At 37.4% G+C, this 72,089-nt stretch overlaps 1 protein-coding gene across 1 annotated transcript; it reads right to left on the reverse strand.

Annotated features, from left to right (window-relative positions):
- Positions 1–12,280: 12,280 nt before the first annotated feature.
- On the reverse strand, positions 12,281–45,726 carry COLEC10 (collectin subfamily member 10). The gene is made up of 6 exons (XM_039853687.1): positions 45,469–45,726; positions 26,199–26,270; positions 24,741–24,812; positions 16,166–16,219; positions 14,682–14,777; positions 12,281–12,829 (listed from the first exon to the last, which is right to left on the reverse strand). The coding sequence occupies exons 1-6, from the start codon at positions 45,614–45,616 to the stop codon at positions 12,438–12,440; spliced, it is 834 nt and encodes a 277-aa protein (XP_039709621.1). The 5' UTR covers positions 45,617–45,726; the 3' UTR covers positions 12,281–12,437.
- Between the last annotated feature and the right edge of the window lie 26,363 nt (positions 45,727–72,089).

Raw genomic sequence — 72,089 nt, forward strand, 5'->3', positions numbered from 1 at the left:
GAACAAAGTGATCTTGGAGTGAAGATTAGATGAAGTGTGCAGACTTCTCACCTACAATTCCAGAGAGCTTCAAAGAAGTGGCTGTTGGCTTGGGAGGTGGGGCAGGGCAGGCACAGAGTAAGGAAGCAGGTTGGAGAGTTGTTTCTATCAATGAACATTTTGTGTGGTTGCTGGCACATGGGACTGAAAGCAAGATGAAGCCTACTTATTTTCGAAGGGATTGAGTTGCTGAAGAAACCACAACTCTGGTTTAAAAAATTCTTTGACTGTATGAGACCTAACACAATCCTTAGGCCCCAAACTTCTGAGGAGGAGAGTCAGTCTTCGAAGGCTGTTCAACCCCCAAAGAAGTAATGGTGTCTAACACCTCCATCAGATGTGGCCAAGGAGAACGATGAAGAATAGCTGGTGGCCTTGTCAAATTGCCAGGTATAATGTGTCGATGTATCAGCAATGTGTTACTTTAACTCATAAAAAAAAAGCCTTTTTCACCTCAAAAATGTCAACATTGTAAAAAAAAAAAAAAAACAGACCATAAGATCACCAGGGACGTTATAACAATTCAAAACACCTCGAGGCAGTTGCTTCTCAGAAAACCATGATTGCTAGTTCCCCATTCAGAAAGTTTCTAGTAATTGTCAAAAGACTCAGGGAAATTGAAATTTTTGTAAATATACAAGTGATACTGGCACAATAGAATTGATTTCTGGTCGGCATATATCCCCCTGGTCTTACCATGTTTGGTTTCGGTAAGCACAGCCTTGCTTATTGGCTCGAGGCATTCAGAGCACTGGGCCCAGGAGAAACATTGCCTGAATTTCTCTACCACCAGTTTTACTTAAACACCTGGTAGACACATTGTTTTATATTAAAATCACACTATATGTGATTTTAATATAAAATTGCAACATTTCAATGAATTTTTGAGATAAGATGTGGAACTGCCAATACATTTATTTTTGCAGCTTTGACGTACTTCAGCTGCCCTGGGCTGAATCACTTGGCAAGAACAAGTTTGTGAGTCTAATTTAACTGAGAAACTGGGAGGTGAGAGGGAACAGAAGGAGAGAAGGGGTGTAGGAGGCATCTCGCAATTTAACAAGATGGGTATTGCTACCTCCTGATATTTATATCTAAAATCCCACTAGTCTTAGGCCACTGGATAGAAGAACAAGATTCAGGCCTAGGACTTCTAAGGATGAATACTCCAAGTAATTGTGAAGTATGATGTCTCCTGGGCAGAGCGAAAGGTGACTGATGGCACCCTATGCCCTTTATCCCTTTTAATTTCTTTCCTTTCTTCCCATTCAGCCCTTCAGTTCAATTCAAATTAACATAATTCAACACGCTATTACTCTATACAAAGATGTATCTATTTCTAGGTGGATGGATGAAAAGAGAGAGAGAGACAGACAGACAGAGAGACAGACAGAGACGGAGACACAGAGAGAGATTCCATGAGTTAATGGAATAATTACTCACCTCCTTCTACTCATCCATTCTCTTGTCACAGTGGTGGCTACAAAACCAAGACTGAGCTACTTGAGGACCACAAAAAGACGTAGTGTCACAGCCAGCAGGGCACCCTGTATTCTCTCTGGAGTTGTAAAGTAGGAGAATGAGGATCCGGGTTTGCAGGTGACCACGTTTCCTGTCATGGGATGAGAGTCCGTAGAAAGAAGCCAAACTAAAGCAACGAGAACCCAAGAAGGCAGCACCCTGTCAGAATTTGGATCCAGGGGAGCCATGATCCGGCTGTGGCACTAGGACTCCCAGTTTCCTACCTTGCTATGGTTAGTCTGAGTTCAGTTTTGTTTTTTTCCATTAAAAGGTACTGGGCTGAGAGCTACAGGCCCAGAACTGATGGTACAGGGAGAAGGGGAGATGCATTTCTACGGTAACCATTAGACCTTTTTCTTGACTGAGCTGACTGTGATTGAGTCTAAAATTCTGAGTCATGCCTTGTGTGTTGAGGTTTGACTAGAATGTAAACAGACTTACAAAAACCAACTTACTAGTAATTTTTTTGGAGAACATAAAAATCTAATTAATATAATGCTATATAATTACATAGTATATTTAATATCATTAATATGTGATTATATAATTATTAATCATATATTTTCCATTGATATATGACATTGATAATTATATTAATTATAAAATTTTATTTTATACATATCACAGAAGAGACCTCAAAGACCTGAGATGCCAGAACATGCCACGGGGTGGCCCGCACTCTTGAATTAAAGTACATCTGGCTCCCTTTGCTTTAGAAATTTAGGAAGCTCCTAAAGTTAGGAATCATATCAGCTTCTGCTTATTAAAGAAAAGAACTGGATTTCACTCTTTGTGCTGGATATTTTTGTTTGCCCTTCAACTCCGTCTCTATCTGGCGCTACCACATTCAGGGACTCAGGAGGCTGAATTTTACAGCCCACGACTAGATTCTTTACCCTCTGGTTTCTGGTTGGGACTGGCTAACGGAAAGCACTTGAGGGAGAACAGAGAGCAGTGGGAGTCACGAGTCAGAAAATAGTCTCTTGGATTCTGGCAGCAGGTTGTTTTCTTACTTCTAAGGCCATAGTTCCTGTCAGGTGGCTCACAGGGAATTCTCTCAGGTCCTGGTACCTGTCCCTCACATTAGCCCCACAGCCCTGCCATTGCTGTCCCTCATGTTTCATTGTCCCTTGACGAGTTCTCTTAACTCTGTCTACACCTTCATAGAAAGTTTCTCTTTTCGACTTTTCTCAATTACCTCATTTACATGGGCCATCTCTTTCCTGTAAGGACACTGACTAAAACACTCCTAGTTCCTAAAATGCTGCCTGTACATAGTAGGACTAGGGAGCTCCAGGAGACCTTGGATTCTATTCCTGGATTCACCATTTTATAAGGTAGTTATTAAGCAAACAAGTACTGGTTACTTATCTCTTGGACACAGTGTCTTGGCCTTCATGCTACAAAGAAGAATACGGTACAATCCCTGTCCTCAACAGAACATGCCATGACAGGAACATGAAGAGCTATGCCGAGAGAGGGCAGTGAAAGGAACCCCGAGGGCCTTCGGGAATCTGAGATGGATGAGCTGTGTTTCACTGGATGAGTGAAAGTTTGCTAAGCAGACATCAGAGAACAATACACAAAGGCAACATACTCAAATCAGAGAGAAGAACCAGTTGTGGAAACTTGCAGTACATGTGTAGATAGGGAGGTGTGTACCTGGAAGGGGGTGGCAAATAGAGGGGCTGAAAATGTGAGTAGAAGCATTATTATAGTGTGTATTCACTCATCAAATATCTAGGCTTCATAGTATGCTATGTTATGGATTCGTGGCTTTATTCTATAGGACTATAAGAGTAGGAGATAGAATTGGAGGCAAGGATTTTGTGACCGTATAACTGCAAAAATTAGAAAATTATTGTCATCATGTAATAAGTGATGTTTCATTCTTAAAATTAAATAAAAACAGCCAATCCTGTTAAGTACCTCACACACAGAGAAATAAAAGAGGAAGATAGGGGTCATTTAAAATTGCTAGGGAGTAGTTTTCTAGTCTACAATCCTATTTTTACAGCAGAGGGACCCAAATGCTTCCAGAATCCCATAGAAAGAACTTGACATCCTCACCACGTGGGACGCACAGGCCGTGCTTCTCTCCAGCAGCACTCACAGTGTCCTTTATGAGGACTCTGAGCTCTCCATCTTCCCGTCACCCTCCATCCCAGGATCATATTGCTCCAGCCCAGGGGATCGCATTATGTTATTTTTCCTTTTCTCGGTCGGAGTAGTTGCTTCTCAAGGTTCTTTTCAAAAACTTCATCATGTTGACTTTAAGTGTTTTCAAACAGAGCCCCCTGGAACACTTAATCTCTACTAGAATCATTTCCTTTATGTGAAGCTATATTTTCCCTTGACTTCTGAGGGACAGAAAAAAAAAGGGTAGTCTTCAGAATTTTTGAAATATCTATTTGTTCCTTCTGAGAAATGGATGAAATGTTCCTAAGTTTCAAACCTATTCATGACTGCTGGAGGTATAAAATGATAATGTTTTTGTAGTTTTTTTTTCTTTCTTTCATATATCCATCAATATGTGTGTCGTACACACAGCTACCAAGCTCAGGAAAGTTAAGTGAGTTGTGAAGACTCACATAGAACACAAGTAGCAAAGCCATAGCAGAAACTCAAGACCTTTCAAATATGCCCATTATCACAGGGCGTAACAGAACATTGCAGAAGTTAACAACGCAAGTAATGAACTGGCCTGCCTGCATTGAAACCCCAGCACGATGACTTTACAGATGATACTTAATCTCTGTGCCTCAATTTACTCATAGGTAAAGTGGAGATAATGATAGTATGTGCCCTACAGAGTTGATTCGTGGCTTAAATTAAAACCACATATAAAATACTTATCATAGCACTCGTTATATCAGTTATTGCTATTACTTTGATTGACAATGCCCAACCTCCATTCTTGATCTTAGAGTGTGATCTCTCCTTTACGGGCAAGCTTCCTAAAAATATTATCTATGTATACCGTCTCTACTTCTTTTGCAGCCCATTTCCCCATCGACACAACTCTACTTTGTCTTCTGTCTCCCTAATACTTTTGAGACATTTTTGCTAAGTTCTTTATGACTTCATGTTGACAAATCCAATAAGTTCTTTTTCATCGTTGTTTTTAATTGAACAGAGACATTCAATAAAGTTAACTGCTCCCTTCTTCTTGAAACATTTCTGATTCTATTACTACTTCTCTTACCAATCTTAATCAATGTGCCTTAAGAATCCCACCCCGTCCCTTCTTCCCAGCCTTTGAATATTAGAATAACTCAGATCTCAGGCCTAGGATATCAGCTCTCCTCACAAAAAATTCTTATCCTAAGCAACTTCACCCATTTCTGTGCCTGCAAATCCTATCTCTATGCCCATGATTGCTGTGGTGCTCTATGGCCAGGATTGCCAATGAAAAGTCTCTAAAAAAATCATAAACAGGAAATGTTTATGTCTTGTGACACAGACTCAAGTAAAGTGAAATTATAAAATTGCCAGCACAGAAGAATTCAAGCCCTGGAACCTGGTCTTTAGGAATATATGACATGGCTTGCTGAGCTGCAGAATTAATGTCTTATATAGTAGTGTAAGTTGTTTTTGACAGGCCTTTTGATGAGGAGGAGACTCGACTGCTCAGGACTTCGCAGACAGAGTGTTACTTATCCATGTGGCATTGCTGAGCATTTTCGCTGTCTAGAGTAAATCCTAGCAAGAAATAGAAAGGAAACTGGCTCAGATGTGTCATTGGGTAGATATTACTCTTGGCAACAAATAAAGTATCAATGAGTTGTATTTCTTCAGTCCTCAAATTCATCCCTGATTTCTTTGATGTGGGTTTAAGATGTTCATCATCATGAGCTGGATGGTCAAAATGATCTAATAGCTTACATGGGAGGAAAGGTAACAAGGATGGCACAGCGCTCCCCTCATGTCAGAGTGAGCTGACGTTAAGCCTGGTTCATGGTGGCCAAAGAACCAGAGTCATTGAGCACGTTCATTAATGAGAACAAAGAAATTTAGGCTGATAGATTCAAAAGGAGGTGGATTAGAGATTAACTTCTCTTTATGGTCCTAGAATATTTGGAGAGAGCAATTTTGACAGAGAGAAAGTGAAAGCGGAAATAGAAAGCAGACATCCAGACCTTCCCCAGTGCACCGGTTAATTGATGGAATTGCTGGTTACATGGGTTCCGGGGCCACTGGCAGAAACCCCAACGCTCACCAGGCAGCTTTCAGGAAAACGTAGTTGATTAAACATGAGACTTTCTAGGCAAGCCCTAGAAGAACTGGGATACAAAAAATGGTCAAATATAGCAAAATCTCAAAGATTTAATGGTTGGAGACTTCTAAAGTCCAGTGGGTGTCCCAGGGTTTTCTGCTGCCTACTACTGAAAGAGCTTTTCCACACTATTCTTCACCACAAGCAGCAGTTTCAGCAAGGTCTTCCAGAAGGAGCATAATGAGAAGTGTTTGAGGCCGAAGCCAGACAGCACACCTCTAAAAATGGCTTTCTTCTAGGACAAATATAGGCTGGGGTATCAAGACATCCAGTTTTTGGTTTTGGTGAGTTGAGGTGGACCCTTTTGAGCTTGAAGGGAAGGAGGTACACCAGATCAAAGGCTTAACCAAAGATTTCTCATGGTCATAAACCTAAACGAGGGTGCGTTTATGTTCAGTGATCTCTGCACAAAATAAGATGAACTTGCCTTTTACTCTTCATCATTGGGTGTCAGTGGAAGAAACCATGTTAAGAGTGCAGCAACAGAGGACCTATAATCCCAATAGCTGTGTGGTAGTTGTACTTCTGCAAAGGGTGAGGATATCTTCCAACCATGGGTAGAAATCTCCAGGAAATAATGGGTCATAAGGATTATGTTAAATGCAAGGATGTTTCAGAATCTCAAGCCTGCAAATGATTTGGGAGCAATTGCTGACAATTTGATAGTAACGATTTCCAGGATAAGAAGTTTGCAGACCAGGACCCAGGTACCACGTAACTTCTGATCATATGGTCTTAGTAAAAAAATATTAACCTAGACTAGTCAGACTTAAATGTGTGTTGCAGTTATTACACCCTTGCTTAATTTTCTCAAGACTTGGAAAACGCCTGGCCTTTTTACACATCATGACAGAGTTTATGAGTGCTCCATCCTGGAAGTGACATTCTATCAATATATTGACGGGTGGCTTGTAGCCAGTCCTTATCTGCATCCCTTCTCCCAAAGACCCATCAACCAGGTTTATATAGAGTGAGGCTTAACTATTGATAAATCACTCTGTTTCAGGGTTCCAAAGTGAAAAATGCATATGTCAAAGGGTGATATAGCTTAAAAATGGTATGGACGCATATTAATCTGCATTATCTTCCACCTGCAGACACCAACGTGGTGATTAATGCGGGGTTGCTGGACTCACATTTTAATAAATTATAAAATGGCTGAACCGCGTCTCCTCCCTTCCTCCTACCCGTCCTTATTTTATTATGAAAGTGACAATCAATGGCAAATTTTGGTTTCACTTGAATATCAGGTGTAGGTCACGAGGAAAAAATAAGGCAAGGGAACATTTACGAGGTGTCAGTGCTCACTCTTGCACGACCACAAGAATATATTCTGTCTTGTGAGGAAATGGTGTGGGTGAGTGTACATATTGATATGGGAACGTTTTGTTCACATTGCAATGAATCAGCCAGAGCGGATGTGCAGAGGTGCTAGAAAAGATGCATCGGCATTGCTCTTCAAGAAAGGGTAATGTGGTACTTTTTAAAAAAAATTGTCCTATGTAATTTATTTCAGTAAATCTCTGAAGAGGTGTTATTTTGAAGAGGAAGGAGGTATCAAAATAGAGTGTTTATAGATTTCATTCCTGACAATAAATTAAATCTTGGGGCTCAGTGTGTAGGCTGGATGTTTAAAGAGCCTGAGGGGAGTTCTGCCTGGCTAGAAACCTGATGTCTTCATTTCCATTGCTTCTCCAGCCCTTATCATACTGCCACTTAACACATATTAAATGCTCCAAAAATATATTTGATGAATTAATGAGTTAATGAACTCTGCTATTGACCTAAACCAATTGTTCACCATGTAGCTTCATGCACGAGACTCTCATTTTGACTTCATTCTCCCACTGGCACTCGACACCTGCCCTGAACCATCTCAATGGGACCTTACCAAACCGTCTACCTCTTAACAGCCTCCTCCCCTGGCAGTTGAACCCTATTCATCTTGTACCCCCTTAATAAAAAGATTATTTATGATTGAGATGCCCCACATGACTGCAAATACTATTTATGCTCTATATCTGTGCCTCTCATGTCTTTACCAGTTCAAAACTTGAATTCAGTGGATATGGGACTTTCTATCTAGGTTTAGAGAGATGTATAAAGCTGGACATCCACTTTAGTAACCATCCCACAGTGAGGACATTGTTCCCTGACCTGTCTGTACTTTCGTTAAGAGCCTGTCCCAGCTTGTCTCAGGGCCAGACCTCTCACAGTTATAAACAGCAAAAGGCAGGACAGTGGGTAGAAATTAGAGAGATGCTCGCTATAAGGAAAAACATTATAATGAGATTAGCAAATTACCAAAAATGTTCATATCTGAACTGCATGACCATCTGTTAGCGGTGCAATAACAGAAAGTCCACTGTTCTTAAAAAGATTTATGTATACAATTTCTATGTATTCCTTTCCTTTAATCTCCATTCAAAAGGACATGACTCTTTTCTCCCTCAAATTTTAAAGAATTTAGCTAGAGTATAAAGGCCTTATGATCTCAAGGTAATACAAGTCAATGGTTTTATTTTTAAGTTTAAAATATGGTTACTTTTTATGTGCTAAACACAGGTTCAGAGGAACTGCGTCTTAGAGACAGCATAGATGGTTTCAGAATCAAACATATCCAGTTATGAACCTCAGCTCTAATTCATATCAGCAGCCCAAAATGGCAGATTTATTCGCTGCCCTAAAGATAAATGAGTATTAAAAAAGTTACCTTCCCATGTATACAAACACAGATGCACACACACATATAGGTGTATATAAACATATATGTGTGTGTGTGTGTGTGTATATATATATATACATGTATATACACACACACACACACACATATATATATATAGTATACATGCCATATACACATTTTTTAAAGTAATTTTTTATTTATTTTAAAATATGTCTTGTTTCCTTTCAACATGTAGCCAGTAGTAATGGCTGTTTTATTGTATACATATAACAAGTCTAGCCTCATTATATATTACGTCCTTTATTATCACAACACTCTGGAAGGAGGAACTATATACAGATTTGAAAAACAAGACTGAGAGTATGGAAATTGTTTCTCTAATAGGGCTAGTAAGTGGCTCAGTTGACATTGAAATTCAAAGTAGTCCTGACTTCAGACCTAGATTTTTAATTTCAAAGTGATACACTCAAACCTGTGTAACCTCACATGGAATCCAATCGTGATTCTCTCATCAGAGATAATACCTGCAAACATTTTGTCTCATCTGTTGATGATGCAGTGGGCGTTACTGTTTAATTAATTTTTCCTATTCCACAGATGTCTTATTGTCTAAAGGTACACTATCCAGAGGTAAAAATTAATTGGTTAATAATCAAATTAGCTCATATTTGGATAACACAGATCTAAGCAGGACAAAATATGTTTTTTTTTAAATGGTAGCCATTTTTGTGGGTGAGTTGTCCAAAGCGTAATCCATGGTTGTTATATCTCTCTCAATACAGGATGTGCACCTTTCTACAGTGTTTGGGCAATGCCTCTGGACATAAGATATTTCTTCTTGCCTGGTTATAGAATATGTTCCTTTGATAAGGCTGTGCTGTGAGATTGTGAATACATTATTAAATTTTCTTCTGCAACCTTTATGTCATCCTTGGACAGTGTCTAGATTGTAACTGAAAAGTTGAATATAAATTCAACTTTTGAGAATAAAATTGATTTTAAACGCTAATTATTTAAGGGAATTCTCTAGTGAGTTCTTTTATGGGGCAAAAAGTTTTGTGGTCATTTTATTTGGGGCAAATGTTGATTATCATATATCTGCATGGCTTTCTCTATAGCTGTAGTTATCTGAAAAACTGTAGTGATGCTGTACTAAGTCACCTCCTCAACACTAAGGCCGCGTATAGACATTCATGAATGAAAAATAAACCAGCGAACACCATATTCGTAAGGCAAGTTTCTGAATCCCCAGCGTCTCCATTAATCCTAATCTTTATCTTTGGAAAGTAATCAAGAGACATTATTTGAGCCTCTGTTATCATGAGGGAATCGTGGATGAACTTCTATTCAATATAAGAGCAATAAACAGAAGCTGGAGAGAACACTGCCTTGGCTTTTTTCCCCCAAATGGTTTAATTCTGGTAAATTACTTTGCTTCCTTGGGTCTCAGTATTCTTATTGGGAAAATGGCAGTTAAAATGTCAGCCCTGTGTACTTCACAAAGTTTATCAGGATCACATGAAAAATGATATGAAAAGGTGTTTATTTTGTAGAACGCAAAGTAAATTTTATAATAGATCTAATTAAGTGTGTAGTGCCTTCAAAATTTCTTCCAGGAAAGGTTGCAGAATGAATCCTATTCTTTGAAGCTCTGTCATCTTCTCTTGGAAGCATTGGCAGCAAAGGTGAGTCATGGGAAAAAGTGTTGTTATTATTATAATAATCATAATAGAAATAATAATAGAACTTACAATCCACTCAATAAACCTTCATCCTGTGGGGTCTCAGAACAAATCAGAATATGGATCCTAGTGGAGATCTTATGTGATGTTTACTATTCATCTCTCTCTCCTTCTTTTCCTTTTCTTTTCTTCTAAGTGTTTCTAGATTCTTTTTCCTCATGTTCTTGGCAGGCATTCTACCCAAAGATACTGGTTTAATATGGTGTCCTCTTTGTAACTTTTATTAAACTGCCCTGCCTTCAAAATAGCCTATGGCACAGCCTCAAAAGTCTGAATAAAGTAACTAGTTTATTAACTTGATGAATGGCAAACATTGAACAAATGCCTGCATTGAGCTGACTGAATGAGGTATTAATGAGAGATCTTGACTTTGATGTCATTGTATCTTAATGTCATTTGATATGGCTAAAACCTTCAGAACTTTCCCAGAGAGGTGAGAAATGGAAAGGTCATGATTTAGGCTAGCAGACTGTTTTTGCATGACTTAAAATTTGGGTTAAAAACTGATTAGATGCCAATATTTAAAAATATAAAGATATCTTCTAAAGTTGCAGCTCTCTGATTTCTCTTGAAATATCAGAGCATGTAGCGACATTGGGTCTTCCATGGCAAAAATAGCAGCCACTGAGGAGCAGCTGGTTCTTTTAGATGGGCAAGCCGTTTTTGGGGTACTAGGGTCTCCACCTGTTCCACTTCATTTATTTCTGTCATCTGTATGGCCCCTGTAGCACTTGAGTTTGTGACCCTCGTTAAACTCACAGAAATAAACTAATTAAATCCTATCTCATAACGAGTTAGTCATGGGTGAAATCATGAACAGATGGTTTAAGGTGAACATATGTTGTTGATCTGTTTCTCTAAGTTCATTAACCATTTTGCCAGCATTTTAATCATATGTCTCAAACTATAACTGGAGTAGCAGTTTAAAAGGGGATAATCTAGAGTTTTGTTGAACTGTTTATTTTTAAATTCCAAATGAAAGCTGCTTAGAGGTTTGATCTGCAGTTCAAAGTGAATTTCATCAGCTCAGTGAATGCAAGTCCTAGGCATGTTCCAAACTCCACGCCTGACACATTCCTGTGATGTCAGGGTACTAGAGAGAGCATCTCTGGTATGGAGATTTTACAACACAGTTATGAAAAGTAAAGGGCCTTCTGAGAAATGTCACCATGAGTGACATATTAGAGGCAGGGAACTCAGAGACTTGATATTGGGAGCACCTTGAAGCTTCTATAGTTTTCCGAAGGCTTCACAAACCCCAACCCTCATTCTCCATGCCTAAGGGAGTCACATTGATATGGGTAAACTTAAGACGAGGGAAAATGGAGCCATACTAATAGCAGAGGGCAATTTAGCAGGAAGATTATAAATAATATTGTTTGGAAACAAACTCTTTTTTTTTCCTTTTTAATTTTTAAAGTTCCTTTTTCCTCAAATCAGAATTATCTGGCGGCCTGGGATTAAGTTGTGGGCCTACAGAGATGGGGCCAAGTGCTTGATGTTCTTCAGTGAAGATTATAGATCAGAAGCACAACAGTAGTGTGCGTGATTCCATATTGTCTGGGGCAGGTCACAGGGGTAGAAGTTTGTCATGTAGAGGTTGGAGTTGAAAGTGTTTCTATGGTTGTGTGAACAAGAGAACCTTGCAACTGTGGCTGTGGTGATGGGTGCCTGGCCAGAGAACAGGGGGCCTTGGATTCAAAGAAAGATAATATCTTGACACTTCTAACAGAAGGCCCCCGCTACATGTCTGACTTTGGGCAAGCATGGGTCACCCTAGTCATCACCAACCAGCTGTCCAATGAGCCACTGTGCCAGTTAGAGAGAGGTTTAGGGCTCTAGGGAAAGGGGGCAGGGCAAATGCTAAGAGAACATTTTCTTTGAGACGTAGACAACCACCTCCCACACAACTAGTAATTCAAACTCGCTCTTGGGACCCATGTCACTTAGTGGACTATTGGCTCAACAATATACCGTGTATAAAAATGTTCAAAATTGTCACCAGAGAGCATGGCAATGGACATTCCAAGCCTCAGTTTAGCGTTTCCCACTTGGCTTGAGGCAGAACAAATGTTGAGGCAGAACAAATGTAGCATGACTAGGAAGAAAAGGACGGATAAAAAGAACTGCAGTGGTAGGCACGGGGAATAACAGATGTGTAGTATGAGGGAAGTTACTTTTTCTTCTTGACAAACTCGCAGACAAAGTACATGGTAAGATGGCACTCGGTGTCATTCCACCTGCCCGAGCTCAGCATTTCTACGCAGTCCTCCTGCCCGTAGGGGTCGCTGGGCTCGCCCTCCTTCCAGTTGCTGTAGTTCTGCAGTGGAGTGTTGTCCGTGAACACATACTGCCCCTCCCTCTCGAGGTCGTTCACCCCAATGAAGACCCGGAAGAAGCCACTCTTGGCGACATAGTCGGCGATGAGTGTGTTGGCAGCTTCGTCCTTCGGCATGGCCAGCATCCCACCCCGGATCCGGCAGTGGGTCAAGGATTCCCTGTAGTTCTTCTCCTCCTGCACGATGTAGTAGAATTTCTCTTCGGTTTCTCTAATCCCTGCTATGACTTTGCAGAGAGGAAAAGATGAGGGCAATTATGTATCTCAGTAGGGGACAAGACAAGTATATAATATTGCTGGATTTCATTTATTCAATATTCGATAACTATTTTGCAAGGCCCTGTTAGGAGGTAAGCACTGGTTTAATATATTCTCCACCTTTCTAGTTTTCAAACGGAGAACAAACTTCTCCCGTCTGCCCTCCCTGCCATTCTTTATTAACTTCCCACAGAACTCTGAAGCAGAAAGCTGCTTTGACAGACTTGTTATATGAACTGCCACTCAGCTCGTCTCAGACTGTTTCCATCCTTGTTTATGCTTCGGCCGTACTTACAGTCCCATGAACAGGCCCTTCTCTCTTTCCCTTCGATGTCTTTCGTGCCTGGAAATTCGTCTCACTGCTCCTCTACCTGGCAAACTCCAATCCATCCTTCAGAGCTCGGTGGAAGCGTTTTCTCCCATAGGCGCCTTTCCAATGCTGAACAGACACTGGGGGCTCCTGTCCCCTACGTTTCTATTGTCCCTTCCACTTCATGGCACGTGACACATTCTGCTCTAACGTTTGTGTATCTTTTCTACTAAATGGTGAACATTTTGAGGACAATGACCACATCTTTGACTTGATGCTTTTAACATCACGAGGGATGATAAAAGCTTATTGAACTGATATGGGAATAATTCCGAAGTTTTTCCATTTTGTGCCAAATTCCTGGGCTGTGAACATGCACATCGATCGAGACTGTCTACACTTCACTCCAAGTACATGAAGTAGACTGAGCTACTGAGTAAGCTTCAAAACAGAAACGCGGACTCAGAATCAACCTGAGGTCATAATATGGTATTCATGTTTTGTCTACGTATACTTTTTAAGGGTTCATCAATTAAAATTCACAAAGAAATTTGTGACTGCTCAAATGTTAAGAACTATTGCTCAATGTTGAACTTCTAGGGTCTGTTTGATTCACGAGAGTCTATGCCGTGTTAGAGACAGCATCCTGTGTGTGGGTTATAACCAGAACTATAATTAGGGTAGTTAGTTAATATCAAGCATTTCCTGTGCTTCTATATTACAAGATGAGGATGAACACAAAAGGGCATCTCTGTGCTCCTAATAATGTACAACAAATATAGCTGGGTTATGACAAATGAAAGTACAACAAAATGGAACCAACCGTAACATTAACTACAATATTTCCCTCATTCATAGTGTTTCAGAAGAGAGCATCTAAGTCCCATTTTAAGGGCTTTAATGATAACTATAAAGGGGAAATAGACAAAGGATAACAAAAATGACTAAAATGAAAAGTGGCAACATTTAGAGAAACGCATAATGTCCCTATTGATTTGTACTGAGAGTAGAAGAATCAGCAAGGCCTGTATCGAGATCTCTGCTCTAGTTTATTAGCTCTGTATCTATGGGCAAGTTAATCTCACTAAGCTTCAGGTTAATCGCAGCACCTATATAATAACAATTATTATTCCAAGACTCAAGAAAGTCGTTATTTTTTTATTTATTACTTTTATTTTTTGAGATGCTAGCTCTGTCTGACTCTTTCTGTCTCTTCCTATTCCTCAAGCATGGCTTGCCAAACTCTGCCCTTTTCACCATTCCCCTCTCTCCAGAGGGTAGCTTTTCCTGCACAGAGTCAGGGCAGCATGTATGAACATACGTAGTGGACCCGAAGTGTCCTGAAGTTGGAGCAGATAATTAGCATTTTGAAGGACTTTTAATCTGGTGACACTATCTCAGTAGTCCCTGGCCCTACCCGAGGTATCTTCTGCTAGGAATATTAGAATTGTAAACTCGAAGGACACTAAATCGATACATAAATAACACAAAGCAAGAGAGAAGATACTCACCATTCTTGACGAACTTCATAGATGTCTTGAGGCGAGCAACGCTAATATCCAGCTGCCCAACAACTTTTCGGTACCTCCCACAGTCACAGACAGTACCTTTGAAATGACAAAAACTGTGAATTCATGTTGAAACACATGCAGAAAGGAACCAGCACTCTCTTCCCAGTACTTATTATCTTTTTTTCTAGTCTGGCTATGTCTCTCTGTGAATTGCTATACTTTTAATCTTGTATTTGAAACTAAGTTTCCAATTTATAGTGTCTTTATGAATTCAGAAAATATCTTTTAAAATATTTTGAATGACTTAAAACAATTCTAAGCCATATTTTTTTTTTAAAAAAGAGTAAATATGCAAAACCACTGCACACCTATTGTGAACCATTTGGCATTTTTGTTACACGCAGGACGTGACTTCCCAATCTCAACTCAAGTGTTTACAGCTTTCTTAAAACATATTTCTAGCCAGCTTTCTCTTCTGTTACTGCACTGGTCACCCACACACAACCTCCCCAGGACAGGAGAAACCTTTCATGCTGAAATAAAATGTTAATTCTGATGATTCGTTTGGAGTAAAGCTTGAATGTTTCAAGGACTAAGTTTAAATCCTGTGAATAGATTCAACTTACAATTTCAAGAAGCAGTTATCCTATTTATGGATTAACTATGATTTTAATTTCTGCCATTCATTCCCTTCAGCTCATATACCTTTTTCAACTACCTACTTTTACTGTGACAAAGAAGAAATCGTAAGGAAAATGATGTGAAATTCAAATGATTCCATTGTTTCTGTTGAACGGCTGCTTCATGACACCATTTGTTTGCTTTTTTCTTAAGTGGTTCAAAAGTAAAAAGAAGATTATTAGCCAAAGTGGGGGTGGGGGGGGAATGTGGCTTTATTTTTCAGTTAAATATAAGGAATTTAAAACAGCTCTTAGAATTCATCTTCACTGTATCCCTGTAGACAGAAACAAGTGAAGGCCACTAAAACAACTTACTTTCTTACTCTGCATACAGCACTGGAAATAAAACTCTCAGTGCTCAGGGAGAATCTCCCTGGCCCTCAGAGAGAAGGTTCTATAACTACGGGCCTTCTTGCACCTGGCCAGTTTGCTTCTGGCAAACTGCTGGCCAGTACATGGTTGAGATGCTGGTGGAATGTAAGGCATGCTGACACAGTCCTGTTGCTGAGGCCATGGGGGATTTTCCTCTAGGTCTAGGAGAATGAGGGCTGCTTCCTGTTGTGCTGGTTTGCCTCCTCGAAATAAATAGGCCCAGGATGGAATGTGCCATCATCCCCTTCCCCAGGGCTTGGAAAGTCATCAGCAAATGAAAAGGAAAGTTACCTTCTTCCCTTTCCTATACCCCAGTAAAATAAAGTTAAGCATACTCAAAGGGTTCTTGTTTTCCATTAAAAAATATCTATCTTTGAGATGACTACATTTGGAATAATGCCAGAAACTAATGAGAAAAATGAGCTGTCATACCTGCTTTGCCTTTTCCTCCAGGAATCCCAGGCAAACCCTTTTCTCCTTTGTCCCCTGAATAAAAACAAGAGCCACAAAAAGAACAATTAAATAAAATGGTGAATCATTTCAGACAGACAATACCTTATGTAGCTAAAATCAGAGGAAAGAGTTTTTAAATTTTATTCGCAATATCTCCAACTAGTATTCTTTAGTTTTACATAAATAATTGAATTTGAGTTGGTCACATAGGTACATCTAATCAAACAAGTCATAAGTGATTTAGATTAAATGTAGAATTTCAGGAGAATGTATAACAAACATTTTAATTTCTATCACCTATCTTAATAACTATGTTTATAATGTGGCCTTCTGAACAAGGCTAATAGAATTCTCTGCATGTTTTTCAGTTTTAAAAGTACCATTGTTTTGTATATACAGATCAATTGATTAACACCTTGCAGTGCCTGTGGGTTTATTATGCACCCAAATTCTTCCCTGTGGCTTTGCCCTTGGATTTTCAAAATCATGTATTGTGCTTTTTCAACTTAATTCAACAAATATTTACTATTTACTTACTCTGTGCAAGACAAAAGGCTTGGCACTTTGAGAGGATATAGAGACAAGATTAAACTTCTGACTTGAAAGCATTTTACATATTTTTAGAAGAGATGCGATATGTGCAAAAATCTCTAATATAAAGTTGTGTCAAATATATTACACCAAAATATCAACCTTGATAATTTTCCTTTCTACTCTTCTTTGCATGTGACCATTTTTTTATTTAGTCAAAGGCATCCACAAAATAATTCTCAGAGAATCAGAATTATTAAAGCAGAGAGAAAAAAGATGTTGATTTTTTTTTTTTAACTTCAAAATAAGCTCTTGAAGCCCACATCAGACATAATAATGGAAAGCAAACTTTTTGATTTACAGGAGAAAATGTTCAGCTGAAGTTTTTGAGAATCAAAAGAGAAGACTCTGATAGAAGTAAAAAAGAGTTTATGCTTCAATGGTGATCTGAAAACAGAAAAAGAAGGACCGAGAAGGGATAAATACAGGATGAAGGTCATCCGGGCTAGAGAAGAGTATGTGGCTTTCCCTAGTAGGAGTTTGGTGTGGCCAGGGAACTAGGTATATGACCTGAGGGGAACAGAGTCAGCACTGAGGTTCTGCCTAACTCCATCTTTAACCACAGAAAGGGAAAAAACGAGAGCCTCTCCAAAACCCAGTGCGTGTCCTGTGTTGCCTGCCCATTAACTATTCTCTTCATCGCTGCTGAATCCTTTTTTTAAAAAAATTAATAATATATTTTATTTAACTCAATATATTTAACATGTTGTCATTTCAATAAGTAATCAATATAAAAATTATTAATGGGATATAATATATTCTTTTTTTGGTATTCGGTCTTCAGAATTTAATGTACATATTTATACTTACAACAAATCTCAGTTGGACGAGCCATATTTCAAGTGCTCGAAAACCACATATTGCTGGTAACTGCCACTGGACAGTTTTGCTGAGTGCTTTATTACGAGCCCTGAACGTACTGAACGTGCTTTATTACGAGCCCTGAATGATCTTCCAGAAGGGCATGCCTGCTGGGGCCCCAAGGATTTGCCAGGCCTTTCCAAAGTGACCCATGTGATGCCAGACATTCATAAGCTAGCTCCCCAGACAGGAGGAGGAGGTCCTCGAAACCCAGAATGTATTTTAAATACTAGAAAGACACCTCAGAACTTGTACTTGAATGAAATGAGACCATAGCAAAAACTCTATGGCAACAGAATGCTACAAACGTTGCAGGAAAGACCTGGAACGGAGATGACATACTCTGGGAGAAAGCTAGGAGTGTGCTTTAGCTGGAAGAATGAAGCAAGGTTCTCCTGAGGAGGTGACGCTGCTGCTCGGTTATGAAATCTTCAGCAGGTGGGGGGAGATGGGAGCAAGGTGGGAGATCACGTGCAGCTGGGAAAAAAAGCATGGAAATATGCCGATCGCCCTGATGAGGGAGACTGACCTACTAATACTTAAGTTGTGTCCTGCAAATTCTTCATCCCTTATACGTAAATTGTAAGAGATAAGAATGGATTTTGAGAATACATTAGTGGAAGAAAGGGAATATAGATTTGCTAAGTGCCAATTATTTGCCCAGTGCTGTTCTAGAAACTTTATATATATTATCATTATAATGTTTAGATACATATAGATATTATATTAAACGCAGTGAGCTAGATACTATCATTATCTTTATTCTACTACTGAGGAGACTGAGGATCTGAAAGGCAAAATTAGATGCTCAAGAACATCCAGCAATTCAATGTCACTCCTGGTGCTGAAACCCAGCTATCTCTGACTCCCCAGTTTCCTGGTGCTTCCCAAATGAGTTAACTAATGATTTAATGAAGGAAAACAAAGTATTCAAAAAATATTATCAAAAATCGAAAGGACTGACAGTCCTCATCACCACCAAAAACAATATGGACTTGAAAGGTCATATGAATATGGCTTAATATTTAAATTATTTTCAAAAAGTGTATTTTTTAAATATGTGAACCTATTTCAATTCAATATGGAATGAAAATTGTTTCTAGTTCTGCTATGATCCTAGTTCTCAGCTAAGCCCAAATGATGGACATAAAACAAGTATAAATAAAATATTTGCTTTGGAAAAATGACGGTTTTTTAAGAAAAACAAAGCACACATAAGGGAGTCACAGCACTATCCCTCTCACGTATTAACAGTAAAATGAAGAAAATGCCTGCCTGGCAGGTATCTGGAGACAGCAAAGATGGCTGTGGATCCAAGTATAGAAGCCTTCACTGAAGCGAGAGCCTTTCTTTAGCTGGGTCTCAGTAGTGTGGGGAAAGGATTCTTGAATTAACAATTAACTCTTTTTTTTTTTTAAATATGAAAAAGTGTAAGCCCTGTGATTACTTTCCAGTATTTTGACATAAATTCCTTTCCTTTTTTACAGATGGAAAGGTCAAAACAGTGTGATAGAGTGAAAGACTGTAGAAGTCTGAAAAACCAGGACTCGAATCCTGGCTCTGCTACTTACTAGCTAGACGTGGACAGATTACTTAATGTCTCTAAGCCTCCGGTTTCTCATTTTAAAGTGGAAATAATGGTATCTAAAATCATAAGATCATTAGGAGGATGGAGTAGATAATGTCATCTTATTATAATCGTCTCTACGCTTAACTCAGAGAGGAAGTACAACCAGTGTTAGCTTCTGCCTCCTAAATCAGAGTTATGATAAACAAAAACATATCAAATACTTAGCTATGATGGAGGATGTTTACTTCCCCCAAACAAATTCTGCTTTAAAGCCATACACAAAAGCTTTTTGTGGCCCACAAGAAGGAACATGTTTGTAATAACTGCCTTAAGATTGAAGAATTAGAGATTGCATGTAAATAAACAAACAATCAAAAAATCATAATGCTTTCACTGTAAAAGATTATCGACTTAAGTAAAAACTTTTATTTTGCTAAGAAATTAAATTTACCTATACTAAATTATTCTTTCTTCGTAAAATGAAATATTGTCATTTGGAAAGCTACCTTGTTCCTGCAAGTGGCAACGTTAAGGTCAGTTCAGAAAGTTGAGATTAATCTGAGTCAGTGAAAAATTTAGAAGGGCCATTGACAAAATGAGGACAATAAATTTCAAAGTACAGCTTAAAAATGAAATTAATCCAGGGGAGCCAGAACACTGTACCTCCATTTTTTTGAAATTCCAGGACATGCTCATAAATTTTGATGGCATCTCTGGAGGAGAAAGAAATCTTAGTCAGTGGTGGAAATTGATGTTAAAGGAAAGTGGTACTTAAGAAATAGGTAGAGAAGAGGGCTACATCATAGGAAATCATCTATTTACCATTCATTTTTTCATCTTTAATGCAACATCTAGAAGTTTTCTACTATAAAATAGGTATTAGGATAAAATGATAAAAAGTAAGATATTCACATAGAGCTTCTATTTATTTAAGCAAATAGACCCATAAATCTTTATTCATTTGTTCTTTCTAGAAGTTCACAGTCTGTAGGGCAAAACAGACACACTAATAAGCCATGACGATGAGCAAGATGATAGATGTATGCACTAGGTGTATATGCACCTGAGTGTGAATGAGGAATTCTCCTGAAGAAGATAAAGTTAGTTTACTCTATCATCCCAGACTGTTACTTTTCCAACATTAGTGGAAGTTTACCCACTTCGAGGCTCAGAAAATCATACTAAAACTCTTAGCCCTTCCTTGTCTCTGCCGTCTACCACCCTCCCAAGTTACTTAGTCTTATTCTGTGAAAGGATTAAAACTTGGCTCAAGATCATTACCTCCAACTCTCCTAGCTGGAGTCTCATCCAGATTGGACACACTTAAATCTAGGGAAATGCAACATCTAGAATAACTCTTTGAAAAATGTTCTTAAATTTTGAATGTGTTAATGGCAGCGACTTATCCTCCTTCTCCATTTCTGCCCATTTCAGGGCAAACCTTGGAATCTTAACCTCATCTAACACAGCTGCATCTCAGAAATCTTCAAGTTCAACATCCCACTTTCTGGCTATACCTGTCCATCCCTTTAGCCAGTTGTTCAATGAAGCTGATACAGTCAGGAGCAGATCCATGATGAAGTTTATGTGAAGCTTATACAATTTAAGAAGCATTCTTTAAGAAAAATAATACTAAATTACAAATGAAAAATTGGTTACAAAAACGAATGCTTGTTTTAAGGAAATAAATAAAAAGAAATCACTAAATTTTAAAAATAGACAAACACCACATTACAAAATTCACCCCGAATCATGACCTTTTAATTAATAAATGAATTGTGTACCTCTATAATTTTTTTCATACATTATGAGCTGCATATATTTGACTGCATTCATGAATATTCAATTGACTTAGCACTATTTATTGATAGGCTCATCATTTCCCATTGCAAAGTAATGTCAACTTTGCATAAATCAAGTTTGGGAGTCTGTTTCTGCATGCTCTAATCCTTCCATTGATCTATTTGTCTCTGTACTAAATTAACACTATCTTCATAGCTGTAACTTTATAATGAATGTTTAAATTCAATGTTTTAAGTCTTTCAGCATTGTTTTTCTTTTTCAAGATCGTCTTTAGGTATTTTTGGTCCTTTTCATTTCCATGTAAATTTTAAATTGGCTTATCAAATTTCAAGAGAACTATTTCTGAGATGTTGATTGAGTAGCATTGAATCTATAGATCCATTTAGGAAGAATTGATATCTTAACAGTATTGAGTATTTTAATCATGAATGTAGTTTTGCCTACATTTCCTTAGATATTCTTTAATTTCTCTTGTGATTATTCCTACATATTTGATAATTTTGATGCTATAATAAATGGCATCTTTTTCATTTCATTTAAAATTGTTTCTGAAACCTACATAATTTTATTAAACAATGCCACCCCAATAATTTTAATAAAAAAATTGTTTCTGGTATATAGAAACAAAATTTATTTTTGTATATTAAGCTATCTAAACAACTTAATAATACAATAATAGCTAATCTATAGATTCTTTTGTATTTTCTGTGCAGCAATTATGCCATCTGCAAATAGTGACTGATTTCTTCATTTCCAATGATTGTGACCCTTATCTCTTGTTCTTGCATTTTTGCTTTGGCTAGAACTTCTTCTATAATATTGATTAGAATTGATGATGAGGGCTGTGCTCATCTCATTCCCAGGCTCAGGAGAGAAGTGTTCAATATCTCATTACTGAGTACGATTTTTAAATAGTCTTTTGTTATTGTTGATATTCCTCATATTTCATGTTTTCCTCCATTTCTAGTTTGCTAAGAGTTTTTAAACATGAATGAACATATGTTCATTCATTAAAAACATTTAATTAAATGTTTTTCAGAGTTTCTGAAGTTCTAACTGGAAATTTTCAGTTTTGAAATTTAAAAAAAAGGGTGGCATTTCTCGAGGCCAGTCTACTTTGGTAGATCTTGAATACCAATTCTGTTTGAGCAACTTTCTGCTCCAGCCTCTTAGTGCTTCCTCACTTATGAATTGGTGAATGATCTGAGAGGAAAAGTAGTAAGTACAGCATGTATAACTTACCTTAGAGTGGTTCCTCTCTACTCCAGGTTATGAACTCTAAAGTCCTATTCAGTTGGGCATCTCTCTCATGACTTCAAATACGTTTTTTTTCCCCCCCTTGACTCTGCCAGATATTCTTAGAAAAAGGATTAGTGCAGGGGACTCTCTCATGGCCTATAGCAGAAATCTGAATTTTGTTTTTACTATTAATAATAACATAAGAAGTTTCTTTTACCTTTAAAACTTGTTATCATGATGTAGGTAAATTAAGGATATTGTTAAATTTAAGACTACTTCTATAAAGTCTTTTTCACATATGAGCTGTTAGATTTGAAAATTTTTTGTACAGACTAGCTCTGGACCTATGCATTTCAAACCTTGTTTCTTTTCCACAATCCACATTTTTCTCGTGCTAGATGGACCAGGACACATTCATATGATGATCTGATCTCAGCCTCCACACGTTTCATCATGACTTTGGATAGATGTGGACAATAAGTTGTAGGAGTAGTTTTCAAAGCTCTTCCAACATTGGAATTATTAACTGTACATGAAAGTAACTGTGAGCTACCTACACATCCCATGAAGTCCAGATGAAACACCCCACTCACGTTCTTCTTATCTATCTCTCTAAATATTTGTGTCGACTTCCAAAACCACCTACTATAAGGAGAAGTATGATGGAGGGAAGTCGAAGCAGGAGATATAGTCTGAACCTACCATGCATTCTTAATGAGAAAAATATCACCTCAAAGATGCAAAAGTCAGTTCTTAAGAGGGGAAGAAATCTTACTCTTTTTAATATATAAATCATAAACACATACCACAATACATAACAAATATATATAAATAATCCATGGGTGGTATTAAAATTCCATGGGGGAGCAATTAGAAAAAATATGTCCCCCAAGAAGGGGGGACAATAGTTTTAAAAAATGTTGAGAGGTATTATTTTAGCCAGTTGAGGTTAAAATGCCTTACTTTTTGGATTTTACCAAGACATGTGCACCTGCCGCTAATTCGCCTCTCAGGGTCTTAAGGAGGACCCATACAAGGGTGGGGCTCTTAAGCTGAAGCCTCATTAGTTGCATGGTAAATCCAGCACAGACACCTTCTGCATCAAAAGCCATGAGTTCTGAGGAGTCCATATAGCTGTTCCTCAGATATGAGGATTTCAACTACAGGCAAATATACCATAAGCCACTGGATCAAAAATATCCATAGCAATTTTTTTTTAATGGCACGGCCCTGTATCCCTGCCCTCAAATGCAGGCTGAAGGAAATTTCTCAAAGGAATGAATTAGAAAAGAGTAGGGAGAGAGTAAGTACTGAGCCACAAGATGCAAGGAGAGGAGCCATAGCCTCTGCAGAGACTGCTTATCAGCCTGCCTATGGGAACACGCTGCGGACCACTGCGAGGCCCATGTTTAATATGCAGCTGCTCAAGCATGTGGGGAAGGCTGGAGGGCACAACAAGGCTTGTAGAATTCTGTTACCCGAGACACCGAGTTTCCCCTGATCTGTACCTTTGCACAAGTACCTCTCGCATCCCGCCTCAAATGCCTTTTCCCCATTTCCATAAACATGTTACTATTCTTCAAGAGTTCTTCACGTCAATCTCATCTACTCTGCCACGTGGTAGTCATATAGTTATTCAGTGGTATAATCCTTTCTGAGAAAGTCTTACCTTCCTAAATAGTCTGTGAATTTCTTGCAATAAAGTTTGATTCTCATTCAGCTTTGTATCTTCAAACCAAGTGCAACAATGCCTGGATGAATTATTGAATATCAAAAGCAATCAGAACCTGCTACCATCGTGGACTTTATTGAGAAGACTGAGGAAGTGTGCTTAAGTAATAAAAAGGAGGCTATCTCTACTTTATAATATTGAAGCAGTGATTACATACAGGGTCTGGATATGACTAAAAACAAAAGGATGTGCATTTGTGTACTTCAAGTTCCCGTTCTGTTAATAGATTCCCAAAGGGGAGCTGCTGCTGCTGCTGCTTCTTTTCCTCCTCCTCCTCCTCCTCCTCCTATTCCCTTCTCCTCCTCCTCCTCCTCCTCCTTCTTCCTCCTCCTCTTCTTTTTCTTCTTCTTCTTCTTCTTCCTTTCCTCCTCCTCTTTCTCTTTCTCCTTCTTCTTCTTCCTTGGATTTCATGAATAATTGCTTTCCATTACTGAACACACTTCATGGTTATGACACTCTTTTAATTGGATCAAGGATTATAACCAGTAGATCCCCAAACAGAATCCAATATAGAGATCTACCAGAATTTATATTTGATTCTGCCCCTGAATTTCTGTTTAATTTTGCTCAAGTCTTTTTAATTTTTTAGACGTATTGCTTAGGTATGGAAGAAATAGCCAAGATATAAAGAAAGTGAACACTCATATTTTCAAAGAAAGAAACAGGATCATTTTTATGACACAAAACCTTCCAGATAAATCAAGGGTATGCTTGATTTGCTTTAAATCACTGTGAGAGAGAAATAAAACATGGCTTACCCTTTTTGCCAAAGGGCCCAGTCTTGCCAATGTTGCCCTGGTCTCCTGTATCACCAAGGTCTCCTTTAATTCCTGAAAAGCAAAGCGTGTCATCTTTATATCTCAACATTTTATCTTTCCCTTCAAGATGTGGCTAATATGTGATATCCATTTAAAGGAAATAGCAAAAAGTTCATTCTTCTATTTGGAGTATATAATACATATCCTGTGCTATATTATCTATTTTAATAGCATTATAACAGTATGTATTAAAATTAAAATGTGCGTGAGTATGACAGTTCTGGAACTGATGATATTAAAATGCTTACTGATGCAATATATCTAAAAAGACTAAAGCAGATGATGCTTAATCTAAAGATCAAATAAGGGGCTGAGTGGAAGAATTCTCATATTTTTTTCTAATTCTGTTCCTCTCTAGATCCATTTCAGCTGCGCTTAGGCATTCTATTGTCATCTCTTTTAAAACCAGGGTTGACTATCTTAGCCACTTTTAAAAAGGAGAGGGAATGTACAGTCATAAAACCCAGTGATCAAAGGAACGTCAAAGATCATCCCACTAAGTTTTTATCCAAAAATAATATCATCAGGAATCATTAAGTTCCTCCAAAATTGTTAAAAATTTTGTTTCTTTTTCCATGATGATCTAAAAAACTATTTACCAGTTATAAAGCTATATTTTCATGATAACAATTTTGCAATTGACTTATAGATTTATAGAATATTGTACATATTTGTAATACAAAAAGATTTTAAATCGCCTTTCTCAAATTGAGATCTCAAAGGCCTGTCAGTGTTTTCTTCTCTTTAAATTACTGAAGATTTTAAAATCAGTGGGCTAGGGCCACCAGCTTGTAACGGTTGGCAAGGAATATTTCTAGTCCCTAGAAGATGCATGCTTACACATCGCAATCCAGAAGCTATGTTTTGGTGAGATTTACTTTTGGCTTTGTGAGTAAACACGGTCTCTCATAGCCTTTATGTTATTCTCATCTTCTTGGCTCCTATGCCTTCCATACCCCACCGGGTCTTGGAGAAGGTGAGTAAATCAAAGGCCCAAACAACTCTTTCTGTTCCTTCTCATACTTCTCCTGAAGATCAAGGCCAGCCAAAAAGAGTTCTTTAGCAGTGGCTGCTGAGAGGAGACACCGCTATTGACACAGTTGTATTTTCTAAAATGCATAGTTTCTTAGATACTCCCAGAGACTGCTATTTCCTGGGGCTCCAGGAGTGTTCCACTCCAGCCACCCCTAAGGATGAAACTTGAGAAATGTGTCTGAGTCTTGTTGCCAGGCGATGTCGTAAGAACTCTCTGGTGGTGAGTAAATTCATATTTGAAATGCAGTTCATGCATCTCTGGAGCAGAGGCTGTTACGATGCCTCTAATTTCTAGGGCAAGTCCAGGAGTTACAGCAGAGGAATTCTAACATCGTAGTGTCAATTTCATATTATTTTACCTACCTTTTGGCCCCATGCGTCCCACTTTACCAAGCTTTCCCTCCTCTCCCGGATCTCCTTTTTCACCATCATCTCCTGTGAAAAGGAAAAGGAATGAGTGAAGTAGCTCAAGCAGTAACATACGCACATACTCCCTGGGTTAAGGTTGGAGTCCGTCCCTCAGCTCAGAGCTTGCCTTACACCTCCGCATGGGTATGCATGTAGGCCCACGTGGACTGCACACTCAGGGGAGCAGAAGAAACTCCCTGTACCTTTTCTCTTTCACTTTTCTCCACATCTAACTCTACATTTAAAGAAAGATCCTGCTGGTGAATCCCTGAGAAGTGTGTTTGGCCTGACAAATCTATATTCTTGCTGGAGAATCTGGCAAACTCTGGAAGCATTTACATGTCTATACATCAATATACGTGTAGTATCTAGATTACTATATATAATCATATATGATGTATAATATGAATTTATACTTATATATAATTATATAAATGTATTAAATTATATAAATATATTATTTTAATAGATATACATTATATTATTTTAATATAACTATATAACATAAAATATTAACTATATTATTTTAAAATTATATATTATATATATAAACTTATTACTATCTGATTCCATGCTTGGGAACCCCAAAATTATAGGCAGGTATCAGAAAACTATGAACAGACTAGCTAGGAATGGGACAGCTGCGAAGCAGTTCCGTCTGAGCAGAGGCTACCTTAGTCATAGGTAGGCCCAGCTCCAGCACCTCAACCAGTCCAGAAGGACTGGATGAGCAGTTTAATGAAAGACGCCCTGGACTGTGAATCAGGAGCTCCAGATTTTATGTCATGGTAATTACTGGTGAGTTGAGCAAATCTTTAAAAGTCTGTGATTGATTTACTGGCTTTCGAGTGAGACAGATTTGAATTCGAGATTCAGCTCTACCACTTACTCTCTGGAGAAAGCTGGATATGTGACTTCCCTTTCTGAGACTCCTGCAGAAGGAGCTAACACCTATTACAAAGGGCTCTTAAGAGGTTTAAATAAGACGATATGCATAAAAGACTTGAGACCTAATCGGTGCTTAGCAATGGTGACTATTTTTATTTCCTTCTTTTTACTTACGTTTTCTCATCCTTAACCTGGTAATACCTGCCTTCCCTACCTCTCTCAGTTGTTTTAAGATCAACAAGGTATGCATGTGAACATGCTTTGAAAATAAAGAGCACAACACACACAAAATTATGATCAGCTACCTGCATTATCACCACAACAATCTCAGGACATGGGGATCCCTTCCATCACCAAAGAAAAGAAGTAAATAAAGTACTTCTAAAGATAAAAATTAAGTGCTTGGGATTAGATGGTTTGAGAGGAAGTTGAGACGTTCATTTATTTATCCAGAAAAAGCATGACCAGCCATTCTCCGGTTTTTCCTGAGAGTAGAATGTAATGTTATAAGTGAAAGCATAGGCAACGTATGGAAGAACTGGATTTTCAGGTTGTGAGACTGGTCGAACATGGGGACATTTCACACGTGAAGCTCTAGAATCTCTTTCTGGGAATGGCTTCCAAAGGAGAACGCACAGATGATTTGTGCGATAAGGCCAGAGGAGTGGAGTGGGTTGACTAGGTAGACTGGGCGTTTCTCTAGCTAAAGCTAATAGCGAATGTTTATTGAGCAATTATAATGTGTGGCAAGCCCTGTGCTAATGTAATCATCACAGCAATTCTAGGAGGTGAAAATTATTACTGCTTTATTTTTTGAATGAAAAAACTGAGACTCAACGAGGTTAGGTTGCTTACCTACTGTCGTAGAGTTTGTGAATTGTGGGACTAAGATTCAGCAACATGTGTGTCTCTGCCCCTCCAGATTCACCTGGGCAAATGACTATCCCTTCCAGTCTCAGGGTTTGGGACCCTTAGCAGATTGTGGGTTTTTCAGAACTTGGCACCATGCCAGATTTTTCGGGGAGGAAAGGGGAGATATAAAGAGAATAATAGTTTTGTTCCTTTTTAAACAAGAAAGATAGTGGGGAAGGAAAAAAACACCCAGCTTTTATCTCTGTGACTTCACTGACAGAGGACGTATCCTTGAAGTAGCTTCAACAGTCACTGGCTGAGGGGACTTGGGAAGTCCTTGACCTTTTTTGAGGCTTCTTTCACTCATTTGTAGACTGGACAAAATAATACCTTTTTTTTTTTTTTTCCCCAGAGGGATTTAAATAAAGGTGAAGTCAAAAATGTATTTTCCTTCAGGAAGCCCTCTCTAACATTGTCAGGTCAGGCTAAATTTCCCTCTAATTATCTTCATTGTTTAAAATATCACCTTACATTGAGTGAGTCTGTTTTTCTGTGCTATCTTTGTGCCCTGTGGGATGGCTGAGGTCTCACGAGTGATTTATTCTAGCATCTCCAGAATTCGGCAAAATGTTTGGCTCTGGTACTTAATAAACATAGTTGAACTGGATCTATTTTGTGAGCCATAAGATATTTACAAACGTAATGATAGTGTTTATTGAATACTAGGTGCCAAAGGGTTCCTACTACTTGACATGCATCTTATCATTTGATCCCCACAAAACCTTTGAAGTGGATACTATTCTTAGCTCCATTTTACAGATGAGAAAACAGGGGCAAAGAGAGGTTAAATAATTTCCCAGGGTCGCACAGCTCCTAAGTAATAAAGCCAGGATTCCAACCAGGGCATCCACCTTCCAAGCCCATGTTCTGAACAAGCTGTATGATTGGGAACAAATTCCTGCCTTAACATTTCTGGGTTCAGGATTGCTGTTCTGTACAATGGGACCAAAGATGTATGTCCTGCTTACCGAAAGGCAAGATCAAAGGCAGGCATGAACGTGAAGCACTTTGTGAATCACGAAACCATATGAATGTGAAGTATTGGTGCCATTATTACTATTCCTATGAGCTCTCCCATTCATTTTCAAGTGAATATCTAACTGGAGGCAGTCAGATGAGTGACTTAGTCATCTGCTACTCCCTGGTGGCTCCTGATGGAGACCTGGGAGGTTGAAAATAGAATTATTATTCTTCTGACCTGTGTGCCAGCATCCCAGCCTGGTGGTGAGTGGGATGCTGGCAGAGATGAAGTAAACAACTTGTAGCCTTGCCTTCAGCTTGGGTCCTAGATTCATTTGATCTCTGGGACTTGCTTTAATGAAAACAGAAGAGAGGTATAAAAGCAAGCTTTGGAAAGGGTCCCCCACATGGCTCACAGTTGTCTGCTTTTATCCTCTTGGCAATATTTCATTGGATTAGTAGGGCAATTTAGACTTCCTTTTCTCCTTTTAAAAATAGCTACTTACGTTTTAAAATTAAATAAAAAACTATCAACTAAAATGAAGTCATTTCAATGTTACAGAAATGGCTTGTTTCGGCCCCCTCAGGCCACCAGCTTGCTGTGATAATCTCTCCAGCAGCATTCCAGCAGAGTGCACAGTTGACCAATTTTTCTTAGGTAGGTTTCCCTCCCCCCGCCCTCCCAACAAGCAAAAAGTCTTTTAAAATTGAATTCTAGTTTGAAATGAAATAGCTAAACCTAGGCCAGTACCCCTGCTCAAGGAAAGTAATTATTAAAATTAGTAAATTGGTTTTGGAAATGCTAAAGAAAATTCACTGGAAACTGTAATTTTCCCACTGCCAAAATAATCTTGTGGGCCGGGGGGAGGTTAGCAATCCTTCTCCTGATCAGCCTTACAATTAAGTGTGATAGGTGGTATGGTGTCCTTTATGAACGAGGCGAGACCATTGCTTAAAATATACCTTTCCTATCTCTATCACTCCTTTCCCCCACATATGCCAATTGCATCCTCATTGTTAGAAATTTCAGTAGTCATATCGATTATTCTCTGGACCTCTCATATACACCAGCTACACTAGTACGACCGTAAAGTGGGCCAGCTCCCAGTAATTTCCTCGCCCAATGACAACCTCATCATTTCACCGAAATAGTCAAGCCTCCCTGGGACCAGCTACTGTTTGCCTCCTCTCCAGTCACCTAATCTATCAGTCCTTCCTGCCTTCACCTCCCCACACATCCTGAATTCTTTCAGCTCCGTCGCGTCCTCACAGCTCTCCCTATGGCAGAGGGAAGGCACTGCACTGAGGAAGAGAGCTCTGCAGCAAGTCACTTCACGTCTCTGTGTCTCAGCCTTATTCAGAATGGAGAAATCATCCTTACTACACAAGATTGGTATGGACCGAAGGAGACAAGACATAAAAAGTGTTCAGCGCAGTGCCTGGCGCTTGGTAAACTCATCTGTTCTTGGTTTTGGTTTGTGTTTTTAAACATACGACCACTTTTATATTTCTTGTTTTAATGAGACCAGAAGGGAGGTATACATATGACTATCATTGTTATCACCATCATCACCAAAAGTGACTTCTCTTTTGAACCTCACTTTGTATTCGGTACCTCAGTGCTTATCCCATAATCATTACTTACTTTTTTATTTGACTCTGTGTTTTGTTACTGTTTACTATGAAAGTTTTCACACAATTAATGAGACGTAGAATAAATATACAACCATTATTGAGATTTAATAATTAATATATTGTCCTTGCTTTATCTATTTATTTTTACTGCTGTTTTTTAAAAAGTAAATTATAGATATCATGGCATATCTTCCTTGAATACTGTAGCTAGTGTCTCTAAAAGATAAGATCATTCTTCTATGTAAACATAATATCATGGCATCAATCTTACTTTTTAATGGGCTATAGGGATTTGCTAAAGCCATCTTCATAGACTCCTGTGAGCCCTACATAACTCAAGAAAAAAGAGGTGAGCACTTAGGAAGAGAAGCAGATATTCAAAAGAGTAAACCTAGGTTTCTCTGAAAACAAATCATGACAAATAATTCCATTTTGTCTTCTGAAAGGACTACTAATGGATCGAAAGACTGCCATGACCAGAGTGGTTGGAATAAGATGAATTTCCATTGTCTTTTTCCAACAAGAAGATTCCAGTCGAATCTTCATTCATAAATAACAGTAGTTCCTGGGGATCTGGGATGATATGCTGATCCTGAGCTCAAGTCCTTATTAAATTACTTTCAAGCTTTGTGAACTTAGGTGTGATATTTAACCTCTCAAATTTTCTGTTTTATCTATAACTGGAAATAATTAGAGTCTCTACGTATTCTAAAGTCTCCTGAATTGAGAATTGTTTCCTAACTCTGAGACACGTGGTCTTTTGATTCATTTTAATAGCTTAGTGATGGAATTACAGGTAGGGGCAGCTTATCTGTAGACAAGGGAGATCCAGACCTTGGCCAATCTTGCTTAAGAACAATAAACAACAATATGAGTCTTGTGAATAGAAAAAATATTTACACATTTATAAAATATTGTTTATTTCTGGTCCTACAGTAGGGATATGGTTATAAAGGAACCACGTTCATCTTAGTTCCTTGGAAACTGCATGTCTTTGAGGAGAAAAGCAGTTCCAGGGAGAAGCTTATGCAGAAGATAGCATCTTTTAACCAAGATACAGTTTGCTGAGGGACTCAGCCTTTAGAACCATAGGTCTGACAGGACACTCATTCAAATTTCTTCCGGAAGCTTGATGCAATGGGCAGAACAGGAGTTTTTGTAGTCTTTTATGGGCTGAATTGTGTCCTTCCTTTCAAAATTTATATGTTGAAGGCCTAGTACTTCAAAATGTGACTATATTTGGAAATAAGTCCTTTAAAGAGGTGATTAAGTTAAATTGTGGCCATTAGGGTGGTCCTAATTCAATCTGGCTGGTGTCCTTATGAGAAGAGAAAATTTGGACACACAAAGGGACACAAGAGATGCCTACACACACCCCTGAAAAGACTATGTGAGGACACAGTGAGAAGACAGCCACTTGCAAACCAAGGAAAGAGGTCTTAGCTATGAGAGACCAAATCTACTGACTACTTGACCTTGGACTTCCAGGCTCTGGAACTGTAACAACAATAAATGTTTGTTGTTTAAGTCCTCTGGTTTGTGGTATTTTGTTATGGCAGCCCTAGTGAATGAATTCATAGCCACAGAGACCTAGGCTTAAATCTTAAATCTCCGCTTAACAGCTCTTTAATCTTATACTAAACAATTACTCTCTCTTCTTCAATTTTCTGTCTTGAAAATTGAGATAGTTATATTTTTCTCATGAAGTTACTTGAACAGTAAATAATATTATGAATGGTGACATCAAGTGTGCCCTCACTGATCCACTAAATACTGAGTGAATAGTGGGTACCTATTGCTTTTGTCTACCTGATATCTTCCGCCTGTGCTTCTGGTAACAGTGCCACAATTTTCTATAGGAAGCCGCATTTGCTCACTTTCAATTCATGTGATTTGAACCTTATCCACAGTAATTGGTTTGGCAATGGACGTGTGACCCAGTAAGAGCCAATAAGTCTCATTTTGTAGATAAGTCTCCTCAGTAATTCAAGCAGTTTTAAAAATGGAGACTTGCTTTTTCTTCAGGGGTGGTGAAAGAATAGATGATCATGGAAGTATCTGAATCACCATGAAGGGTGACCCTTCTTTAACAGGAAGTCATTATAGAGGAAAGCAGAACCAAGTGTGAAGGCTGAGTCTTGACCACATCTCTAGAGCCTGGCTATAGCTCAGCTTGAATCCTTCCCTGCTAAGTGGGTCTATAAATTCCCTTTCTCTCTTAGGTTTGTTTGTTTGATTAACCAGTTTAAGTATAGCTTGTGTTTGGTTTCTTTCACTTGCAAACGCAAGCTTCCTTACTAATATAACTAGTAGACACTGATCAGGGGAATAAGAGCCTTGCTATAAGATCAAAACCTCAGGAGAAGATGGGCATGTAAGCATACAATTACTGTGCTAGATGTCAGAAGAGTAGCTATTATGGGAGTATAAAGAAAGAAACATCTAACTACCTGCCCACAACTAACTGCCCCTACCACCATTCTCTCTCAGGAAGAAGTAAATAAGATCCCTCGCATTGGGCCCAGCAGAATACACTTATATCTCAAGGTAAATGAAAAAGAAAATAAGCTAAAATACAAATTTGTCATCCTATCAGGCAGTCTGATACTAAGATGTTCTCGTTAATAAAAGTTTATGTGGATTTTTATCTTCTGTCCAACTCCATGCACTCTATAGGTCCAGCTCTGTGTCACCTTCTTTACCCAGGAGTCTTCTATGTTCAGACTGTCCTGCTCCCATCTCCTTCTAGAACAGTCAGGATTCATCTCATTCTCTGAAGGGAACTCCCCTCACACTTCACAGCATCCACCACATTGAGTCATAGATAATGGAACAGGTCAGGGATGAGATATTATTTTCTCTGTATCCCCAGTATTTGGCAACAGGTGCTTTCTCAATAAAGATTTGCAAAATAAAAGGAATAACACCCTTAAAGACAAGATGAATGAATGTGAACTTAATGACAATACAGACAAATAAGTTAGTAATTGATTGAAATGTCATTCTCAATAATGGCTGGTTAATGAACTGACTTCAGCTTGTTGGGACATCTATGGTGATGGCTTATAATCTGGTAAGTCAGCCCAGGCAAATACACAAATCTTTCTTACTGCTCCCTCCACCTTTTTTTTTTTTTTTTCCTTTTTCTAATTTGCTCGTGTATACCAATATTACCGCCATGCTCTAATCTCCCAGGCTCAATACCCTAACTGGCTTTGACTGTTCATCCTTCCTCACTCCCATCTTGACTCTTACTTTGTTCTCACATCCATCTTTTCTTTTTCTGCAATACCTACGTCCTCTATTTTACCTCTATTTTACCTAGTGCTCATATTCTAACCCCTGCTCTTTGCAGGTGATCCTTAAATGGTCTTCATGGTGATTCCAAGTGCCTAGAATAATGTCTGTTCAATGAATAGTTGCTGAAATATTGGTTTCCTTGAATCGGAACTTGGCTTTTCCAAACCATCTTGCAAATTAATCTTTATAAAATCACATTTTCATTATAAAACTGGCCCATTCAAAATGTTTCAGCAGTTCATCTATGTTTATAGGCCAAGTCCAAACTAATTAGTCCAGCATTTGGACCTTCACAGACTGGTTCCAATGGAATTTTTCTGGCTTTATTTTCTGACATTGACCTGCATTACCTTCTATTCCTGTCCAACTTATTTATTCATTGTTCATTAACATGTCTTTCAATTCATGCCTCCATTGAATGGCATATGCTCTTCTCTCCTTTTGAAATTCATCTCGAGAAAAAAAGTTATAAAAGAAAAGATAGACATTTAGGACCATATGAGAAATGAAAAGTTTTTACATGATATAAGATGCCACATAAATATATAAAATTTATAAACAGATATATGATAGACAAGGAAAAAACAAACACTAAGACATAAGAATTATTAATATTCTTAATATGCAAAGAGCTTTCTCAAAGACAATAAATAAAAAGATGATATACAAATATAAACAATAAATGATAGATGAAAAATGTCCAGGCTCACTAAAAATACGTATATATGTAATGTCTGTTATAGTTTGCTAACAGATTGACTAATAATTTTAAAGATCTAATCACATCCCAAGATGCCATATATACAAAAAGCATTAATCATTGTTTTTGGCAATGTAAATTGCTACAGCGTTTCTGGATAATAACCTGTCTATATAATTAAAATAAAAAAACCACACACTAATTTAGGGAACCTAATTTACAGGAATAACTATAAGAACAAACATATATATGAGATTGTTTGTAGTGGCAAAAACAAAAACCATGAACAATCAGAAAGTTTGTCACTATGGGACTGATGAAAATACAAGCAAGACTATTATGTAGCTACTAAAAATAATGAGATGAGTGAGTTAAAAAAAATCTTTGGATAAGGAGTGAGCTCTGGGTTATACTATGAAAAGAATGTCTCTTGGAGAATCACATACATGTGATCCCATTTAGAACAAAGAGTAAATGAGCAGAATAAATATAGAGATATGTTGTTAATACCAAGCTATTAATTAATGACGGTTACATGGGAGAAGTGGGTCTGGAAGGGAAGGGTCACAGTGAAAAGTGAAATCATTGACTTCATTTTTGTATATATTTTGTACATATTTATAGAATTTATGCATTATAAGCATGAAATAGTCTCAAAATTAAAAAATAAGTTATGAATAATATAGAGGAACTATGTCCTTCTTTCCCTTTTAAGTCCTGCCCATGAAACTTATCTCAAATTAAATTCTAAATTCTCTGAACTTATTGAAAGAATTATTTCCTTAGCAATTCACCATTGGGTTCCTTGTTACTGCTTCTTAGTCAATGCCTTGAAGTATTATTTAAAAATGCGTCAGTGTGTAATTTTTTGTATAATGTCAACTAGTTAGAGTGTAAGTTCCTTGTAATAAGGGCAGATATTTCACACTTTATTCTCTAGAGCTATTCTATTCACAATTTGTTCACTCATTCATTCCTTGAACAAATATTTATTGAGTTTCTATTAGCTATTAAGTCCTGTAACAGGTCCTAGGGATGCAGCACTATCTTGGAAAAGACGTGATCTAAGCCTAAAAGTTTGGTGGGAAGGAGTCACCGAACGAGGTCTTAAAAATGTCATGAGCGTTAGTAAAGGGAAGCTGTTGTGTTTTGTTGGCGGCTAGCAAGGTGAGCTTTTGGAAAGATCAGTGATGTAGGGGTGGAAAGACTTGGCCTTTACTCATGAATACTCGTCTCTCCTCAAATGACAAGATAACATATCAAATAAGGAAATAAAATGAAAGCGCTTCTCCAATATTACTGTGCTTAAACAAATGCAAGGAAACGTAATCTGTAATGAGATACGTTGTGATTAATTTATTTAACAATAATATCACTGCCGATAATGATAACAACTAAAATTTTCAGGTGTTTATGACTATAGCCCAAGTCAGGTCATTAATATGCGTGACCATGACGTCAAACAATCTCTTATTTGGGCCCCATCATTTCTAGGGACCCGTGAACTTCATTCGCCCTTCAGCTCGTCTCTGTGTAACCTAGCAAAAAAAAAAAAAGTGAGGGTTTCATGAAAACTACAATCTTTCCTACTTGAATTACAAAGAACCTACGCTTTGTCTTCAGGCTTATTTGATTTAAAAAAAATAAAAAATAGCACTTGGGGCCTGCAAGTCTTTTGTAGTCACTGCATGTCTTAGTAAACAGGGAAGAAAAAAAACCTGACATTGTACTTAATGAAAAATACAACATTAAGGTTTGTTAGGCAGGTTTTCTTCTGTCTACATATATCATTCATTATTAAAATGTGTCCACAGCCAAGTCAGTAGGAACAAATGCAAGGAATAATCCATCCACCCAGGACTAAGTGGCACACTTCTGCAATACAATGCAGTGATTAGGAGCACCCGATCTGGGATCGGGGTGCTTAGTTCAGGTGCTGCTGGCTCCATCACTCACTGGCTCTGGTATTTTAGTGACCCACTTACATTCTTCAAGGCTTAGTTTCGTCGTCAGAAAATTTGAATCATTAAATATCTCTCTCCCAGTGTTGTCGAGAGGAGCCAATGTGATCATGCAGACGAAGGGCTGAATGGTGACCGGAACATGCCGTGAATGCTCGAGAAATATTGCAGCATAGCAGTGTCATCCAAAAGGCCACCTAAAACTTTTAGCCATTTGAAATTAGAGGGATAAAAAGAAGCCAAGGGAAAGCGATGCCTCTTTTGGCCCCTGCCTCAGCTGTGCAGATTTGCAGCAACCAGGCTGATGCATATTTTTGCTCCCAGAGATTTGTGTTTCTGGCACTGAAATGTTTACAACACTCTATAGCTGTAACACACAATATTCTGCCTATAAACCCTTTCAGTATGAAGTGGGGCAAAAACAAATTTAAAGAAAAGAGTAGTATTATTATTAAGTATAAGTAATAACTGTGTAATCCATGGACATCCCAACACTCTGTGAAAATGGCAGTGTCCTCCCTGGTGACTGTCACTAAATGAGGCAAAATATAAAAACTATGACTCGGGTCTATAGGTCACGTGATTGGCGTTTGTAGAAAAGAAATGCCTAATAAAAATGTATGACATCTATTTCCAACTGCCCACTAAACTCTTTCATCTGAATGTCCACAGGCAGCTCAAACGTGGTTAGAACTCATTACACCCTACAAATTTTGCTTCTGAAATCTCTCTCCAATATAACCCCTCCTCTCTATCCCAAAAGCCCTGATTAATCCCTTATTTTTAATTCACATTCCACCAGGAGCTTCTCCCACCCTTCAATCTATCTTCAACTCTGCAAGAGATTTATCTGCCAAAAAACAAATATAATTATGTCATTCTCCTCCTCAAAAACTTTCATGGGCTCCTTGGGTTTAAACTATCATTTAGCTGGTCAAACCTGATATAATCTCACAACTTTTACAAAACAGCTATGAAAACAGAAAAAAAAAAAAAGAGAAAGAAAGAAAAAAAGAAAAAGAAAAGAAAACCCAAGATACAATGAAAATTAGGATAACAAAGTATATAGAGTTTCTGTTTACACTGAAGCCACTGGAGCTAGAATAGGGAAAATAATCCTGTGCTCTATCTTATTAAAAGATCGATCCTATTTACCTAAAGGAGGTAGGATAACACTTAGCTCCTCTTCCTGTGGACATCCCTTCTCTGAGATGCAGTCTCTACTGATCAGAAAATTGATTCAATAACTTTTTTGCATTAATGATGGTTTTTGACATGGCAGAGTACTGTGCCCTAACCTCCTACCCCACCCAGATTTTTAATTCCAAAAAGTAAGACAGAAAGATATATAGGAGAACAGGCTGTGACATGATACATTTTGGGAAATTCAGTTCCCACTAATTAAGCCTTACAGGCAGGTGCGGGAACACCTTGGCAGCAGTAAATGCTGGAAATTATGGTTTTGCATATGTTCATCTGTTCAGACTAAAAATATTATAGAATCAGGAAGAGGGAGCAAGAGAACAGTTCTATATTAGTGCAGTTGGGCCACATTAGAATAACAACAACACGGTATTGGCTGCCTTGATCATGAGAAAACATAAAAAATATGTAAATTAATAAAAAATTTGAGCCCATCTTAATTTGGAAACTATAGTGTCACCTGAGGTTACTCCAATCTAGAAGCAGGTCATATCCCTTGCTTTGAACACTCTACGTGAACTTTATTTCAGTGTATCTGGCTTGTATCTATGGTCTAGTACCAGCTTTGCCCCAAGATCACTGGTGGCATTGTCCAGCCTTGCTATTCAAATGCTAGGGTGACACTGATAAATCATTTTGACATAATCAGTTCCAGAGACCCTCCTCTATGGTATATCAAAGTCTCCAGTCTCTCTGGGGACTTTCATTTCAGTCTGAAGCATACTGTCAACACGTGATGCCACTCCCAACTTCTCACTGGATATACAGGCTTCCTCCTTTTGGTTGGTCTGTCATTTTGTCACTCAGTATGTGATCTGACAAGAGACAGATGACATCTTTGTCTGCTTTTGGACATGAATGTCAAAATATTTTTTCTAGATATTTGTTATCTCAGGCCAGACAGAACAATGCCATTTAGACTGTTTGCAATTGCACCTAATATTATAATGTCTCGCACACGACGCATCTCCAAATCTCATAGTTCTTGAAGTGCAGAGAATAATGAGTCACCTCTTTGAGAAATTTGGTATCTACAGGATGTCTGACCTCTTATTGAGGTATGGCTGATTTTGCCTAAGATCATTTAAGAGATTTTAGCTCATCTCATCGACTGAGTTGATTAGCATTACTTCCTTCAAGGTTAGGGAGGTCAAACAGGCATAGGATTTCTCTTCAGAATACTTGCTCATAGCTGTGAGGTTAGATCACATGCAAAGGTAGTGTGCTTTAGTTTCTTTCTCTTTAAATAGGGATAATAATTTCTACAGTATGTCGGTGGAGCTAAAGCAAAATAATGGATAAACTATGCATTCTAAAGACTCACATTTGTATAATTTTTTTTGACAGATACAAGTATTGTCAAGTGGCCACAAGAGACATTAAATGATGCTTCCAGAGTTTTCAAATCAAGAACAATCACAATAAATAATTTAAAAACAATGAAATTATTTAGATGCTACTTTACTTGAGTTTCAGAGTGTCAGGTTTTTACTCTGTATATTTACAACTCATAAAAGAGCAGAAAAAGCTATAAAATATAATTTAAAGAATTTTGTAAAATTATAGGGTGTTGCAAATCAAATGTGGTACAAAAACCAGACAGACTGGTTATGGGTTGGAATATCCTGAAAAGATATGGAGAGGACAAATAAAGTCATTTCTAACAGGATTGAGGAAGTTTCCAGAAGTAGAATCACATGAAGACAAATAAGAAGGGTGAGAAACAGATAAGTCGTGTCTGGTCTATGTATATTATCAATGACCCAAGGCCAACAGAACTGCCTACCTGTGGCATAGACAATAACTAAAGGAAAACATCCCTTAAAGAAAGGGAAAAAAACCCAAAAAACAGGAAAAACACTCTTATTCTCCCTTTGGGTTTTGCTAATGTGTGGTTTGCTAATATTTACAGAGTCCTTAAGGACAGCGCTAAGTGCTTTATGTGGCTTAACTCATTGCTTCTCACCACAGCTCTCTGCAGTAATCACACGATTATCAGCCCATGTTACCGATGAGAAAACTGAGGCCTGGTTTTGTGTGTCTTAACTCATTTAATCTTATTATATCCCTAGTGATATTTATAAAGTCATTATTCCCAGTTTACTGATAAGCAACACCAGACTCAGTTGGAGAACTACAGAAAGATGGCAACATTACTGAAAGGAACAGGTGGTCTCAAGTTCGTGAGCTATTGAAGAATAAAGGTTGACTTTGCAGCGAGACTAAAAATAGGCAGGAAAATGCAACAAGGAGCAGAGATGGTGGCATTTTCCTGGTCATTTCTATTTGTTGAACCAACTTTATAATCCATGAGCCTTTCTTTAGGGAGGAAGCTTATGATGACTAGTAGTAGCAATAGAAGCTAATAAAAGAAATAATGGTAGCTAAGCTATACGCTAAACATGTTTTAATTTTCAACGTAAACATTTCAGACGGACAGTATTATTATTGCCACTTAAAAAATGAGGATGTTGAAGCTCGAGATCACATACATAGTAAGTGGCGGTGTTCAAATCTGAAACCATCCATTCTGTCTCCAAACCCCATGATCTTTACCAACATGCAAGTACCTATTACTATGGTCTTTCATAGTGATTGATATACAGCCAAATTATTATGTAAGAGAGTTGAAGAGAAAAATGGCATGAGTCGAGGTTATACCCTTACTAAACTGAAACAAACTAATATATATATATATATATATATTTTGGTCATTACCGGTCACTACCTCCTGACTCATCTTTGCCCACACTTTGATTGACTGGAGTTTTATTCTTCCCTTCCTGACATAACCTTGAAATATTTTCTTGGCATCTACCCAAAGAGAAAAGGAGAGAAAAAATGGTTTTGTACACCCACACAGTGAAATACAGAGTTAAAAAAAGACAAGCCACTTAAAAATCTGGTCTCTCCTTATGCATAAAATACACAATAAAACTCATAATGAAAGAATCCATTAATTAACATAATTAATATACAGGTTTTGGGAAAATACCCACTTCCTTAACCTCTCGGATAAAGTCACCAGAAAGAAATCAGCAGCTTAATTTATATCAAGGTGACCGAGTTAAAACAATTCTGTACTATGTTTATATATTGACCTCACAGAACTTCTTTTCTAATATTAATTTATAGCAGTGAAGGAAGGATCATTTCATGCTTAATAATAAAACGTGAGAACAATGATATAATGTGGCAGAATAGAACAATGACTGGCTTGGGAATCTGGAATATGAGCTCTAGTTCTAGCCCTGCCACCAGTTGGCAGCTGTGTGACATAGAATAAGTTATTTTACTTCTCTGGGCTTTAGTTTTCACAAACATAAAAATAACTAGAGTGAAAACGAATTATCTCTGAGAGTTACTTTACAGGGAGTGAGACTTCCAATTTGAGTGTGAAAGCGATCCTGATGTTTCTGGCCATCTGTTTGCGGAAGTCACAAGAAGGCCTGTTTGGAGGCTGAGAAGGCTTCTGGGAAATAACTCAAGCTGTGTCAGTTGCTGAGACCCAGAGCCATGTTCAGGAAAATGGAGGGTGGCCAGATAGAAGTCCATTTCCTAATGGCTAAAGGGTTTGCTGAGAAAGAAATGATTCCAGATAGAGGGTTGCTCCACAGGGCTTCCTTTATGGCAAAGCTATGCACTTCGTGCCGTCTGGCACTCATGTGTGTCACCCGGTCCGCCTATGCATGAGCTCCATAGTGACCAATAGGAGCTTTAAGTAAAAACTGAAGTAGCTCTTCCATTCTCCCTATAAAATACTGTGATGCTGTCAGCACTGCTTAGGGGACCCAATGGTTAGAGGGTTTAGGGAGCAGATTAGAGCATGGAGTCAACGAGAGCCACACTGAGTTCCAACTTGCCACTTTCCAATTGTGTGGCCTTACCCTAGTGGCTTCTTAGTTCTGAACCTCAGTTTCTTCATCTGTCAAATGATAATTGTCAAGTTTTCTTTCTCAAAGTCAACCAAGGTAATTAAATTTAAAAACGTCATGAAGCGCTCACACGGTGCCTGGGGAATGCAACCCTTTAATATGTGTTGGTATCACTGATCCCACCACCGCAACTGAGGTTGTCATTAGAGTCACACTGAAGGGAAGAGACAGCTTCCCCATGAGTCCGTCACGGGCCACTGGGTGGAGGAGTCATCATGCTCACTTGTAGGCGCTGTATCATCTTCAGAAGCGATGGAAACCCTGACTTATTGAGTGAAGTGGTGCCGGGTTAGCAGCCAGGCTAGGCTGACACAGGGGCATCAGTGAAGCTGAGGCATGTCGTCACTTTCAGCATGTGTTAGCATCCATACCACAATGAGCTAAGAAGTTGCAAGAACCGCACGTTCTTAGGCATTGTCTTATCCATTTCTTATCAAAAAGGGGTCAATGGAGTGTGTTTCCACGACATTGCGGTGGATGTCATGGAATGACACTGGACTCAGAGTCAGAAGGCGAGGTAAATTCACGCCGCATGACTGCACTGCATCTGCTTGCAAGGCTGCGGCCACTCTCCTTGGCCTCTGGGTTGTTGTTTTCTTATCTTTTCTTTAAGTTTAAAGCAATGGGTACCATGCCGGACAATTGTGAAAATTCAACAAGATAGCATATCTCAAAGATCCTTGGAAATGGTAAAGCATCACCTAAATAAATATCTCTTACTGGTTTTAAAATTCTTTTTAACATTTCTTGTTAGTTTCCTAGCATTGTTGTTTTTAAGTAAAACCACTAGAGGTCAGAATTTCACACAAATTGTTTAAAGATCCCACCGAGGTAGGAAAGAAAAGAGCACATTTTCCTACAAAGCAGCATAAAATAATAAATTTAAGGCATAGAAAGAAAAATAAGGATGGCCTTCAACAAAGAAGTTTTGATAACTGGAACAATGCTCATTCTTAAAATCGTTATTCAACAGACTTAGATAGGAAGAGGGAAGAAAGGTAAATAGAATTTAAGTACCTATTCATGATGTCTAACACAGCTTAAAGTGTACATTGATCGTCTTATATTATTCTTAAAACAGGTCTATGATGAAGGCCCATTTTACAAAGAAAGAAACTGAAACATCAGTAGATAGAATAACACATCGAAGATCAAACAGATTCAATCCCATGTCTTTCCACTAAGTCACGCCTGGGAAATAACGTAGTGAAATATGGTATCTCTCTATTGGACAGCGGATTATATGGCAGGTTAGCATACCTGGCTCCCCACCTGCAACTCTTAATAATTTATTTAGTTCACAATCTTCCAAATGAATTTAGAGAAAACTCCGTGTATTGTCTGTTTCTCAGGATACCTAGACGTTTCTGAGCACAGTGCTGGTAAATAGTATAGGGCAATAATTAGCCATGGAGAAAAGTATAGACCAGTTTAATCGTAGGAAAAATATATGAGCAGAAGAAACAGTCCTTTAAAATGTTTAGTTGGCCATCAAGGCTTTTTTTTGTTTTTTGTTTTTTTGTTTTTTGTTTTGTTGTTGTTGTTGTTGTTTTCAGTTTTAGAACTAAATATGCAAATCTGCCTTGTTCAGGGGTGGGGAAAGGCTGTTATTATGTTTACAAAGGAATTAGATAGGGTAGATCGCAGTTTATAACCTGATAGGAGAGTTTTAAGAAGCACAACAACTACATCTTGTTTTTCACTGTATGTCCAACATCTAACACAGGGCCTGGAGCAGAGGAAGGCAGTGAAGCGCATTCTCATGATGCTGCATGTGCACATACAGGCAATTTGCAAAGGAAAAACAGAGTTAACTGTGTCCTGACTCCACGGGTTTGCAGTCTAATACCCAGCTTGAAATGGAGATACACGTTCTAGGACACATTCTTTCTTAGTTTGAAACCTTCAGTATCTCACATGATGCTTGGGACTTAGTAGATTGTCAGCACATTCCCAAATCATGGAATTACTTTAATAAGAAAAGAACTTAGAATCCATCTGATGCAAAGTTCCCAGGCTCTGGGGGAAGAAGAAGAAATCGTACTAGATCAATAACAGACCTGGCTCTGACACTCAGGGTTTGAGAGGCCCCTTTCCTAAGTCTCGCTTAGGAGCGCTCGCTTCCTTACTCTGTCACATTTCTGGCTTGTAACCGTCATGTAATTTCTACACAGGCTCAGGAAGGGAGCTAAAGAGGTTTCCATTGTTTGAAATCTTAACGGGGTTTCTAATGGGAAGGTGGAGGTTTCGTGGTAAGTAATGAAATGAGGGGAGGAAGACTCATGGTGGACGCTCTGCTGGTATCCAACAAATTTTATTTGCTCTCTGTTTTCTCTCCTAAATCATTTATTTCTCCATTGCTCATGACACTAATATATATTATTTAATGCATCTCTTGTGCCTAAAATAGTGCTTGGCACTTAGTAGGTATTCAATGTGTGTTGGCTGAATTGGAATGAATAGAATTGTCAGATTGAAATGCATTATAATTTGAACACTATTTTAATAACATTTCCTCCATTTTTCTTCCGGTTTGAAAGTTGCAGTTTCTCTGCAAGAAAAATTATTTTAACAGTGCAGTTCTCAATTGGTTTTTTTCCATTTGCGGGAACAAGGAAAATTTTAAGTTTTAGCATTTTCCATGACACGCTGGGAATAATACAAAGCTTCCTATACTCTATGGAAAGTCAGTAGTGGTTTTAAGTAATTTACTTTATTTCTAATCAAAACCTTCTTTTCTAAACATTTGCCCTCATATTATGCATTTAATCATCCAAGAAATTATTTGGAAGCCCCAAGGTCTCATTGTTCTCCCTGCATTTATTTTATGGTATCAGAGGTTAAAACTTGGATTGCAATCCTAGGAGGAAATTAATTCACTGATTAAGAAAAATGCACTTTAAGCAATACGCATTTAAATAACTGACAAGCTTGGGTGATGTGTTGCTGATTTTTTTGAAAGACCTTTTTTTCTACTTAAAATTTTAAGCATCTGCAGTTCTCTCACCCTATAGCCTGGAGAAATAGCATGAATTACTAATGAGGGAACACCAATCTGCACTGCAGTGACCACTTTTAAACCAATGGGTTAGAGCCGAAACCAGGAAAACAGCAGCATTTTTTATTAACCAGTTGCTTGAAGCACATTTAGACCTTGGCTCTACTTGAAAAAAGTTTTGCAATATTCTATCATCCTTCAGCTGAAGGCACTTGGCCCCAAAGACTACTTTCAAATAAAGAAATGTTGATTTGTACACTACCTCCAAACCTTGACAAAATTTTTCCTCTGCACTGAAACCCAGGAGCCCATTAGTTTATGAAACATACAAAAGAGTTAATATTTTCTTTACCGAGATTTTTGTCTAGTACCTTTACCAGAATCAGGATGAGAAAGGAGCTGGAATAAAAACAACCCAAGATGCTTTAAAGGAAAGGATTCCCGAAGACTAATGTCTTGCCGTGGATCTGCCCTAGAGCCGAACAGAAGAGGGACCTGGGTGAGCTCCATCACATCCCTGCCCTGGGGTTCCACCCCCTCCAAACATTCTCTTACCTAACATCAAAGGAGATCGAAAAATAAGTAACAGGCCATTGATTTTCCAAAACAGAAGGCAAATGGGAGGAACTCGGGGAGGGGAGGAGAGAAAGTTGCAGTGGACTAGAATGGGGTTGAGAGGTGAAGGAAGAGAGCTTACTTATTATAGATTAAAATTTTATTTTTCTTTCCTCACCTTTGGGTCCTGGTGAAATCGTGTGTGTGGCACAGACTTCAGTGGTAGGACGACTATCCATGTCCAGACCCAGCCCTTGAATTTGCAAGAGAAAGAGTACCAGGAGGATGAACTGGTTTCTTCGGAGTGGGACTCCAAAGCCACCCATTGCTGTGGTTCTTCAAAAAAGGGTCACCCAGAAGCACCAAATAAATGGCTTTATTTTAAATAAAAGCTTTGCTTTGGGGAAGAGAGTGAAGTCTCTGGAGCACACATTCCTAAAAGGGCTGCAAAGACAAGAAGGAAGCACATCCCAGGTTGTTTATTTTCTCAGTATTCCAAATGGACCTTACATTGTCCAGACTGTTTATTTTCAAGTGACAACAGTTTATTGAAAACGATCTCTGAGCTAAACACTCAAGTGTGCAGGTCAGTAGAAACATTCCACAGAACAGAGACGATAGAGATGCTTTCTGCTCAGCACATGAGCTGACAATTTAATTCTCGATATTGCATTTAAGTGCTAGGCTTCCAGAAATATTGAGCCAGAGAGTTCTTGAGTTACCCACGTGTGTTATTTAAGCACTATGCATGGCTCTGAGCTTTTTCATAAGAAAATATTCATTACTTGTTTGTGACAGTCGAACAGCAAAGCTCTCACTACTCTCCATGACCTTCTATCCTTCTCTTGCTACAAAGAATTGTCTTGAGATTAAACCCCAAAGCAAAGAACACCAGCTTTACTGCAAAGCAATCTGGCAATATGTATCAAGAATATTAAAAATATTTATAGGCTTTGGCCTAGTAATTGCTTTTCTGGTACACTACCTCAAGGAAATATTCTGAAATGTGGATAAAGCTTGATCTGCAAACATATGGCAAAAAGGGGGAAGGGGCATCGATTGCCTAACAATACGTTAAATGGTTGGCAAATCTTAGTAAATACAAACATGTGAGAGAGTATGACATGACAATTTTATTCAAATGATGTTTGTAGCAAGTTTTTGATAAAATGAAAAAAGCTTGTGGTATTGTTTATTAAAAAGCAGGACAGATATAGATAATATAACTATAGACATAGGTATATGTACAATGATAGAAATAGAGATTTCTCTCTACATTTATCTATAGTATATGTATCTATGTATCCATCCATCCATCCACTCATCCATCCATCCATCCATCCATCCATCCATCCATCCATCCATCCATCCGCCTACTTATCTGTTTTGTTAACTCATGACCTGTATAAATAACTTATGCTTAGTAAGATATTGAAAAACTAGAATCAGAATCACATACAGCAGGGAGATGCCTTACCTTCTGTATTCTTGAAGAGGCATGTTGGGCCTAAAGAGTTTTGGAACTGCTTTCCTTGAAATTGGAAAAGAAGGACCTTACAGATCCTGGTAAGAACTAATAGTTATCCTTAAAATATGTCATTACAAGTAAATGTCAATCTAAGAAATATAAATGTATTTGTTTCCTAGAATTTCTGTAACAAAGAACCACAAACTGGGTGGTTTAAACAACAAAAGTTTATCATCTCACAATTCTGGAGGCTGGAAGTCTGAGATTGAGGTGCTGGCAAGGTCATGATTCTTGTGAAGGTGCAAGGAAAGGGTCTGTTCCAGACCCCTCTCAGCTTCTGGTAATTCCTTTGCTTGTGATAGTGTAACTCCAGTCTCCATTTGGAGCTCTCCTTCTGTGTGTGTGTGTGTGTGTGTGTGTGTGTGTGTGTGTGTGTGTGTCCCTGTCCAATTTTTTTTTAAGGAGCATGCCATTCATAATGGATTAGTGCTCACTCTAATGATCTCATTTTAACTTGATTTCCCCTGTAACAAGCCTGTCTCTACATATGACTACATTATGAGGTACTGAAGGTTAGGACTTCAATGTATTAATTTTTTGGCTGGGGAGACAGAATTCAACTTGTACCAGTAGACATATAGTATGACTTAACTGATCCTGTCATGAGTAATACAAGGACAGGGAGGGAAAGAAACTGGCATTGATTGAATAGTCATTATGTGCAAGGGTAGGGTTAGTCTCTTAATTTATCTTATTTAAACCATAAAATAGTGCTGCGAAATATATATAAGTAATCTCCCCTTTTTGCAGACAAAGTACCCCCAGCTCACAAAAGTTAAGCAGTTGGCTTAAGGTCACTGCGATGGTTAATTTTATATGTCAACTTGCCAAGTATTTGGCTAAGTGTAATTTCTGCAAGACTGTTAGGGTGTTTCTGGAGGAGATTAACATTTGAACTGGTGGACCGATTAAAGCAGAGGGCCAACCTCCCCCCCCCTCAAAAAAAAAAGTGTGGGTGGGCCTCACTCAATCCTTTGAGGGTCTGAATAGAACGAAAAGGTGCAGAAGAATTTTCTCTCTGCCTGACCATGAAACTGGGACTTTGGTTTTCTCTGGCACTTGGACTTGAGCTTACAGCACCATCTCCCCCGATTTTTGAAAGAAACTTACTCCATTTCCTCCCCTTTTTCTCAGACCTCTGGACTCAGACTGAAACTCTGCCACCAGTTTGCCTGGGCCTTCAGCTTGCACACGGCAGGTTGTGAGATTCTCAGCCTCCATAATCACGTGAGCCAAGTCATTATAATAAACCTTTCTCTCTCTAGATATGTAGATGTAGGTATGTAAATATATACAGATATAGCTATTAATATAGACATAGATATATCCTGTTAGTTCTGTTTCTCTGGAGAACTCTAAGCTATCCATTGAAAAAAGAAAAAAAGAAATTTGAATACAAATTATTTCCAAAAATTCCTGCTTTAAAATGCTATTTGGCTTCCATAAAAGTGAATATTCTTAAGCTTTGAGGATGAATTAATTTTCACACATGCTTTTGCCATGTTAACAGTGATAGGAAAATAATGGGAATTAGTAGAATGGTGTCAGAAGCCTCAAATTCCACATTTGTCATAAACAGATACTTGACAGAGCACATTACTCAACTTCAATTGCCACAAAGCATATAAAGTAAGTTTGAACTTGATATTTAATGTACGTTCTGAATTCTATGATTCTTCGAAAATAGGTATTCTTTAAGTTTTTTTAGACTCTTCTAAATCTATTTCTTTCATTTCGTTTTCAAGCATTCCTTGGCACACGAAAATACATTCATTACATTTATATATAGAAATCCACTGGTAACAGTTTGAAGCACTCTTTTTCCTTGAGATGTCCTATTCCTGTTCTTTTCAACCTCCTATTTTAAGACCCAACAATGCATATAAATATTTTACTATATTAATGAATAGACTATTACACCAAAATTTAAATTGGTATAGATTATTCATCACATATTTTATACATAAAATATTACTTAACATTGAGAATTTAAAATTTCTAATATTATTAATATAAATAACACTATGATGAACATCTTTAGACGTCAATCTGTGTATCCATTACCTCTGAGCACTGAAGAAGACAAATGCATATGGCAACTCACTAAATGCTGCGAGCAACAGAATATAAAAATTAAAAGAAAATAAAAAAATAACTCATATATATTGTAGCCATATAGGGCTCTTCTTTCTACAGAGACTATGGTCTCCAGGATTTATTTTTTCTCATCTGACTTAGAAACTACAGTTCCCTTTCTTCCTTACTGATAAATATGAAGAGCTTATAAATAGGTGCAAATTCAGAGAAGAGGACTTTCATAGACCAGAGATGAATGCCCTACTTTTAGCTAGGGTTTACCAAGAAATGTGATCTTAAAAATCACTTTTCAGCTTCAATCTGCATGACTGGAAAAACACTACTGTCACTAAGAAACCTTGGTCAAAGAAAGAACTAGTTTTGAGGGGAAATAATGTGGCTAGTAAGTTGAGAGGTCAGGGAAATAACAGGATGGAGATTACAGGCAGCAGACTGGAACACAGGTATTGGTTCTAGGGGAAAATATAGAAGCTGAGATTTCGATTTGAGAGTCGCAGGAATAGAGATTATAGATAAAGGTAGTTCAAGAGTATAGAAGAAGCTCGAGTATAAATGTGGAGAGAGTATATATTCAGGGGCCAGAAGGTAGAGGAAAGGCTAGCAAATAAGTCAGGGAGAGAGCAAAATGTCATGTAAGCTAAAGGACAAGAAATTTTAAACATATAATGGATGCTAATTAATGCATGGAAGCATCAGATGAAGGTTGAGAACAAGCCATGGAATTTTGGCGTCAAACATTTGTAAATAGAATCTTATGAATGAAAGAGACCATTCAGTGCAGAGATTTCATAAAGAAGAAAGGGAAGGAGTGACAAAGAGTCCCATGTCTACTTGGAAAGTCATTATTGAACAGTTATAATAATTTTTCAAAATTAATCATAATGACATTTTTACTGACTCAAGTCTCTTTTACTTATAATCAGCACCTAGGAACTTGCTATATGTCTTAAGTTTCCAAACGGTGCTTAAACATGAATGCAGTTAAAACTGAATGGTGTGACAGGTGAGCTAATGGGATCAGACTAATTTTTTAAGAAATTTGTTGATGAAGAAAAGAAAAATAATACAGAAAGTATTAAGAGAACCTTATCCATGAATAATTGAAGGGAGTGATGTGTAACAAAAGTTGTGAGCCGGCTGCTTACAATTTTAAAAACTTTGTAGAGGTTCTTTGATAACCCAATAAATATGGGATGAAATAAATAAAATAAATTTTAAAATAGAAGAGATGATGAAATTAATAAAAGGAAGTTGTCAAGTTATGTTCAAGGTATTCTTCTTAGTGTGTGAAAAATATCCAATGTCCAGCAGAAAGATTTCTATTTAGACTTAAGAGTTTACTCTCAGCTAGAAAACGAAGTCATTAAGAACAAGTCAACTCGTTAACACGTTTTTAAAATAGACAATTAACCAATGATTTTTCTTTAAAATGTAGTTTTAAAATAGACAATAAGCAAATCAAATTTTTAGTGTCAAATTGAAAGAGGTTAATGGTAAATCTAAAACGATAAGAATCACTGGTTGATTTATGAGGTTGTCTGTATAATTCCACATTTTTCTGAATTGTTCATCTTCCATTTCCCAAGGCATTGAAATTTCAAGCTTAGCTTTTTGCTTATCCAAATATGTCATGTTACTAAAGTGAATAACAAGTGATATTTTTCCCATTTCTCTTCTACTCATTTTTTGGGTGTTAAACGGTGGCTCCATTAACTACATGTTTTCATTCTAATCACCGGAACTTGTAATTGTGATCTTATTTGGCAAAAGTGTCTTTGCAGATGTAATTAAGCTAAGGATCTCAAGAAGAAATAATCCTGGGTTATCTGAGTGGGCCCTAAACCCAATGATGTCCTTATAAGAGACACACGAAGGAGAGACACGAGGACAAACAGAAGACTGGCGAAGACAGAGGCAGAGGTTGAAGTTATGCAGCCACAAGCTGAGGGATACCTGAAGCCACCAGAGACTGGAAGAGGCAAGAAACATCTTCCCTTGAGGCTTCGGAAGGAGCTCAGCCCTGCCGACACCTTGATTTTGTACTTCTGGCCTTCAGAACTGTGAGATAATAAATTGCTGTTGTTTTAAGCCAACAAGTTTGTGGCGATTTGTTATGGCAGCCTAGGAAACTAATACACCATTCTTCTGATATTCATCCAGTTACTGGAAGGAATGACACATCAAAACATTTACGCAGTGCCTGACAGAGACCCAGCAACATCTGTTCCTGTGCATTTTAATTATCATGCAACCAGCTTAGAAGATATACAGGATATGAAACAAGCAAGCATATCCTAAGGCAAAGTGTTTACTAGTTAAAATAGGATAGCGACAACACGACAACCTCTTACCTCTTAAAGGAATTTCCTGACAAATTGATATAACTCAACTCCAGACTTTTGTCTTTGTCCATTTATCTAAGTATCTTATTGGATTAAAGTTCTTTCTTGTGAATTAATTTAATTAAATGCAATTTGTAAAAAAATGGAAATTAGTAGAATGGCTTTATAATGATGCATATTTAGAAAGCAACATGCTAACAAACACTCACAAAATTACTTTATGTTTTACATTTTAAATTTGCTTATCAAAGCATATTTTAAAAAACTCAAATGGTTTTAACAAGCTTGAGTTTAAACAGAAAGCGCCTGCTATTCCTGCCCCATTTCTGATTTTTATTCCCATAAGAAAATTATTTTAATAATTTTAGTGTGTCTTCTTTCATTTCTCCCATATTTTTAGATAACAAATTTATACTGATGTTCTTGATTGTAATTTTTTTCCAATTCAGATACTCATTGACTTCTTAATGTGAAAGATGGTTATTTTTTTGTCTTTCATCCTTAGCCCTACAACCTCCTCCACACATATCTCCTTTTCTTTCTCTTTGTAATTTAATAGTATCATTTTAATACAATATTCGATGTGTATAGTATAATGACTCTATAACAATAATTCATAGCTGAATCAAATATGCATTACAAGTACGTTTTGTTTCTTGTACTAATTTTGTATTCACAAGATTTAATAATTGTATTTTCTTTTGCATAGCTTTCTATGTACCCAGCCCACATTATGGTTTGTACTCAGCCCATAATACTAATTCTCTGTAATTTGTCAGTTCTGTGGAAAACGTAGAATATTCAATTAGTTTCCACTGCTTTTCTTAGAAATGTCTTCTGAAACCCTCAAGCTTCTTGCTCCATCTGGATCTGATATTTTTTTTAAGCCTGTGTAGAGCTGTAATCTTGGGACTCATCTTTACCATCTATTGTCTGTGAATCTGTGTTACAACTCCTTTTCCTGTATCCACATCTTTTTTTTTTCTTGGTTTCATCTCTCATTTTTAGCATGTCTTCCAGTAATTTCCTGAGAGAGAGTGAAGCTGCAGATACATTTTTGAGACACTGCATGTCTGCAAATATAATAATTCTAGCTCTAAAGTATATAATATTTTGGCTAGGTATAGAATCCCAAGTCGAAAGTAATTTTCACCCTGAGGTGTAAAAATGTTGGTCTATTTTCTTCTAGTTTGCAGTGCTGTTGTTGAGAAGTTTGATGTCATTCAAATTCTCTACACTTTATACAAAATGTTTTTCCTGTCTCTGGAAGCCTTTAGGAGCATTCCTTTATAACTTATGCTCAAAATTTTAGTAATTTGTCCTTAATGTGGGCCTTTTTGCATTCACCACATCAGGTTATCTGTCTTTACTTTTCTGCTGCTTCTTCTCTTCTGTTCTCTCTGTCATTGTGGATTTTTTTTAACTCGATTCCTGTAATTTTGGTGACATTCTGGAGAGGATAGAACATAAACATGTAGAGTCGATCTACCACATGGACTCGGATATTCTACAGGTTACCTTATAATATAGTTTCAAACAACTTCTACATATAGGCATGCTAAGATGAGGTTCAATAAGCATATTCTTTACCCTTATTACAGTCTTGGGGAGGGAGTTCCAAGTATGGCCATGTGAAGGGAGCAGAGCATCCTTTTTCACATAACATGAATAAAACTTGACAAAACGATTAAAAATAACTATTTCAGGGCTCTGAAAATTAACCAAAGCAGACCGCAAGTTTAGAAATATTTATTCTTGAAAAATGTCATGACATTTTGTAAAAATAGTGACAATATGAGGCTTTCATGCACGAAGCCAATTCCATCCACCACCACCCCACACCCCCCACCCCAGTTTTATTAGCACAGGGATGGTCAAAAAAATCTAGCAACTTTGCTGCCATGGGCAGACTCAATATGGAGTGGGGTATAAAAACACACATGTATTTTTATACATTAATGTAACAGACTAGTGAATACAGAAATAAATCCTTACATTGACTTTTGACAAAGGTACCAAGGCCATTCAGTGGCAGAAATGAGAGTCTTTTCAACAAATGGTGCTACTGGAAACTGCATAGCCACATGAAATCAAATAAACTCAGAACCATAACTCCTTGTATACAAAAATTAACTCAAAACAGATCAAAGACTTAAATATGAGACAAAAGTATAAAACTTACAGAAGAAAACATAAGAGAAGATCTTTTGTGACCAGGATTCACAAAAAATTTTACTACTTCAAAATTTAAAACATTTGTACTTCAAAAAAAAAATGCCATTACGAAAATAAACAAAGTCACAGACTGGAAGAAAATATTTGCAAGTCATGTATCAATAAAAGAATTGTACCCAACTGAATAATGAGAACACAAATGACTAAATAAAAAACATAAGCTAAATACTTGAACAGACATATCTACAAAGACAATAAATAGCTAATACATGTATAAAAAGATGCCCAATGTCTTTATTCATTAAATTCCAGAAAGATACCATTGCACACAGATAAGATTAACCATAATAATGCAAAACGTGACAGTACTAAGTATTGGCTAGAATGTAATAAACTAGACCTCTCATTCATTGCTGATGATGATTGTACGGTGGGTACAATCACCTTGGAAAAAGTTGGAAGTTTCCTAAAAGGTTAAATGTAAACTTAAAATGTAACCCAGCAATTCAACTCTTAGATATCTACCCAAGGGAAATTAAAACATATATTTACACAAATACTTGAACATAAATATTCACAATAGTATTATTCACAATGGTCAAAAAACTGGGAACAATACTAATGTCCACCAAGAAGTGAATGTATTTTGTCCGTTGGGTAAGGTGTCCACACAATGGATTGTTATTTAGTCATTAAAGGAACCAACCACTGATACATATAACATGGATGTCTCCTCTCCAAACTATGCTGAGTGAAAGAAACCAGAAATGAATGACTACAGATTATAAGATTCCCTTTATATGAAGTTTCTAGAAAAGTAAGACTCAAGAGACAGGAAGGAGATGAGTGGTTGCCTGGGGCTGGGGGTGGAAGCAGGGATTGATAGCATGTGGGCACAACGGAACTTTGGGGGTGATCAGTGTGTTATAAAACTGGGTAACAGTGATGGTTGCACAACCATATACATACACTAAAAAAATCTAACTCTTTATTTACAATTGGTTCATTGCATGGCATATAATTTAGACCTCCAAAAAAATTGTAAAAACTATTAAAATTGCATTCGAAAACTCTTGGAATATTTTAATTCCCTCGAAGTATTTATAAGCCTAGAAATCATTAATTAGACAAACTTGGTTTGCCTCTACTTTGGAAAGCAATCCTTAAAGATTCAGTAAGTCATCAATCTTAAGATTGTTTCTAGTTCAATACGTATCGGTTTAGTGCACCTAAAGAGTGTCTTTGAGGCTCTTTCAGTTAAAGCAATCCATAGAAAATTACCAGAGAAAAGAAAAATATTAATATCGACACTAACTAAATTTTATTATTTAAAAACATTTAAGTGTAAAGTTAATTACAAAAAATTAATTACATTAAAGAGCACAGGTAACCCCAACCTTTTTTACCTACTAAGGGATCAATACCTTCTTCTTGCCCTGATGGAGCTAGAGGCAATTTCTTGATTTTCATTATTTTTACTCTATGATTAATTACATATAGTTATCTCTTGAATAATGCTGGATGAATTAGAATAGATAATTATGCGAGTACATAATGATGGGAGTTTGAATGATAGAAATGTGTGATCAAAATGAATTCATTCATCTACTCATTCAACAACTATATATTATTTATCCAATATCATGGTATAATATCTGGAGGTGAAACAGTTTGTAAGACACAGTCTTTTCCTTTAGGATTTATCATCTTGTTGAGAAGACAGAAGTTCAAGAGTAATTGCCTTTTTAAAATGTTTTATATATTGTTTGCCATTCTGATAGGGAGAAATACCAGATATCCAGGCCTTATGGGGGCCTATAGGAGAACTTGATGGATCAGGAGCTTCCTATAGGGGATGCTTCCTAAGCAGAGTTTCAGAAAACCTGTCAGAATTAGCCAAATCGAGCTGAAAAGGAAGAAGAGGAAGCTATTCCATATACACAGACCAGCATATGCAAAGTCCTGTGGAAAGACAAAGTGAAGGATGTGGGGAACTGAAAGTCTGCCAAGGCTAGAGTTTGGAGCTCGATCAGGTAGTGGAGGCTTAAGCAGAAAGCGGGGACTAGCTCCCGAAGGGCCCTGCAGGTGCTGCTCAGGAGCTGGAAAATACCCTAGGGACAGAGGAAGTATGTCAAGGATTTGAAGAAAGGGGATGTCACTATTAAACCTGGAATCAGGATATGAGAGATGTGTCAGAGATAAAACTTCATTAGCCTCATGTAATAGAAACCCAGCAACACTGACTTACTGGCTTATTGAAATAGATGTTTTATTTGGTTTTTCAAATAAGAAGAAATCTGAAGGCAGAGAATCCTAACATAGAGCTATGTTATCACCAAGGACTGAGACATCCACTTTTTGGCTTCACCTTATTTTATATGTGGCTTCTCTCCTCATAGTCACAAAAAGGCTGCCACAGTTTCAAACATTGCACCTACATTCTAGACAAGAAAAAGGGAATGGTTGTAGATAAAGAGCTAAGAAAACAAGATAGCTAAGTGAGTCACCCTTTTAAAGGATGTTCCTGGAAAACTTCTGGGGTAAATTCCACTTACATCTCATTGGCCAGGATTATGTCCTCCACTAGCAGCAAGGGAAGCCAAGGGATCGGATATCTTAATAGGTAAATCAGGGCTTTGGATGCAAGAATATTAAGTAGACAATCTGTAATGCCTGACTCTATGAGTGCATTGAACTTTAGCAGTGGCAATGGGAATATAGAGAAGCAAATGGATTTGAAAAAAAAAGTAAAAGTTCCAAGACTTGCAGATATTCTGGGAATGGAGGGTAATGGAGAGGAAGGAGTCAGGGTGATTCTCAGATTCCTTTTACTGAGACAAGGAATGCAAATTTGGGGGGAAAGATGATAAATTAAATTTTGGATATGTTGAGTTCAACATCCTTCCGGAATATTCAAGGGGAGGTATCTGATGGCCCAAAAGAAATCTCAGCCAGAGGTACAGACCAGAAAGCCATCCACATACAGATTGAAATTAAAGCCGCTGGAGTGGATGAGATCCTGAAAGAACAAAAAGTGCAAAGGAAAGACAGGTTAGGTATTTTTAAGGAAGAATCAATAGAGTTTGGTAAGCTGTCAAATCTGTGCAGAGGAAGAAAGTTCACATTTTATAACTGGGGGATTTTTTTGATGCTTTGGGCATCACAAAAAGGAAACTAATACTTTATGGCATTTTTTTTTTTTTTCTTTTTGACAAGGCATTTTTTATTCTTTGTAGTCAGCTCGAACGCATGATCTCTTTTAAATTGCTTTATGCTCTCTAGGACAAATAGATGATTAAATTGAACATATTTAATGGAAACTATGTTAAACAGTAGCCGTGACTTGACATTTAAGAGGCCTGAGCCCAACTTTCAATTCCATCACTGGTTTTGCCTCTGGGGGAGATTATTTATTTGTTCTACATTTTGGCTCTCCATTTTTTAAAGGCGGAGACCAAGATTCATGCTATGTTTGTGGAGATGGGTTAAAAACAAACAAATAAACAAACAAACAGTCCATGGTACCTGAGCTCTGAGAGATAGGCACCGAACAGATGCGAGCTGGGTAACAAAAGGGCATCTTGGCCTCTCTTCCTGCAATACCCAGAGGTCAGAGGTCAGGAATGAGTACTCTTCAAGGCAGTTTCTACTGTCCAGTCTTCCTTCACCCCTTGCTTCCAAGAAGCCTGAAGCAGCTGGGTTTCCACAGAGACAGAAGAGTATGTTATTGACCTGCTGTCCTTGTCTGATGCTCAATACAAGGAGTGGAGACTATCGGGCATTTGTATAACTGATAAAATGCAGAGTACAACCAGTTCCTGGGAAAATATTTTCTGCACTATAGAGATAAATATTTATTTCAGCTCTGCTGGGAAGCATGTGCCTAGGAAATGATATGACCTTTTTTTTATGGTCTGTTTATAATTTAGAAAGTTCACATCATGGATTTTAGTGGCTTACATCATATATAATCCTCAAAACATATTTTCATGAAATACTTCTGAGAAGAGCTAAACTTAATAACCAAATACCCTTTATTTTCTAAGTTCCCAAAACATGATTTTAAAATTTCTATTTCATAACATGCAGAGATACTAAAATCTTTTACTCATATAATTACTTTTCTCTTTCAAAGGATCCAAAAGCTTATAAGGACATGTCAAAACATATACAACACTGAGGGGCAATTTTGTTTAAATATGAGCATTCTGTTGCTAAAGATATTTTTTTAAACGTGTTAATTTTAGAGGCAAGAATATATTATAGGAAATGAAAGCCAGAATTTAGGGACTTCCAGAAATAATGCTTTGTGTGTTTCTGGATGCCATGAGGACATGTACGTGGGTTCATGTTTTAGGATATCAGGGCATGCCACTGAGCTCAATTCCATTTTGGTTTTCTGTTCTATTCTTCAATTCCAGCTCCAAAGGTATTTCTGCTCAGTGACTTCTTGTCTGTCACATGCCTTCAAATTGAATATCTTAAGTGCATACCTTTTAAAATAAAATATCCTTACATGGCCTGTTTACAGTCTATTGATATGGAAAGATTTCCCTGATGAATAATTGCATTCACAAATTATATCCTTAAAGTAAATTATTTCAAGTCAATTGACTAAATTAAGACTTAAAGAAAGAACAGATTCCATTCTGTAAGTTCAAGTGCATGTAGGCCATCTTATGAGGGACCCTTATTTCATATTTTATTACCTGCAAGCTTGAGAGGTAGATAATATCTGTACTTTACAAATAGGGAAATGACTTTAGAAGGGTTTAGCAACTTACCTAAGGTTTCAGGGTAAAATAATAGAGTCGAGATTCAAACCCTGTCTGTTGACTGCAAAACACCTGCTAAGAACAATTGTGCGCTTCCTGAAACACAATTCTTTATACTGTGGGTGTTAAATATGTAATCTCGAAGTCAGCCACCTGAAGGTCCTCAAGTTTTCCTGTTTTGTGGGGGGTCACAGTGCTCTTTAATACTCGGATAAAATTGTCTTAAGCCTCCGTCTTGCAAACCAACAGCTTATTGCCCTCACTAAAATGGATGAGAATTCCAGAGGACTGTCCTTCTCTGTCTCTATTCACTCCAATGACCTGCTGAGGCTGTCTCTTGAAGCTTCTTGCCTGTCTCCTGCAACTCTCCTCTGTTTTACCATAGAACATAGTCCGTCTCTGATTTCCCAGAGGCATCGCCAGGGCAATGTAGTTACATGCAACATTTTTCTGCTGTAATGCTGGGGATAACCAAGGGTGATTATTTCAAGAGCACAACAACTTAGAATAGAGTCTTAGGCATTCGTCTTCTTCAAAGTTCTCTAGCCAATAACATACTAGACATTTCCTCTTTGCCATCTTCTCTGAGGCCTTTCCATCTCGACATTTTTCTCTAGAATTTTAGCTCTGATCTTCTCTCCTAGGTTCCTGGTGTCCTCACTCTCCCTTTCTTGGGCTGCCAAAGAAGCTTCAAAACAATTTTTTTGTTTTCGTTTTCATTTAGCAGATATTTTTGCTTTCTCGCTGTGCGCTTTCCACTACATTGGCCCAATAACTTCTAAAATCAAATACCCTTTCTTTCCTTAAGATACATATCACCATCGGCAACATTTCTTTCATTACATTAAAATGTAAAAATGTAAAAATACTTATTTTTGTCTCCTCTGAAAATGGGAACATTGGCTGGTTTCACTGTTTATTTGTTTCAAAATATTCACTCGAGAATCTCATTGATTTAGTAAGGAAATGGAGACTCGGGGATTTTAAGTGACATAATAAATTTGAATAAGTAATAAATGCTACAGCCAGAATTTAAGTTTGTTTCTTAGAAATAAAAGTCAGTATAATAGCTGCAGTAGCTTTAAAATTAAATGAGATAGTGCCTTGGATAATGGAAGGAGTTGTTTTTATCTTAACATGTTTACTTGGCAGACAAGACTCTTAGTAAGTAGCTCTCAAGAGTTATGCTTAGGTGACCTTTATAGAAGATCAGTATATGCACAGACTTGGCATTGCTACTATTTTCCATAACTTGGCAAGTATCTAACCTCTTGTAAAAAAAAAAATGCATGTATTTTGTAAGCTCTAGTTAAAACTAAGAGATGTTGATAGGACCATATTTCCCAAGGTATTTTGCAATGACTCAGCCAAATAAACTTTGCTTAAGAATGAGAAACATCAATAGTTTTGATTATCTTGTAGGTGAGAACAATTCTTGCAATTCTGCAATCCTTGTGCATTTTCCATCAGTGCTCCAGGGGCTGAAGAAGTCACCTCAGTAAGGTCATTTATTTTGCTGAGTACTGTGTACCCCAGGTATCTCTTTTGATGCTTAGCACACTATAATAAAATTATTTTCTTACCCATTTCACACATGAGAAAACTGGGGCACAGGGTATTTAAGTGACTTGTCTAATATCACACAGCAATTGAAATGCAGAAATGGGATTGCAGCTCCAAAATCTGTGCTTAGGCTGAGCCTGAGAGTCTCAATGCTCTGTCACTAGATTTAGAATCTTTGTCTTTGTAATTTTCCACATTGCCTCAACATATTAAGCAATGTGTATGTTATACATGTGAGAAACTGACAACTTAAATTATGTCATCATCGTCCAAAATGAGGGTGAGGTTGCTGCCTCTATTAATGAGATACATTTTCATCTTTTTTCCTTGTGCTGGGGATAAATGTTACCACCTTGTATGTACTATACATTCATTCAGTCATTAATGCATTGATGAACATTCGATGAACATTCACTTGGCTCCATCTGTGTGCCAGGAACTCTTGTGTGTGATCAAGGCCCAGACTTCTAACATAGGATGTTTTGGTGGCTGTTTTAAAACATTGCTAACATTTTCATTAGATACATGATCTCCATCTTCCTCATAAAAGGCTCAAGAAGGTCAAGAGACTTACCTTCAGCCAAATGGTAGGGAAATAGGTATCTGAATTCAGATCTTCTGATTTGGTATCTTGGTGCTTTTTTCACTGCATCACTAAAAAAGGAAACCAGTTACAGTATACTGAGTTTTACCTAAAATGGTAAGCTGGGAAGAGCAGTGAATAGGTACATACTTATAATTCATGTTTTTATTTACACCTCAATCTTCAAAATTGATTATGTTTTTTAAGTTATTATAGACTCTTAATGTCTATAAATAAATTAAGGTATCTTGAATTTTGCAGCTCTTCTACAAATTGGAAACCAGTTTCAGTCAATAGCTCAGAGACACATATGGCTAACTTAAAAATTTAGCTTTGTAAAAAGAATGCAAATAAGGATTTATTCATTTTAAAGAAGCAATTAGTTTTCTCTTTTGCTCTATTTCATCCCTGACCCAAGTACTTCTTAATATTTTGATCTTTATTGTTGGTGGTGAGACCTCTTAAAATTTTTTAGATGTATGAAATATTAACCGGCCTAACTGAATAAGGAGCACTGTAAGAGGGATGGGCACCTCACAGCATCCTGACTAACACAGGCAGCAAAAACATGACCTTGGCCTTGTTCCCATTCTATAAACAAGTCAGTAAACTCAGATATTCTTCCACATGTGAGAAACTGAAATCTTAAATTATGTAATCACCATCCAAAATGGGGGTGAGGTTGCTGCTTCTGTTGATATGAGATGAGTTTTTATTTTCCTTTGCATCACTGACTGGGATGTGGACTGATTTATGAGCCTTTTTATCTCCAAAAATATATATTTTTTCATATGGGTCTTAAAATCATACAGTCATTTTATTTAATTATGCTTTGTCTTAAAAGATAGCAGCTTTATTAGAGTAAAATAAATTACCAAGCCAGAAAAATATGAACATTTTTTCCTAAGGAAAAAAAAAATATCTACCCAGACATTTAATAAGACTATAAATGTGTATATACGGATTCTTGCAGCCTCTCTCTAATGAATTATAAAATTCTTCTGAATAGAGAATCTCTTTACTGACCAACTTCTGAAGAAATCTTATCACCTTAAGGCAACCAGAAGATGATTTCAATAGGAAACTGCTGGTTTATAATTAAACCAAGATTTTAGAGGCCAAATGAAATTTCTTATTTTTTCCTTGCCATCCAGAATATATTAAAAGGAAAATCAGTTATTCTCTGGTTCTTGTAGAGAATCTTCAAAGTTATAAGACATGAGTTTTGAAATTAAATGCTTTACTTTTAGTAATCTCATCAAAATAAAGTAGCCAAGACTTATGAAGTGCTAGGTAGGGCACACTCACTTTTACAAGTACTTTACATATGGGAACCTGATTCTCACACAAAGCCAAGAAGTCAGGCACTCTTACTACCAGGAGACAGGTTTTTAGAAGCGGCTTCCAAGATTCCATGGCTGGTGATAATGGTCTGAGCTACAAGAGTGGTTGGTCAGCTTCAGAGAGAGTCTCAACTTAGCCTTGAAGGTCGCACTGTCTCTCCTAGTGAAAGCTAGTTAAACCATATCAATTCCCTGAGAAACGGGGGAAATCGAATTTGTAGATAATTGAATTCTTGGATCATTGATGGAGACAGACAGTAGTGCTATGAATTATTGCATGGTTTTTTCCCAGGTGCAATCGATGCTGAGATGACTTTTTGTTTCTTCTTCAGAACCAATTATACAGCCTCCCATAACTGGTGTGAAAAGAAAATTTCTTCGATTCAATAGGAATTTATGAGTACCCACTCTGTGCAATGTACTTAACCTAATCCCCGGAGATAGTACAATGAATAAGACTTAGTCTCTGAACTTGAGAATCTCTTTTTGTTAAGAAGAAATTAATATAAGAGGCCAAACTTTAAAAAATACTATATTGCTATTCTTATGCCTCAGTAAATATGTTTAAAATTAATATCTTTCTTTAACTGAGCACCTGAGGACTGGGGGCTATCATGTGGGATGATGGCTTTTCTTCAATAGTTGATGAGTATAAGTATGGAGATAGGTCAAACTTGTTCAAACTCCAGAATATACTTTGAAAACCCTATTTTCCTAACATTTATGAGATAAACTTGTTTTCCTGATATTTCTTTTTTAATAAAAGAAAGCAATTCAGACATTCCATTTATTTGCATTATTGCTGTGAGCTGTGTTTGTATTGTAACTGGTATGACACACTTGATATTGGACACTCAAAGCCATTTGTTTTATCCTACTAGTTTTTAATTTTTCTTTATTAGGCAATCATATTCCTACAGAAAAGTGAAAAAAAAAATTGGAGAGTTTTACTACAGAAATGAACAAATACCTCTTTCGGGTTTATGCTTAAAAGAGTAAATACATCCTATTTTTGCACATTTTTCAGAAAAGGAACTCTTGACTATTCCAGCTGATGGGGAGGGTGTTGGAAAACCTGCATGTATATATTATACATGTGTTAGTTCTATAAGGGGACAATAGTAGGTTGACTGAAACTGAAAGTCCAAATTGCATTTTGATCTTTCGTCTCTCTCTGTCTTTCTACTTCCTGATCCTTATAATTCAATTGAAGCTTCCTTGTTGGCGCACCAATGCAAGAAAGACTCGCCTAACTTGATCTAGAAGTCTAATGGCTGGATTTGACACAGCATATGTTGTAACATACTATTGGTTACTGAGTACACACAGAGGCTTAAGACAGCTGGCCATGGCCACACTTTTGGCTTGGAGTTGCGCCCTGAACTTCCACAGTTGAAATGAATCCATGATTTTCTGGCTGCCTGATCCATTACCCATGTGGCAAGGAAGCCAAAGCGGTAAACCAGTTTCACCAAGGCTCAGATGTACCCAAAATGTTTACCTTATACCCTGATCCATATATTCTTTCACTTGAAGGTGGCTGCTCTTTTGTGACAATAATGTATTATCTTTTTTGAGATGGGATCTTTTAACATCTATTGGTATATATTCCAAAAATATTCATTTTTTGCATAGAGTCCAAGGTAGGCATGTTGACTACTTAAGGAGAGCTAAGTCAGCATTTAGGGGCTTCCTAAGAAAGCTGTTCCTAAGGACCTATCACATTCTTAGCTGACTTCTTGACATGAAAGTTCATGCTAATTACTTCATACTAAAACTAACGGTGAGATAGAAAATTCTATGGTTCTATGTGTGTTGGGGCCACTGACTAGCCAATGAGACCACAGGAAAATAGCCTATGGCTCAGGATCAGGTTTAAATGAAATGAAAGTTGATTTCCTAATTAAGCAATAACATGTTGGAATCCATTTTGTTGTGGTGGTTGTTTGCAAGCAGGTAAACAAAGCAAACATCCCATAAAAATCATGAAAGATTAAGATAAAAATTACAATTGTTTGGAAATCAAGTTTTTTTCCCCCTAGATTTGTTAGAATTCTGATATCCCCAGCTTCAATTTAGAGAAGGGGTGTGTGGGGTCAACCGTTTGAACTTTCTATCTTTTCTTTAAGAGGCACCACTAAAAGGGTGGGTTAGCCACCATAAAATACGAGCGAAGCAACTGTTGAAATAAGACGCAGTCAATATTTATCTGGATGATAAATTCATGTCAAGAATTCCAATTTACTGTACATCTATGGACTTATGATACCCACCATTAATCACACTCTTACTCAGAGAGCCCATTAAAATCTGTTCTCAGCCACTGATGAAGCAAAAGCAAGCATAAAATAAAAAGGGGTTGCTAGGATGAAGGCTGCAGATTCTAAACAAAGATGAGTGACACATGTTGGGTAGGATACATCTACAAATAGCCTGGGGCCAGACATCAGACATTATTTGAAATGACAAACTTCACATTAACTGAGAGAGAAAAAGATCGTAGATGGAGACAGACACTGGCACTAAGAGTTATACAGCTGCGTGATTCATTTCCAGAAGAAATCAATGTCAAAATGACTTCTTTCCTCCTTCAGAACGAATAATGAGCCTTCTATAATTAGGTAAACTTTCTCTGTCCTATCAAAACAAACCATTAAGCCGCAGTGAGGCCACTGACACATCTAGCCCTCAACCAAAGCTATAGTGTTTTAATCTAAGGACAATGCAAAGATGCATGAGTCAATTTACCGTAAATTTTCAGCAAATAGTATGTGTCATTGGAAATAACTTCTGCTTTTCCAAAGACCGTGGATTTATTCTGTAGGAGTTTTAGAAACAAGCAACAACAATTTTAGCTAAAGCAATTCCCTGCGTTCACTAAACCATAACTGTCTGAAACTAGTTATTTCTAGAATTACACAGAACCAAAATAGCAAACATGTAAACAGAGAGCTATGGGTTAGAATTCATCGAATGAGAAAAAAAAGTTTTGAATTTTAAGGTATAAAATATCACATCTGTGAACTGTAGACACCCACTTTTAATGCACAATTCAAGCCCTAATTAAAAACATTCTCCATAAATAGAAAACCAATTTGCTGTGTGTGCACAGTGAATAATACAATCAACTTTCCCTAGCTATCAGTTTTCTCTTCATACAGTTGGTCAAAAAGTAATTGACCTTTGGACTTCTCATTAAAACTCAGCAATTGAAGCTGGAAAAATGAAGCTGGTCTATTCGTGTCATCAAATAGGGTTATAGCACATCTAATCCCATCATTTCAGCTTTCTCTATCGTCAACACCATGCCACATTTTATCTATTCCACATGGTCAGAGTCTTAGTTTGCCACTGAGCTAATGAAATAAAAATGTGAAACAGGACACTGGGATGGAGAGATGGACTTTCATCATTCTGGTATTATGTTGTTAGACGGTATTAATATCTAAGGCAAATTCTTGGAGGAGAAATTCTTTGCGGTGCTCATTTCTTATCTTCTGAATTTCTGAGGAAATATTTATCAAGAACTTGGGACAAATCGGTAGGGGTAATACATTTTCCTGGGAAAGGATACAATTATGGAAATTTATTAAAAGTTTACGGGAATTTAAAACTGGAGCTGGAAAGAAACAGAGAGTCTCATTCAACCCCTTTATTTTATAGATGACAGAAATATTAAAACCCAGACAGAGATAAAGAACAGTTAGTCTCAGGTCACACATTGCTAAGACATGAATTTGGGTCTCAGTTCTCAGTTGTGTCATTTCAGTCACAGCATAGCTTTACTACTTTTTCATGTACTTTTGCTCTATTGGTTAAAAGCAAACGAAAATAAAAATAGACCTGAAATTCTCATTGAAGACATCTTACAAAGCCACACATACATGCTTGGGTCTTTCTGGCAAGAGTTAGCTCCACTATGGCCATCCACGCTTATTTTCAAGTACATAGTATTCCCCACTCCCCTTTTTAAATCCCAAACACCTGCGATAGTTTTTTTATACTTCTTAAGGAAAGCCAAGTTTCAAAATGTCTCTTCAGATTTTTTGCAAATAAAAGATCTTTACATTCAATATGAAACTTGTGCTTTCATTAAGGTGACCATATAAATTATCTTTCGAACCACGCATTCGTGAAAGTGGATAGGGGTACTATTGGTTATTACGACAGAATAACAGGTGCAAACCTAAAGTATTTTTGGCAAACTAGGATTAGCTTTAGTATTTCCAACATCCATAATAATAAAACTTCCCCTGTACACTCAGGTATTTGTTTGTTTTGTAATTTTCTTTTTCTTTCTTTCTTCTTTTCTTCATTCCTTCCTTCAGCTATTCCTTCCTTCCTTCAGCCTTCTTCCTTCCTTCTTCTTCCTTCCTTCCTTCTTCAACTCCTCCTTCCTTTTTCCTTTCTTCCCTTCCTTTTCTTTCTTTTTTTCTTTCTCTTCCCTCCTTCCCTTTCTTTTCTTTCTCTCTTCCTTCTAACAGTATATAGATTTTATTTTTCCCACTTAGCACGCCATGAATTCATACGGAATGGGTTCCAGCAGCTCAGGCTTTTGTCATTGGTTCTCACGAAGTGTTCTTCTCTGAGTGGAGCAGGCTGGTACTTCAGTTGAACCCAGGTACCTTTCCCTTTCACTTGCTTCTTGTTCTGATCATTTCCCTTCACACGTTTCAGGAAGCTGTCTCAGCTCTTAGAGTGCTCAGTATGTTCAACATGTACATTAATTCCCTCAACAAGAATCTTGCCCTTAACTGGTTTGTTTACAAATGCCATCGCATGCTGGGTGACACTGTAGGCTTGTCCAGCTTTGCCATGGTAACACTGGTGGGGCGTTCCTTTTTGAATGGTGCACATTCCCTTGATGTGTACGATATCACCTTCTTGTAAATTCGCATGCATGTGGCCAAAGGAACAACTCTATGTTTTCCAAAAGGCCCAGAGAACATGTAGTGGGTGTCTCTCCTTTTTCCCTTTAGTTTGATCATTTTAGTGAATTACTGGAAAATGGTGGTTCTGGCCAAAAAGGTTATTTTGTAGTTTTCTTGATTTTTTTTTAAAGAGTTTCAGATAGTGGAAAAGTAAAAATAGAAAGAAAGAAATCTGGTGGCCCCAGTTCTACTTCTAACTGTGAGATCTTTAGCAAATCATTGTCCTCTCTCGGATTCAGTATTCGCCTCTATTAAAAGATAGGGTTAGACTAAGTCATCATTATGTTCTCTTTTAGCTCTAACGGTTTAGAATTTCTATGTCCCCCAGATTTCTCTTTAATATGTGGGTGTTTGTGTGTGTGTGTGCATATACATACATATATATACACATAGCTATATGCATATATGAAAAATAGAAGTCAATCATGAAAAGAATATAAAGTTTCAATAAATATTAAATAAGTACACAACCAGATTTTGAGCCTTGAATATGGTAACGTTATCTTTACCATATCGGTAATGTTATCTTTGGAAAAAAAAAAGTAAAATTGTTTCTCTATATTGAAAGTCACACCAGACACATAATGTTATAGCAACTTGGTAGTTCAGTGACAGACAGGAAATGTGTTTTCATGTGTGTTTTTGGCAAAACTCTACCGCTTAGGATACTGGTGGAGTTTTTTGTCATAACAGAGTCTTTTATGTGGCAAAGTCACATTAGACGCTGTCTGGTTGCTCTAGGTTACCAAGACTTTCCTATTTGACTCACCTTCAATTTTTAGGCAAATTCTCTGGCTTCCTGCTATTGTTTCTGGTGTCTGCAAGTCCTTGCAATCTTTTATACGTCTTCTGAAAGGAAAGATTGGGTGATAGAAGGTTGTTACGTGGCCCATGTAACTTAAGAGGTAGGAATTATTAAAAACATAAAACTGGTTGGGTAAGAAACACAACCAGAATTTATCATACATTCTAGATCCTTTTCTACTTAAATAAATCCCCTTTTTTAAATGACAAGCAATAAGCCTTATCTGCTTTCTGCATATGTTGCAGGCACAATTTGGGACAGTGTTTTGGCTTTTCATATTGCTTGTCTGAACTCTAACATTTCAAGACTTCCTCAAGTTGTCTTGCTGAGCTAAGGAGACAAATACAAACATGGGTGGTTTTCTTCTGTTACAACTCTTTGTTGTAAATTTTAGGCTCAAGAATGCTTTTTCATTTGATTACTGTGCTACATTCCTGCTCAAGCTGCAGTATAAGGAGTAGTTAATAACGAGAGCTTACTGAGCTATGAGCTTGATAATGCGCTAGCATTTTATACACACGGTCTCAACCAACCCTCAAAATGATCCATTACACAGATGGAAAAAAATGAGGTTCAGAAAGGCCAATTACTCAACTGAGTTTGCATACTTAATAAGCAGCAAAGCCAGGAGTCAAATCTAAACACAGTTGGCCCTCAAAAACCATGGGGATTAGGGATGCAAACCGTCATGCGGTCAAAAATCTGTGTATAATTTTTGACTTCCCCAAAACTTAACTACAGCCAGCCATTTGCATTCGTGGTTTCAACCAACTGTGGATCCAATATAGTATTTTCATATTCCCAAACACAGTTTCCCGTGGTTAGCTGAATACACAGATATGAAACCTGTCGGTAAGAAGGGCCGGATGTTTTTATTGAAAATAATGTGTTTATAAGTTCACCCATGCAGTTCAAACCTGTTTTGTTCAAGAGTCAGCTGTATATGTGAAATCCAACACTTGTATCCTTAATTGCAGAATGTTAACTCTCAGAATATATTCCGGGGTAACAATTCTCTTCTTTACATTTGCCTAAGTCTTACAATTTTTAAACTCTTACTGGCACATCTATTTGGTCCTCAAAACATTCTGTGAGGGCAGTAAAAAGGGTGGATGCTAGGTTCATTTTATAGATGAGGAATCGATGCTCAGAGAGCATCGATTACTAAGCCAGTAAGTAGTAGTGTCAGAATTGAACTTGTGACCGTGGGCTGCTACCCTAGTGCAAATTCCCTAAAACCAGAGTTATTTCCTCAGGGGGGGAAAAAAAAAACAAAAAAACCCAAAAAACCTAAGAAAAAATTAAATAAAACCAGAGAGAAACAAAAATTTGAAAGCATAATTAATCAATTATAAATAGGGAACAATGGCATATTAATCACAAATGCTGGAGATACCATTTAACAAAATCTTTTCCCCCCTTTTGACTATTTCACATCTCAACCAATTCTGAATTTGTGGCAACCTCAATAAATTATGGTGGTTAATAGAAACCAAATCCCTATGACTCCCTCTGTCTTATCATGTACCACCTTATAGTAACTAGTCTGTTTTTTGTACTAAATTCAAAAACCATTTCTTATATGTCTTTCCATAGAGTGAGTTCCCACTAAAGTCTATTGAATAAAAACAGAAGATATTTTTGCTAAGACATGTAATAATAACATTTATTGAATCTTTGGCTTTTAATATATGCCAGGCACTCTTTTAAGTACTTTAGGTGTATTAAAATATTTAATCCTAACAACTATATTATTTTAACCCAGTCTTACAGATATAGAAAATGAGGTACAAAGAATTCAAATAGTTTGCCAGAGTAATATTAAAGAGGCAAGTCAAGAATTTGAATCCAGTTAGTGCAATTTAGAAAAACTAAGATTTCAAACTCATTAGGACTTAACGATTCTGTTAGGCAGTATTCTTTTTAGTCTCTGATCCATTTCATAAGAACATTAAAAATGCATTCCAATAGTGTTTTCCTACTGAATTGATGTATTGGATGAAATATCATTTAAAAAAGACCTTCAGGTTTTTCTACCAGAATTAAATAGTACTCCATCATTTGGGGATTAGAGCAGAAGAAAAAAAATGCTGCTATAACAGATTCTCTGCTGAGTATTTGACAACAAGAGCTAACATGAGGCAGTAGTTAACAACATGGGCCTTGCAACAAGGTCAAGCTAAGCTTGAAATGCAGCTCCATCCCTGTTTGGGGCCAAGTTCCCCAGAGCTCGAAGCTTAGACCAGGATTTGTGTGCCCCATTGGCGTGGTGCCAAACTAAAGGTGAAGTTTCACCTAGTTTATGTCCAGGAGCAATCTACAATCTCCTATATTTGAGACTTAACTGGTGTTAGTTAGTCTCCATTTGTTCCAGTTCTTTTTCCTGGGGAACTGTTTGTTTGTTTGTTTGTTTGTTTGTTTGTTTGTTTGTTTGTTTTAGAACATATCACAGTCTCATTTGCCCTATGGCTCCCAGGTTTGAGTTTGCCAAATAAGGGAGCATCACAAGTTGAAGATCAGAAAGTAGGGGGAGAGAGAGAGAAGTCACCCTGTGGGCTATAGTTTAACAGATGTAGGTCTTCCTGTTAGTTCTTTCAGCCTGGTGGAAGAGTCAGAGTTAAATAAGCATTAAGGTTAACACAGGGAAAGCACTATCCAGAGGAAGTGTGGTAGGCTATGGATGACTTAGCAGAGTGCGTGAACAGTAGTGCTTCAGAAAGGCTTCTGTGGAAGCAGGTGTTTCAAGAAGGATGAGCAGAAGCAAATTGACCCTGGGAATGTAAGTGGGACTGGAAATTGGGGCACAAGAGATCCAAGCACAAGGAAGAGTTTGTTCCAGACTAAAAAAGAACATCTTAATGCACCCAAAAGGAGGTTCTACATGGCTGGAGCAAAGGCTTAAAAGAGCATATGGTAGAGATGAGGCTGTCCATGTCAGCAGGGAAAAAGGGGACTGAGCTATACTTGTCACAGACTGTGACCCCTGAGCCTTTAGGAATAGAATTTGGTGCAAGATCTGATAATATAGGGAAACTGAGTCTACAATCAGGGGTGTTTGGTAAGTTGTGTGGACCAGATAGCTCATGAATAAATATTGACCTTAAAGACAAGATTTCATGGATAGACCTTGAAATAATCATACTAAGCAAAATAAGCCAGACAGAAAAGGTTGAAAATCACATGATATCACTTACATGTGAGATATAAACCTAAAAGTGACAAAAAAACAAGACAAACAAATAGAGACTCATGGACATGGACAATGAACTAGTGGCTACCAGAGGGGAGGACGGAGGTAGATGGAGGGGAAAAAATTTAAATCATTTCTTCAATTTAAAAAATTAATTAGCTAATTAAAAATAAATAAATAAATAAATAAATAATAAAGACAAGATTTCACAAATGAGTAAGAGTGAGAGGTACACAGGTATTATGTCACCACTTAGACACCAACATCTATTGATTCAAATACATTCCTAAAACAAGTTTAAATACCAGCTTATATAGAAAATGGAGAAGTAAATGTACATAAACTCCTATGGTATTTTATTCAGTTGTTTATTTAGTTAAAGTAGTACTAAGATTAAGTTTCCACATCCCATGGATAAGAAACTTTAAAGGAAGAATGTCGATTCCCATGATGCTTTGCCCTTTTTCTAAAATTACAAGAAGCTCCTTAAATCCCTCATTTAAATCCACTGGTCCATCCTTTAACTTTAACCAAAGCACATTTTTTGATTTCCTTAAGGGGAAGGTAATAGAGGAAGGGAAGCTGATATTTTATCAAGTGTCAGTGAATTTACTATGTATGTAATCCTATTACATCCTCCCAGCAAACTCAGAGAGGTTGAATGATGTTCGAGGTTATCAAGTTAGAAAAGGCAAAACTGTAATGTGAGCCCAGGTCAGCCGCATATCAAAGCCCACATTTATTTTATCTTACCATGTTGATTTTAATGCTCTCTGTTCAGCATCAGAAAAGAGAATCGACTTTCTTGCTTTATCTCCAAAGTCAAGAGATGTGTCAAAAAGAGCCTAGAAAGGGGAAGAAGAATATTGATCTCCTGAATAAATGCAACTTCTATTTTTTGAGCTTTTATTATGTTTCACGCTCTGTGTTTGTGGATTCCAAGACAGGGTCCAAGCCCTCAGGCAGCAAGACAACAAAATTTTATAGTTCATACAATCATTCGAGAAAAAAAAAAATACAATTCGATGAAGTCATTGCTTTCATGGAATGAGTGTTAACTGGGAATACAGATAAAATCTACGAGAATCATCATCTAGATTTTTCCGGGGAAGAGAAGAGAAGTCTCCACCAAGGAAGTTCATACTATGTATAGATCTTGAGGTGATTAACTCAGGGTTTACAAAACGTTGGAGACTGAGGATCCATTGTATGGCATGGTGACTATAGTTGATAACACTGTACTGTATACTTGAAATCTGCTGAGAGTAGCTCTTAAGCATCCTGCCAACCCCCCAACACACACACAAATGAAACAAGAAAAATCAGGTAACTATGGCAGGTGATGGATATAAATTAACTTGACTGTGGTAACCATACGTCAAATCACATTGTACTCTTAAATATGTAAAATCGTATTGGTCAGTTTTATATCAGTAAAGTTGTAGGTAAAAAGAAGGAAACTTTGGA

The sequence above is a fragment of the Pteropus medius genome, unplaced genomic scaffold (genome assembly GCF_902729225.1).
Source record: "Pteropus medius unplaced genomic scaffold, Ma_sr-lr_union100, whole genome shotgun sequence".
NCBI classification, from domain to species: Eukaryota; Metazoa; Chordata; class Mammalia; order Chiroptera; family Pteropodidae; genus Pteropus; species Pteropus medius.

Bases quoted from the DNA above. Each gene is read 5' to 3' on its own strand.
- COLEC10 (XM_039853687.1), bottom strand. From the start codon at position 45,616: ATGGGTGGCTTTGGAGTCCCACTCCGAAGAAACCAGTTCATCCTCCTG. The intron at 26,271-45,468 runs GTGAGGAAAGAA...TCCTTTTCACAG, and splicing joins GATTTCACCAGGACCCAAAG to GAGATGATGGTGAAAAAGGA. The intron at 24,813-26,198 runs GTAGGTAAAATA...TTTGCTTTTCAG, and splicing joins GGGACGCATGGGGCCAAAAG to GAATTAAAGGAGACCTTGGT.